This window comes from Anabrus simplex, chromosome X (assembly GCF_040414725.1).
Source record: "Anabrus simplex isolate iqAnaSimp1 chromosome X, ASM4041472v1, whole genome shotgun sequence".
Classification (NCBI taxonomy): Eukaryota; Metazoa; Arthropoda; class Insecta; order Orthoptera; family Tettigoniidae; genus Anabrus; species Anabrus simplex.
In genome coordinates this window covers 93,914,705-93,986,793 of record NC_090279.1, presented here as the reverse complement: position 1 = coordinate 93,986,793, position 72,089 = coordinate 93,914,705, and the positions used below count along the sequence as shown (strand labels likewise).

Sequence of the window (72,089 nt, the reverse complement as noted above, 5' to 3'; positions counted from 1 at the left end):
GCACATTTGACCGTCGCAGTGAAACAATTTTATAACCGGATCACTAGTACCCTCCATACGAGAGCAAACATAAAATATTCGCGCTCTCTCTTTATAATATTATTATGGATTATCATACACTGACTGACAGAGCAAATGCAACACCAAGAAGGAGTGGTCAGAACTTTATGCCAATTGCAGGGTAGACTGACGTTACTGAGGTATGCTCATGATGTGAAATGCGCCGCTGTGCTGCGCACGTTGCGAACGATAAATGGGACACGGCGTTGTCGAATGGCCCACTTCGTACCGTGATTTCTCAGCCGACAGTCATTGTAGAACGTGCTGTCGTGTGCCACAGGACACGTGTATAGCTAAGAATGCCAGGCCGCAGTCAACGGAGGCATTTCCAGCAAACAGACGACTTTACGAGGGGTATGGTGATCGGGCTGAGAAGGGCAGGTTGGTCGCTTCGTCAAATCGCAGCCGATACCCATAGGGATGTGTCCACGGTGCAGCGCCTGTGGCGAAGATGGTTGGCGCAGGGACATGTGGCACGTGCGAGGGGTCCAGGCGCAGCCCGAGTGACGTCAGCACGCGAGGATCGGCGCGTCCCCGCCAAGCGGTGGCAGCCCCGCACGCCACGTCAACCGCCATTCTTCAGCATGTGCAAGACACCCTGGCTGTTCCAATATCGACCAGAACAATTTCCCGTCGATTGGTTGAAGGAGGCCTGCACTCCCGGCGTCCGCTCAGAAGACTACCATTGACTCCACAGCATAGACGTGCACGCCTGGCATGGTGCCGGGCTAGAGCGACTTGGATGAGGGAATGGCGGAACGTCGTGTTCTCCGATGAGTCACGCTTCTGTTCTGTCAGTGATAGTCACCGCAGACGAGTGTGGCGTCGGCGTGGAGAAAGGTCAAATCCGGCAGTAACTGTGGAGCGCCCTACCGCTAGACAACGCGGCATCATGGTTTGGGGCGCTATTGCGTATGATTCCACGTCACCTCTAGTGCGTATTCAAGGCACGTTAAATGCCCACCGCTACGTGCAGCATGTGCTGCGGCCGGTGGCACTCCCGTACCTTCAGGGGCTGCCCAATGCTCTGTTTCAGCAGGATAATGCCCGCCCACACACTGCTCGCATCTCCCAACAGGCTCTACGAGGTGTACAGATGCTTCCGTGGCCAGCGTACTCTCCGGATCTCTCACCAATCGAACATGTGTGGGATCTCATTGGACGCCGTTTGCAAACTCTGCCCCAGCTTCGTACGGACGACCAACTGTGGCAAATGGTTGACAGAGAATGGAGAACCATCCCTCAGGACACCATCCGCACTCTTATTGACTCTGTACCTCGACGTGTTTCTGCGTGCATCGCCGCTCGCGGTGGTCCTACATCCTAATGAGTCGATGCCGTTCGCATTGTGTAACCTGCATATCGGTTTGAAATAAACATCAATTATTCGTCCGTGCCGTCTCTGTTTTTTCCCCAACTTTCATCCCTTTCGAACCACTCCTTCTTGGTGTTGCATTTGCTCTGTCAGTCAGTGTATATGTTGTAATTAAATGTGTCCAATCACATTCTACCAATGTTCCAACTTAATTTTGTAATGTACAAATTAATCATTGAATCTCTTTCGTGTAATCTCCCGTTCGGCCTATTTCCTGAGTCTCGATTTTTCATCTCTCCCCCCCCCCCCCCCAAACTCAGCCCCCTGTCTCAATAACTCCCCCAGCCACGATTCCGCTCATATTTCAAATTAATTTTTAATTTATAAATTATGCTCTTTCCTCCATTTCATATCCCCACTCTGCCGTATTTTCTAAGTTTCCATTTTCAACAGCCCCCTCAGGCACCCTGTCACGCTAACCCCGCTACCGTTTCTGCATCCTGCTCAAGTTCCAAGCTTATGTTTCAATGTACAAATTAAATTCCTCCATTTCATACCACCACTCCGCAGTCTTTCCTAGCATTAGATGTTTAACCCCGCTCCGTAACCGTTGGGGGTCGATTTCCAAAATACGTGTTCCTAGGAAATCTGTAATCGGAAAGAGAAAATGCTTTCCAAATTTGAAGTCTTTAGCTTCCGTGATTGCGGAGTATTCCTGTTTAATATATCAGTGAAGTGACATTTTCCTGCCACACGCCTTAATGTGGAATGGAATGAGGGTTGTAGTGATATTGCCGTTGCGTAGACGGAACGTGGCATAAGCGAGGACATACCAGGCTAAACGGTGTAGTTACCTGTACGAGTGGAGACAGAGGGAGGATTTTAGATGTGCATATTCTAAGAAAATATTGCCAATCATGTGAAAACCTGAAAAGTGACGAAGAGAACATGAGGTTAATAATGACTGTGCAATAAATTATATGGGAGTGAGTAGTGGAATGGAAACAGAAGGTGTTGTATACATTTTTGAACGCTCTCTTGAAAACTATTGTGTTAGGTGATAGCAAGGCCTATGAGAGAGTTTTGGAAAGTAAACCATATGGATACAGAAATATCAAAACCGGAATGTATCGGCCGCGTCCAGAAACGCATGGGCACACGCCTCAGAAAACTGAGGAAAAGCAATAAAGGTCAGCGTCTCGAGGACAACAAACCTCTAACAAGACAAGGTAGGCTCTCTCAGAAAGAAACTGACAGGTTTATGAGCAGGCTATAAGAAGCAATAAAGACAGCTTGGAAAGGATGACGCAGCAGTTTCGGCAACTTTCTTTTCCATAGGCTTTCTACCGGCAGTGAACCAGTACATTATATTTGTCCAAAAGGTGAAAAATCACGCTGCAAATATAACAGGGCTCAAATTACTGGCGAAGAGTACAGTCATCACCACATTCCTAAACCTGTAGCAGATAGTATTAGGTCTATGGGAATTGTGGACCACATCTTCAGCATTTTTTCTCCTACGTCAGCACATAAGGTCATTGACCACGAGGTCATTGGTCGCATGACGTCATGACCACGTGACCATGACGTCGATTTTGACAGCTGTCAAAGATTAGATCTGTCACCTTGACGGACCCTAAGCTCACTCTTGGGGACAAGTGAACATAGCTAACCACAATGCTCTTATCTTGACTGGGCCTAACCTCACTGTTGCCTCATTAAGCATGTAGAGACGCGGAATTTAAAATCCACGTGCTCTTTTACAGCTGTCATCTTGACAGGTCCTATCCATGTGCACTTGTTGAAGAAGTGAACGCATATAACCTCACTGCTGACATCTTGATAGGGCCTAACCTCATTGCTGCAACCTTAAACACGCAGGGGGTCGCGGAATTTAAAATTCACATGCTTTTGACAGCTGTCAAGATGACGGGTCCTTTGAGCGCGTGGGCGCGGATTTTGACCAACTGAACAAGTATAACCTCAATGCTGCTATCTTAACAGCGAAAACCTCACTGTTGCCAGCTTAACCACGTACGTGGGTCGCGTAATTTAAAATCCACATGCTTTTTGACAGCTTTTAGGTCCTTTGAGCACGTGGACGCGGAATTTAAGCAAATTAACGTGGCTAACCTCACTGTTGGCATCTTAACACCGCCAAACCTCACTGCTACAATCTTAATCATGTAGGGAGTGCGGGACTTAGCCATGCCGCGGATTCTTAACGATCCTAAAGCCAGGGGTCTAACCACAGTGGATTAAGACAACCTGCCCTTCTCGACATGACACCATCATGGAGAGGGCCTAAGGAATATAGTTTAAGGCAAGCTGCGCTTCCAGAAAAACCCTCCCCGGCATGGTTTTCATGCAAATTGCCCTTCTCGACATGAATATTTGACGTTATATTTCACCGTGTGAATATTACTAAAGGGATTTCTGTACTTCACGTGTTCTGCCACGGTGGAAGGATCGGATCATTGTCGAACCTAGGAATTTCTAGTAGTGGAAAGGAAATATTTGTGTGCTTGGTGATGATAAAAATTATTCAGTGCTAAATAATAGATTATTAAGGAAGTAAAGGTATTAAATATGAGTGAAGATCGTGGTATATTCTAATGATAGGAAAAGACAACGATATAAATATGAAACATGTCATGTAAACGCAAAAATTATCAGAGACATGATCAAAAACACTTGTTCACGAAATAATTAATGACTTAATAAGTGAATAAATAAAATTCATAGGAAAGAATTAAAGCTAGGAATTAATGTGGACAACATGAACTATTGTGTCCGGTTCAGTCACAAATAAGTAATAAATTGACAATATTGATCGGTATAGGAAGGTCCACCAAATAGATTGATGTTATTATCTTTATTAAATATTGGAACTAGTTTCAACACTATTATATTGGAATATCTTCAGCCTTAATAAAAATGGAAAAAAGAACATGCAGATATAACCACCAATAAAATATTACAGTTGGTACGTCTTGAACATGTTGAGCTGTCTTTCTCAACAAGACCCTTCCCGACCTAGTTTTCATTCAAGCTGGCCTTCTCGACAACAACTTTCTCGACATAGTTTTCATGCAAGCTACCCTTCTCGAGAAGAGTCTTCCCGACATAGATTTCATGCAAGCTGCTCTTCTCGACAAGAAACTTCCTCACATAAATTTCATGCAAGCTGCCCTTCTCGACAAGACCATTCCCGACATTGTTTTAATGCAAACTGCCCTTCTCGAAAAGACACTTCCCGATGTAGTTTTCATGCAAGCTGCCCTTCTCGACATGACACTTCCCGACACAATTTTAAGGCAAGCTGCCCTTCTCGACATGACCCTTCCCGACATAGTTTTAAAGAAAACTGCCCTTCTAGACGCCATCTTAGAGGGGCTATAATTTAATGCAAGCTGCCCTTCTCGACATGTCCCCTTCCCCCGTTACCATCTTGGAGCATAGTTTTATAACAAGATGCCCTTCTCGAGACTATCTTAGAGTGCCAGCCTAAGGTCACTGGGCTGGCTAGCTGCCATTCTCGACTGTTGTTAATCGGAGGAAAACCCCAAACTGCACCGTTTCTAAGGCTCCATGTCTCCATCTGACTCGTGACCTCCTGAACAAAGTAAAACATGTTGTTACAGAGGACCGGAAGTGATGCGGCCCATTACCAAGACCATCACTTTTTGTGTGTGTGTCTTTAGAACTTATATATTGACTGTTGTTATCTTACAGTAATGATTTGAATAGCTGAGTCTGTAGGTTAGCGACTACAACAGTGGAGTTCGAACCCGTTATTCCCGAATGAAAGGTGATAGCTCCCGCGCAGCTACTTGTTCGGTCAGTTATGGAATTTAATCGTGGCAAAGTTATCTAGAGACCAATAACAAGATATTTACTGGTACGATAAATATTTTGAAAATATGGTGACGAGAAGGGTATCCGTCCGTAAAACTTAACCCTGTGTACTTTTCGCAGGACTTCGTGGTAATATTTTATCTGTCAGTTATTTAGAGGAGTGCGACAGGCTTCGACATCCGACAGATTTCCAATCCTCGCCACTAGATAGGGGCTTCATTTATTCTATCCGTGAATGAGCGGAAACAGGATATGGAAGTAGCGCTATGTTGCGAACAAACAAGATAGTTTTAAGGTGGTTCCGCATTAGATAACGTAAGTATGGGAAACAAGAGGATGTAGACTTGCTCAGTCCGATGGTATTTAAAGGTGTTGAAATACGACAGCCTCGTGTCGGTAGATTTACTGGCACATCGAGACCTGCAGCCTGGGTATCGAACATCATGTAAACAGCTTTCAGGTAAAAATCTCCGTCCTTACCGGGAATTGAACCCAGGTTATCGGGAAAAGGATTTATGATGCTGACTATACAACACCTCATAATATTCAGGCCTTCGTAAGCTGAGCAGCAGTCGCTTTGTAGCCAAAGTCGTCCGTGGCTTTACATTTTAGGAAAAGCTAAATAAAAACTGCACAATAGGATGCTGACTGCCGTATTTCTACTTGCGATCAGGTTTAGAAAACATTGATAATATCGACTTTACGTTCCTACACAGCTTTCGAAGACGTTGAGGTGTTGGAATATTTTTACATGTATCACATTCCTAAACAACAATATTCACCGCTGTTACATAAATACACACACTCGCACACATGCGCATACATTACCTGAAATTATCAATACTTACATATAAAAGGAAGTAATCATGATTTTCGTTCAGCAGAAAGCTGGAAGTGGACTGAGAGGCTTTCTGGACAAGCGGTAGGTCTAATTTCACTCATATCAGCGATGACCTTGTACACGGCTATCTCCTGGATGGGAACTTACAGCTCATATCTGGCTACCCAATATACTCTTCAGATTTATAACTAAGTAAAATGAAAAAGAAGACCTACAACCTGTTTTCCAGTCATTGACCAGATCACGGATGTAATATAGCCTATTAGTACGATGGGGTCGCCACTCCCAAAGTGATTTATTAATGACTGATAGATGATATGAAATGATAATGGAGAGTGTTGGTGGAATGAAAGATGACAGGGCAAACCGGAGTATCCGGAGAAAAACCTGTCCCGCCTCCACTTTGTCCAGCACAAATCTCACATGGAGTGACCGGGATTTAAACCACGGTATCCAGCGGTGAGAGGCCGACGCACTGCCCTCTGAGCCACGGAGGGCCGAATTAAGTAATATATGAGATATGATTTAAAATATTACAGTTTCGCCATCTTGATCGCCACGCCCCTAACTGCACGGCCAACTCACCGTTATCTTATGTAAGAGCCTCTATAGCTCAGGCGGTAGCACACCGGCCTCTGCCCGCTACAGGTTTTTCTACTTTGAAGGCCTAGGGAGTAATGCGCAAGATAGCAGCTTATGTGCTAACGGTCCGGAGGACGAAATAGCATCACTCCACTTGCAGTTTACCATCATCACACCAGGCAAATGCTGGGATGAACCTTAAGTACGGTCGCGGCCTAGTCTACGCCCTTTCCGATCCTTCCATCGCTGAAAACTTCATGCAACGTTAAACTATAAAGGCTGGTTTTATTCACGGCTATGCCAGTATAGAGGTTGCGTTGGTAGGCCTACTGGTCTGTGATTCAGAGGGACGTGGGTTCTAACAGGCCGAAAGTTAAATTCACTTAGCCCGGGGACTAGTTTTTTGTCTCATCCCTCAATATGAAATGAAAAATGAAATGGCGTATGGCTTTTAGTTCCGAGGGTATCAGATGACAACTTCGGCTCGCCAGATGGAGGTCTTTTGTTTTTGACGGCCGTAGGCGTCCTGCGCGACGTGATGAGGATAAAATGATGATGAAGACGACACATACACCCAGCCCCGTGCCAGCGAAATTAACCAACTAAGTTTAAAATTCCCGACTCTGCCGGGAATCGAACCCAGGACCACTGTGACCAAAGGCCATGGAGCTGGTCATCCCTGAAGATGGTTTCCTATTTTCACACCAGGCAAATGCTGGGATGATTCCAGAGGCTTCTTTGGTAAGCCTACTGCTCTGTGATTCATAGGGCCGCGGGTTCTAACAGGCCGAAAGATTTAATTCACTTAGCTCGGGGATTGGGTGTCTTATCTCATCCCTGAAGATTTTTCCTATTGTCACACTAGGCAAATGCTGGGATGAGTATTGAGACTGCTTTGGTAAGCCTACTGGTCTGTGATTCAGAGGGACGAGGGTCGAAACTTTTAATTCCCTTAGCTCGGATACTAAGTGTTTTTATCTCATTGCAGAAACACACAATATTTCGAGGAAGAGCATCCGACCCTAATAACTGACGCCAACCCTGCATGTTTCTGTAGTGACAAACATCCAGTCCTCGAGCCACCGTGCTGCGAGGACAAACATTATCTGTCTACTACTTAGCATATTCGATCCTGACTTATTCACAGCACAGAATACAACCAGTACCTCGCTCCTGAGGGAATGTCCATCTACTTTTAACGGATTTCGACGGATGTTGTCGCTTGGTAGGCTAAGGCCCCTTCGCGGGGCTGTTGGCGTCCTGTGTTCGTCGTGCTGACCACACGACACCTCGTAATTTTGGTAGACCAAGTACTATGGAGGTTTGGTTTCTTGGGATCGAACCCGCTAACATGCATCCGCTCGTAAGTTGAAAGCTCTCCTAACACTACCTTGACGAGGAGGGAAGAGGCATATTACCGTAAAACAAGGCCAGATGAGGAGGAAGGAAGGGGCATCTAACTCTGGCAGATAACGAGTAGGCGGGGCAGAACACAGGGTATGTAGGAGGATGGGTGATAGTTATTTGTTTGTCGGTTGGGGACATAAAGCCTTATGCTTGCTCTTCGCCTGACGATATGCAGTGTTCGAATACTTTATTTTTTCAGCGTTCTAAATCCTTGTATTAGAGATGTTTTATTCTAATGGTGAACAGAGAGGGGCTAGAGTTCGAATCTATGATTTTTTATTCTCTTTACGGTGTCTATTGGGAGAGAGAGCTAGTTTTATTCAATGCGATCATCTTTATCTGCCTGCGTATCAATTTGTCTTTTACCGCGCACCCTCCTTCCATCAAGGTAACTTTCTTCTGTTTAGAACACGATGCGAATGTAAGCTGTCTATTCAAATCTTCACTATAAGATAATAACAGTCTGTTATATGTCTGTTCTAACAGGTACAGATGGTCAACATGTTCTGCCTTGTTGAATGGAGACGTAAAGTCTTAGCGACGGTTTAGATAGGAGGACTATCTAGCGCAGGAGGTCATCTGTCCATAAAACTGTGAGGAAAACGAACGCGGCTAAGCCCCGTCGGAGGAGGAGGAGGAACGCGGCTAAGCCCCGTTGGAGGAGGAGGAGGAGGAACGCGGCTAAACCCTGTCGGAGGAGGAAGAGGAACGAGGCTATGCCTCCTCCTCCTCCTTATCTAGTTTCATTATCAGATACCACTCCCATCCTCCGCCTCATTATTAACCACAGTTTTACGGATAGATGGGCAGATGTTATTTGCCGGTTGCAGTGTAAAACTGGGGTTAGGCCCCCTGGCCATGTCCTCGTTCAAAAAAATCCCGTCAATATCACTTAAATTCTGCGCCCCTAGGTGGTAGCAGTGAGGTTAGGGCCTGTTAAGATGGTAGCAGTAAGGATAGCACCGTTCAGCGCCCACGTGCTCAAAGGACCCGTCACCTTGACAGCTGTCAGAAAACACATGGATTTTAAATTCCGCGCCTCCCTACATGCTTAAGGTGCCAGCAATGAGGTTGGGGTCTGTTAGGAAGGCAGCACTGGGGTTAGTCTCTTTCACTTGTTTAAATTCCACAACTACGTGGTTAGAACCTGACCGCTGTCGGAAACACATGGATTCTAAATTCCGCGCCCGCGTGGTTAGGAACTGACACCCGTCAAAAAGCAGGAGGATTTTAAATTCCGCGCCCCGACGTCTTCAAGGTGGCAGCAGTAAGCTTTGGCCCATCAAGACGGCAGCAATGAGGTTAAATGCGTTCACTTGTCCTCAAAAGTGAGGCTAAGGTGCGTCAAGATGACAGCTGTCAAGAGCACGTGGATTTGAAGTTCCGCACACCTACGTGCTTAAGGTGGCAGCAGTGAGGTTTGGCCCCGTCAAGATGGCAGCACTGAGGTTTTTAGAGCCAGCGTGCTTAAAAAGTGAGGTTATGGTCCGTCAAGATGACAGCTGTCGAAAGCCACTTGCTATTGTTTAAGAGATGGCCACGTCGTCGTGACGTCACGGTCAAGTGGTCATTAGGTCATGCGGTCAATGACCTCGGGTGCTGACGCAGCAGAAGAAATGCTGACGATGTAGTATAGAATCCCCACAGCCCTACTACTGCAGACTTTAAACCAGTTTACAGAAGGTTGGCCCACGCAGATCTTCTTGGGTAATGTTTGCATGGTAGGACTCAAAACCTCAACGAGTTGTTTCATAACGTGATTTAGATCAGGGTGCCGAAAACAGTGCTTGTGTGAAAAAGGACTTTCTTAATAGGTGAATATCATGCTGTGCTGGCATTCAGTGAGGGGAACAATGGTAGGATTAAAGTATTGAAAGAACAGAATATAGAAGCACTTGTGAACATGATTAGTGCGTGCTTGAAATAGATAATTTCCGTATGATAAAGTGTGATATCAAATAGCAAGTTCTAAAGAAGCTAGGCAGTTAAAAATAAACCAGAAAACGGGCAGAGAAGATGAAGACAACCCAGATGATCCTGAATATGGGCCTGATGCACATTAAGATAACACTTAACTTTAAGAGCATTCTTCTTCACTTTTGTTTTTTTCGAGGCAAATGTTCCTTTTTCTCAGGAAGTATTAACAGTAGCGCTCTGATTTTTTCAGTAGGCTAATTCAATATAATTAACTAAAGGATTGTATGTTTTCTTGTGATTTTATCATAAAGATAAAGAATAATATTTTAAGTTTTCTTAGAGAAATACATTGAAAGAAAAAATTAAATTAAGAAAAAACATTTAAAATATTATTTACTAAAACACCCATTTTCAATAACAACCATTTAATGATAAAATATAGATATAAATATCTTTAAGTGTTTGTTTCAATAGGTTAAATACGTAATGAGAAAAAGGAACATGAAGTGACAAATTTAACATGGCGGAGTTAGGGCTTACAGCCTCCCCTTAAATGCCTTTGGTAGTCGGAGAAAACATATATTTAACAATATAGCATATAGCCTTTAGCATTCAGGGATAATGTAGCTTTCTATTAGTGAAAGAATTTTCAGAATCTGTCCCGTTGTTTCTGACATTACACTCCGGTTAATCACAAACTCACAAAACTTGCACTCTCACTTTATTATATTAGTACACATTATGTAGATTTACAATTATTTACATGTGTTTGATTTCAAGTTTTGGACTATTTAATTTTCGAGGAAACTTTGTCCTTATGGAAGCTCGAATCGAATGGGAAATATTTGATAACGTCAAAAATGAATAAGTGATAACTCTATGTATTTACCGGTTGTGCTATAGATATGACGCGACTGTCAACAAACAGCCTTGCGACTCCTAAAGCAACACTAATCTCGGTTATTATAGACTGTTTACTTTTAATCACATCTCACCCCACGTCTCAATGGAGGCTGAACATACACTTCAACTGCACCTAGAGCGTCACAGTTCGTCTCAGCGCCACATAAACAATGGATTCGACATTAATATGTTTTTTTTCCATTATTTTTACATGCTACCCCCTCCCATTCCGCACCTTAGAGGTGGTTTGTATGTTTCCTCACCATAGCTTGTTCTTTCCATATTGTAAATCTTATGTGTACAAAGTGTAGTTGAGAGCTATTCTGGAACATACCCACGTGCATTCGTAACCTCGGTCATTTTCACTCCCTCTCAAACTCCATTCTGATCTCGGTTGAAGTATAACTTAACCAGCCTCCAACAATTTATGTCTCACCCCCTCCAACCCCTACCCATTATCTTTCACCTGATAATACATAAGTGTATGGATTCGACACTATTATTGATCGTTTATAGATAGGTTCATATCTCACCTGCTCCCCGAGTGGTTCTAGAGGTGTATTACCCCCACGGACAATAACTCATACTTGTATCAATGTCGGTTGATAGCTGCGCTGGAAAATACATACGTCCATTATCTCGGTCATTTATGACAATTTCGGTTTTAATCCTTCTCAACTCATACGCAAAAGGGGGCTGAACTTTGACTTTAAAATAATCTGGAGTGTTAACATTCACTTGAGGCACCTCGAAAGCTATGGATTCGACACTATTTACGACTATTTTTATACCTACCCCACCCTCTGACCCCAGGTGCAGGTGCTAGCGATGGCTTATCCCCCACAGTGCTCGTCTCCAGATAGTATGTCAAAAGTGCACCAAGTTTGGTTAAAATCACCCCCGTAGTCCCGAAAAGTATGTATTCAACACTAAAATAGGTCCTGTTATTTATAACTAGCAAATGTAGCCGTGCATCTCGACGGTATTCTACACTGTATACGGATATCGGAGTAAATTACTGTACCTGCAGTGAATAAGAATTTTTTAAATTGCATGGGCAGGTCCCCATACGTTGTTTCCAATATAAAGTGTGAGTTGCAGAGTTGTGATGATAACGGCAAGCTCACTTGCCTACTGCCATTCACAATCGACTTAGGATGTTAACTCTATAATGGCAGGCCTCACTGCCTACTGCGTGGTCACAGTCACTTTGGGGATTTTTCATTACAATAACAGGACCTCTTTCGTACTTCAATTCAGATTACTATTGAGGAGTTTCATTATAATATCAGGCAACTTCCCTGCTGCCAGTCGAAATTGTTTGTGCCGTTATCATTAACATGACAGGCCACTTTCCATACTGCCAGTCAATTTCTGCCGATCACCCCGAGTTGGTAAGCTTCCTTTGAAATAGCAGGCCACTATGCCTATTGCCAGTCACATTGTTTACAATGGAGGTAGCACTTGCATATAAACAAACACAATCGTTCAGGGCAGTTTTTGATCTAAACTGCTTGCTCCTTTGTCTTTCAGAAATCAAATCGACAAGGGAATTATTCATTACAGTGTTACGCTCTTCTTACTAATGACAGTTACACAATATTTTGAGAAGGATCACATTCGTACTGCGAGTCAAAGTCGATGTGGGAAGTACTGATTACAATAGCGGACACACACTTTCCTGATGGCTACAAATCGACATCAGTGAATATAGAACGGTAAACGTAAGTATTACGCATTTATTTTGATATTGTAAACCATTATTTACAGATTAACTGTTGCTAAATGGTATGTCATATTCACAGACAGATTTTACCATAAGACGGTCTAAATGGCTGGTCCTATGATATTTTCTCGTATCTCATCTATTCATGGGTCAGATTGAGTTAGAAACGGTGAATAAGGTGAAATGTGGATAAGATTGTCTTACTGTGCTTTACTTTTCGGATAATTGTATGTGAGCTACAAACATACCACATGGCTCACATATGGCTACCGGATGGGCGAATATTGTGTAGAATTTGATGATTCTATCCTACCTATAAGTGATTCATATATGAATTATGCGGAAAAAAGTGCAAAATTTGGTTACAATCTAGAAATAGAGACAATTATAACGTATAAGGGATAGAGATACGCGAATAAGTAATAGAACAAAAGTTGTTTATCACTCCAAATAGAAGTGAGATTGCACCATCCGTTTTCGTGATTAGGACGTACCGTTTAGCTACGAAACACCTCGAAACGGTCTGCATTGTCATGAAAATTGCCTCCATATTTCTACATTTTACGGGGATAAAAGGTGAAAAATTTAAGAGATCTTGGAAGTTTTCCGTCGGTTAGAAAGTAAAACCTATAATTATGCCAAATTTCAATTTTATAGCTCTTTTGGCAAATTGTGCCACAATCTTCAGTCGGAGGAAAAGAGTAAAGATTTGGACTTCCAGGAAGCTAAAGCTAAAAAATATGCAGATGGTCATTTCGGTAAAACCATCAAATTGTACGTTTTGTCTTTTTGAATGTTGCAGACCTTAAACATTCTTGGAAAAGTTGTTTCGTGTTAATATCTGTGTTACTTTCTGATTTTTGGGCTAATAAATTTTGACGTTTATGTGGATGTGGCTCACAGCAACTTTTCTTTGAATGCGTTTTTCTCTAATTTTAATATTTGTCCACACTAGATACATTTACTCAAAACCTAGTCAAGGAAATTCGATAAAAATTTTAGGGATGCTTAATATCTCTCATGAGCATAATTTGACAACCTGATTTAAATACACTTGTTCGGTTCGGAGATAACATTCTTAAGTACTAAATTTATAGATATATATTTTTTAAGTTTATAAAAACATAATTTTGAAAGTTGGTGAAGTATAAGAATTTATCTTCGTTAGATTATGCCACAGGTATACCTCTTTATGCCTAAGAAGTTTCCGTGTTCTCATTCTAATAAACATGAACCTTTAGTGACAGTATATCATAGATACAAGTGGTAAAATTTAGGAGCTCTAAGTTGGTAGTTCTGTAGTATTCAGAATTAAAATTTGTCTATTAGCAGTCATATGCATATGGTATTCTGACAAAATTTCAGATACAATGGTGAAAGTATTGTCGAGAAATTGAATTTTAAATGTTTTTCGACCATTTGGGATAAAGCAAAGTTGACGTTCCTTTAAACGGATAACTGTACGAAAATTTCGCCAAAATAGTCAATTTATAGACTCACGGTCGTCTACCATCAAATAAACGGGGGTTTATTATAAACACACATAATATTAAAATGTAAATACAAATGTGAGGCTGCATTAAAATTTACTTACATAACTGCAGAAAATTGGAACATCAAGTAGTAGCCCGTTCAATGACATAGTAAGTTCCGTGTACACGGCGACAGTGCACACGATCGCACTACCCTCTTCCGTATGACCACATAAAATTACAAATTCGTTTCAGAAAAATAATGTGACGTGAAACACGTTATCGAAGGGATCAGAAAATGGAACCACGAAAGGGATAACACAGTCGCGGTAATACGGGCCGCGCACATATCAACAGTTAGCATCCGTGCTGCAAGCGAGCGTCCACTCGATGCTAGCGCGTCACAACAACAATGCCAAAGCACAGCATCCCAAAGGAGCAGAAGCAAAAGAACAAGAAGATGTTGCCACAGTTACAAAAACAAAAACTTATCGCCGACAATGGAGCAAATAACGGCCTAGAAATATAAAATAGCACTCTACACATGGCCCAAACCGGCCAACTAAAACGAAAAATAAAAGAAAAAGAAAGAAAAATTGAAATAAAAATTACGAGATACAGAGAGTACTATAGACCGTACACAGGCAGACAGCACAAACACGTATGAACAAGAAGAGAGGCCCAGATCAGGCCGGACTGTAAAGGCACGCGACGTATACTGTACCGGTTACGACCTGTACATGCATATGTTTTGAGAGTTGTACGTATTTTATCACCACGCGTATTACTCCGTGCAAGCCTGGTTTGTTTACATTCAGCAGGACGAGCGAGCAAACTGAGAACAGCTGTATGCGTGAAGTAGCCGCAGGGGCTAGTTAGATCACCCGCATGTCATGCCACGTGCAGCTAGCCTGAACTCGTATGTTCCAGATTCAAGCGTCACACCTTTCGGAACATTCGATGGAGGAAAAAATTCTAACTCCTATAATAATTGTGGTAGCAACTTGATCAACATGTCATTTTAAAGGGAATTACATAAACGTCGCAATGCTTGAATTTCAAGAAAATCCGTCGAGGGATTTAGGAGATAACCAGCTTCACGGCATATGTGACGTAGATGTCCCCAAACCAAATATAAGGAGGGCTCAATATAGCCTGATATCTCAGTCAGTCAGTGACAGTCGAGTAGTCAGCGTGGCTCTACTCGCTGCCATAATCGTCGGAAGCTATCTCCGTGTGGTTATAGTCTCAATGGGGAACTCTGAATTTCCTCGAAGTCTTTATTTACGAGTGCTGAATTCTTCTAAGTCTTTATAAATGGGACTTGTAATATTTACGAGTGTTGAAGAACTCTGAATTCTTCTACGTCTTTATAAATAAGGCTTGTAATATTTAGCAGTGATGGACTCTAACTTTTCGCCAGTGACTATTCAAAGACTTGTAATATTTACCAGTGTTGGCCTCTAACTTTTCGCCAGTGATTATTCAAAGACTTGTAATATTTACCCGTGTTGGACTCTTAACTTTTCGCCAGTGGTTATTCAAGGACTTGTCATATTTAGCAGTGATGGACTCTAATTTTTCGCCAGTGATTATTCAAAGACTTGTCATATTTACCAGTGATGGACTCTAATTTTTCGCCAGTGATTATTCAAAGACTTGTCATATTTAGCAGCGATGGACTCTTACTTTTCGTCAGTGATTATTCAAAGACTTGTAATATTTACCAGTGTTGGACTCTTAACTTTTCGCCAGTGATTATTCAAGAACTTGGAATATTCATGAGTGATGAACTCTAAATCTGTTCGAAGTTTCCATGAGCATAAACTTGTGATTCTTGCCATTGATTACTAAAAGACTTGTAAATTTTGCCATTGATGAACTATAACATCATTGAAAGTCTTCATGAACACGGACTTGTCATTTCCATGAGTGTTAAAGAGTGAATTCCTGAAAGTCTTTATAAACATTGACTAGTGATTTTACTAATGGCGTGAAAACTAATTATTAAGGTTTTCATGAACTTATCAATTCTGCGAGTGACGAAGAACACATTTTCGGAGTTTTGTGGGCATCAATCTCATTGTACTTGGCTAATGTGATTACCCTCAACATCGTCAGGAACCAGCGGAGGTCATCGCGAGCATCGGGAATTTGAGGCGTATTCCATGCAACCAACCGCATCTTGACGGAGTACTTGGGCATCTTCTGGAACGTGTTCCAGCCGGTGCGGCCTGGTGAGCTGGAGACCCGGGTCCTTTAAAGGACAATGTGGAAGACAACCCCTATCTACCATGAGGTGATGTGCAATTTAATATGCATTACATGAATAAACTCTTATCGAATCAGATTCAAACTTTTCTTGTAGATAGGATCCTGCCTCCTGTACCAAGCCCTAGCTAATATTCATCCTGTTTAGCCCTGAGAACTATTCCATGCTTACATTGAAAATAAATCTTAAAGTCGGGCTCTTTTACTGGTACAATACATTCGCACAGGATAGCGACGGATATCAAGGGCTCACGAGCTTGGTTCGAACACCACAGATACAATGCTGGACCGCCGCAGAAATAGGCAAGGCTGATCCAAATATAATCGTAGCAATCACAACATTCGTCGACCCGCTATACGGGACATCCAAATTGCCTCACGTGGACAAACATGGATGAAACCCCGTAGTGTCAAATCACACAACATGCCAATGTTCAGCCATCATTCCAAATGATGAGTAAAGAGAAATGCATGGTCTCAAAACCCACGAACACACACAGGCCCAAACAAACAGACAGGTAAATAACACTCTCCGTTCTCACGCGTGTGCACACAAAGAAAGACAATTTAAAACACACTCAAATTTAATTAATTAAGAGCCTGTAAAGACAGGTGATAAAAGACTACCGAAATACAATCACACAGAACCGTTCTTGTAACTGACATGTAAAATGAAATAAAATGAATGAATACCTGGGAGCAGTAATCAGGAGTCTCGAAATATTTACCTCAATCAAAATAATAACTCCCAGCAGAGAATTGAGCCTTGAAATAAGTAAATCCACGATAAGAGCAATTCGTAGATCAAGAAGCACATTTTAAATCGCAGTTTGCTTATCACTTTCGATCCCTCCATTGTTGGTGTCACGAGCAGACCTACTTAACACTCAGAGAGTGAGAGACAGACTATGTCAAAGAGACTGTGTATAAACACAGATGGCTAGAGCGCCATCTTCAATGAGAAACTATAAGTTTCAAGTCTTCGGGTAATGTTATTGCTAATGGCGACGACAGTCAAGGAGAAGTAGGAATAAAGGAAGTGCACCACCAAGGCAGGCTTGGTTCGGCACAGTCGTTACGATTTTGTTTATATAGATAGATAAGGAATCAGCTACACGTACAATAACTTCTGGGCTATGTCCGCTGTGGATTTCCATCAAGGTTGGCCGATTTCCAGTCAGGTTGGTCTTGTACAGTATTTATTGGGACAGAGTAAAAACACTGTTCCAATTCCCTATAAACCCCAAGTCGATTCCGCGAATTTGAAATGGTATGGGCTTTAAAACCTATGGTTGCTAAATATAAAGTTTGGTTGAATTATCTTCAGTAGTTTTCAAGTTGTAGGAAATATACTTCACACGCACCCACTTCTGAGTTAAGTCCTTTGGTACTTGTGCTCAAAAAGCGTCCGTTAATTATATATCTCTCGTTAACCCTCCTCTGCACGTGATGCACATGAGAGAAATATTTTAGAAATTGACCTCTGTTAAGGATGGTAGATTTCCACTAATTTTGAATGTGTGTATTTATTGGGAGTGCAAAATCATGGTTTCGGTTTCGGATACACCCCAAGAAAATTTAGGTATTCAGGAGTAATATTGGCTCTAAAACCTACTCATTGACACTTTTATTCAAAATGTCGAGTTTGGTAGAAATACACATAGTAGTTTTCAAGTTGTAAGAACTGAGACAGACAGACAAACAAACAGTCAAACAGACATAAAGCTAAAAAATATGCAGATGGCCATTATTACACCTGAAATGGATAACTGTACGGAAATTTCACCAAAATATTCAATGTACAGACACACTGTCGTTACGATTTTATTTATATAGATTTATATCGCCTCTTTCCCTAGGGTTTTCTGGGTGCCTTGTCGCCCACATAATTGTTTCCTTACAAATGGTAATATTTTTGCCTAGTTTAGTGGACAGTTATGCCAGAACACATACAGAAACAACAATAATCTCTGTCATGTTGGAAAATTTTCTTTACCCCTTCCCACCCTCTGCCGATTTGGGCTCAGCTTGGACTTAACGACCTCCGGCGTGTCGCTATGCATTTCAGCGACCTCGAAAACTGTGGATTCGAGACTATTCGAGACTATTTTTATATTTCACATCCCATCACCTCAACCCCTAAGAGTGCTACGAGTTTCTCGCCCCCACGCAGTCAGACTCCTGCTAGTAAGTCATTTTGGTCATTTAATTCTTTTCACACACCCCCCCCCCCACACGTAATTGTACTAGATATAGCTTACGTCTCCAGATAGTCAGTCATAAGTTGGTTGAAATATCTCGAGTGGTTTATGAGCACACACACACATATCCACATCGTTGTGGTCTCCGCCACCAAACCCCCAGTTGCAGTTCATCATAAGGGGTCACTTGGAAACTTACTGCGCGTAACGTAACGACTTATCCACAGATAGTTTCGCCACCAGATAGTACTTTTTGTGGTCTACGTGTTCGGTCTTCTACCTTTCCTCGTATATTGGTGATTTGCACCATAGATAGAGATAAAATTTTCGATCTAGGTCGAATTTCATACGTTCTTCACTAGTTTAGAAATTATTTAGCCAACTTAGCAGAAAGTTACAGTCTTCAGTCTCGGCAGGCGTATCGACCACGGAACGATCTGCATTTCTCCTTTGAAAGTATCACCATCGGCTACACCTTAGACTGCTTTAGGCTTGAACTTGAGTAGTGTTTCCACATATTTCTTCCGCATTCTCATACATTCAAGGCAGCTAGGATAATGAAAGTTGATTAACGTATGGACAATAGACGCGGACAGTGGCATGCTGAATTTCGTGATTTTATCTGTCTTATGAGTGATTCAAGCAGTGAAATAATAAATGGGAAATTAACAAAATTATACCAAAATCGGAAACTGAAGCTCAATCTCAAGTGGAATGAGTCGAGATGTGACAAATGTCATAGGACCAAAGTTGTAGATCTCTTCAATCTAAGGACCTGAAGTACTATCAGATTTCGACAGGACTTACCGTTTAACCACGAAATACCTCGAAACGGAGGTCTGCACCGCTATTAAATTTTCCTCAAAATTTCGATATTTTTCTGGGGTAAAATGTGGAATATAGGCAATCTTTGAATTTCTGCGTCGGTTACTGACTGCGAGCTATAATTTTGCCTAATTTCAAGTTTCTAGCGCACAGGAATATAGAGTCCGCAATTTTGTACTCGGGAGGGAGGTAAAAATTTAAACTTTGAAATATTTGGAGATATTTCGTAGGCTAACAGCTATCACTTTGACAAATTTCGAGTTTCTACCTGACCTGGAAGTAGTCAATCTTTAATGTCTCTCACTCAGTCAGCCGTACGTTTTTATATAATATATAGGTAAGTAGGTCGGTCTGGAGCGATGTACATATAAATATGTAAAAATAAAAATTGACCTGAGTTAGTGAGGCACTTCCTGGAATCTCAGAAATTTGAAACTTGGTACCGGAGAAGCTGATGATCCCAGGATCTCCAATAAATGGAAAATTCTCAAAATGTCTTGAAGGGGGCATGCTGGGGCTTCAAATTTTGGGCTCATAATAAGAACGCAGTCGTATAATTTACCCAAAGCGTCAACCTATAGGTTTCTTGGGCTTGAAAAATCAGGATATTCCTAATTTTTATCCCAATTCCCCAGACGAACTAGAAATTTAAAAATGTGGCGAAATTATGGATTTAGCCTGTAACCGATGGAAAATTTCCAAGTGTTCAACGTTTTCACTTTTTACCACCCAATATATCGAAATATGGACGCAATTTTGATGACTGTGCAGACATTCCTTTTGAGCTATTTGTTGGCTAAACGGTAAGTCGTACCACAAAACGGATGACACAAACTCTACTCAATTTGTAGTGATCGACAACTTTGGCCCTACGACTTTTTGTTATATCACTCTCCCTTATACGTTAGATTGGCGTATGGCTGTTGTTCGTAAATTTGGATATTTTTACATGTATATTTCATTGTTTGACACACCTATAGGAAAGATACAGTTAAGAAGTTTTGTGCGCGTATTGGCTCAGTGAAAGGCCACATGTGTACCAAGTTTCATAAGTCTAGCTTATACATAAGAACGCAAAAAAATAATGTAAAGCGTTAAAAATGTAAAAATTTCACCCTATTCAAATTTCGAACTCAATTTAACCCATAAATCTGGGAGATTCGAGAAAATGTTTTGGAACCAAACATGTAGAAGAAACTGTTTGTTAATATGATGTACCGTAGTGAATCTGGAAGTCGAGGTCTGCACTTCTAAACTTGCTCACGCTTATCTATAGGGGCCGTATTTTTGGTAATAGCGATACGCACGAATTTTTTCATATATTCTTTCTTACCTATATATGATTTTATAGGTACTTCAGGTACCGTATTTCAGCAAAATGAGCTCGCGAAATATGATTTATTGCGCGAATTACGCAAATAATCACGAAATATACCCCACTTGGTACGAAAAGTGCTAAATAGTTCCAGAAAAGCTCTCCAATAAATGTTGAAACGCTTCTGACAACTTGAATATTTTAGTTTCCTGTCTATTGCTTGATAGGCTGTATGTTCTCCACACAAAGCGATGAGGCCTGTGTATTCAGTTCCGCGGTCTCTAAGGCAATCAATAAAAATCGGTATATATTATCGATTACGGCAAATAGCGTTGAGGTCGAGAGTTCGCTACTGGCAAATGTCCATCATTTAAGTATAAAAATGCCGAAAACTGAAGTCACAACAGTTTTTCCGAGGGCCGAGGAATACAACAGTGAGGCGTTCTATGTGTTTGGTGCTGCAAGAAAGATTCCAATGTGTAAGTCCTCTACTGTTCGTATTATGTGGAAACGAAAAGACACGTGCGATAAACACCGCAGAGAATCAGAAACACACAAAAGAGACGAATGAAGCAAATAAGCGACAAAAATATTCGACAATATTTTACACATCGCAAGGAAGTTGAAAAGTGACAGGCAGCATTCCTGTAGTAATACTCGTAAAATACGACGGTATTAGTAGTAATAATGTTATTGTTTTTGTCCTCGGAGGCGCCGAGATGCCGAAATGTTGTCCCGTACTTGACAGGGCTGACGTATTTGAGCACCTTCAAATACCACCGGACTGAAGAGCGCCTTAACCGTCTGGTCGGGCAGCACCAGCCTATCCACGAACATCTTCCAGGGCTATATGGCAGTGAAAGCACATCTAAAGACATTATTAGTGAAATTTTAGGAGCTTTGAGAGAAGACCACGGCCGACCCCGTGGTGTAGGGGTACCGTGCCTGCCTCTTACCCTGAGGACCCGGGTTCGATTCCCGGCCAGGTCAGGGATTTTTACCTGGACCTGAGGGCTGTTTTGTGGTCCACTCAACCTACGTGATTAGAATTGAGGAGCTATCTGACGGTGAGATAGCGGCCCCGGTCTAGAAACCCAAGGATAACGGCCGAGAGGATTCGTCGTGCTGACCACACGACACCTCGTAATCTGCAGGCCTTCGGGCTGAGCAGCGGTCGCTTGGCAGGCCAAGGCCCTTCACGGTCTGTAGTGCTATGGGGTTCGGGTTGGGTTTGATAGAAGACCACAGTGAATTCGCAAACCATGTGTTCGCAAGCATTGTTTCCGTCGTCTAATGTGGTCAAGCTTCTCTGCTTACACAAAGATACTTTCTGACTGTCGCACATCTCTGCATCCTGATAGCATTAGCTTGTACTTTGTAGACAAGTAACTCAAAATGGAAAAAATGTAGGCTATGTATAAATTCATATAACTTCATTTCGAGGTAGCAGTGGCTTATATACCAGTATTTATTTCTATAACATTTTGTATATTTAGTTCTAAGACTTAATCACAATTTAGAACATTACAAGAGTTCACTCTAAAACTCCTCATCACAAAATCAGTTAGTTTTACCCCATACTACAAGGAACACAGATCACTATGACAACTTATTTCAAGAAATACCCACCGAAATAGGTCAGTTTTGACACCGAAATCAACAGATATATTTCACCAAAAATACGGCCCATAGTCATCTAAGTCATCTATATCTATCTGTATCTATATATCTATCTATTTATCTATCTATCTATCTATTTATGTATATATATATATATAAGCAGGTCGGTCTGGAGCGATCTATATGTAAATGTATAAAAAGGAAAATTGCCGCGAATTTATGAGGCACTTCCAGAAATCTCAGAAATGAGAAACTTTGTACCGGAGAAGCTGGCGACCCCAGGACCCCTAGAAAAATCGAAAATTCTCAAAATTCCCCGAAGGGAGCACGCTGGAGGCCTTCAAATTTTGGGCTCAGCGTAAGAACGCAGTCGTATAACTTATCCAAAGCGACAACCTATAGGTTTCGTCGTCTTAAAAAATTTCTAGGATTTCCTAAATTTCCCCTTCCCCCCAAATCAAGGTGGCGGCACTATATGCCAGACGAGCTAGAAAATAGAAATTTTGTGAAATTATAGCTCTTTGCCTGTAACCGATGTAAAAAAATCCAAGATGTTCAAATTTTTCACGTTTCACCACCCAAAATATCGGAATATGGACGCAACTTTAATGACTGTTCAGACATTCTTTTGAGCTATTTGCTGGCTAAACGTTAAGTCGTATCACAAAACGGATGGCACAGTTCCGGCTCAATTTTCAGTGATGAGCAACTTTGGTCCTGAGACTTTTACGTTACTTATACGTTAGAATGGGCTGTATTTCCGGATTGTTCGTAGTCATCAAGTTTGGTGCACACATTGGCACAATTGAAGGCCATATGTCTACCAAATTTCATGATACTAGCTTATATATAAGTAGGCCAAAATTAATATAGAGTGTTAAAAATGTACCCATATTTCACCCAATTCAAATTTTCGAACTCCATTTAACCCATAAATATTGGAGATACGAGAAAGTGTTTTAGAACCAAACATGTAGAAGGGTAAAAGGGGCGTCTGATGCCGCGAACCGTTTGTTAATATGATGTACCGTTTAGGAGTGGTGCACTTTTAAACTTGCTCATGCTTATCTGTCATCTATATATATATAAGCAGATCGGTCTGGAGCGATCTATATGTAAAGGAACAAAAAATGAAATTAGACGCGAATTAATGAAGTACTTCCAGAAAACTCAGAAATTTGAGCTTGGTACCGGAAAAGCTGATCACGCTCGGGCTTCAAATATTGGGATCATCATAAGAACGCACTCGTATAATTTATCCCAAGCGACATCCTATAGGTTTCGTGGGCTAACAACAATTTCATGGATTTCCTAAATTTTATCCCCCTTCCTGCAAATCAAGATGTCGGCACTATCTGCCAGACGAGTTAGAAAATTGAAATTTGACAAAATTATAGCTTTTGGCCTGTAACCGACGGTAAAATTCCAAGATGCTCTAATTGTTCACGTTTAATGCCCCAAAATATCGAAGTATGGACCCAATTTTAATGACTGTGCAGATCTTACTTTTGAGCTATTTGTTGGCTGAACGATAAGTCGTATCACAAAACGGATGGCACGAACTCTGCTCAATTTGGAGTGATCTACAACTTTGGCCCTATGATCTGTTTTCGTATCCCTCTCCCTTATACATTAGATTTGGCTGTATTTTTGGATTGTTCGTGAATACGGTTTTTGCAATATATTTCAGTGTTTGACACACTTATAAGAAATATAGAGTCATCAAGTTCGGTGCGCACATTGGCACGATTGAAGGCCACGTGTGAACCAAATTTCATGTTTCTAGCTTATACATCAGTATACAAAAAATGTAAAGCGTAAAAATTTACCCAAATTTCACCCTATTCAAATTTTCGGACTCAATTTAAACCATAAATGTGGGAGATAGGAGAAAATGTTATAGAACCAAACATATTGTTTCTAAATCACTGAATTCACTGCGGGTTTATACGAAATCGAGACCGTGATTTTGCACTCCCACAAAATATACACAACCAAACTTAATTGAAATCTGCCTGCCTTAATGGAAATAAATTTCTAAACCTTTCTTTCTCATTGGTCGTTTAGCAGTCAGGTTTGTCTTGTATATAATGTGGGAGAGTTAATTCACTATTTCTGTTCCAAATAAACCCCCAGTCCATTCCGGGACCATGAACCTCGAAACATACCTTGGATTGGTGGATGACGTATCTAGAAAATTAAGGATACGAGTAACACAATGAGCATCGCGTCTAATAACGCTCAGATTCAGTCAGATTTCGTTCATAACAAGGCTGAAGAGGAAGAACGGACAATCGTGAAGGAGAAGATCAGTAGGTCAGCTTAAAATAATTTAGGAAGGAAGTTAAGATCAAGTAAGAATCAGAGATATTCGACCTGATTGATGAACAAGAACACAAAAACTGAGGAGGGAAGAAAAGAATGCAAGCGATTAAAGAACGAAGAAGATATAAAGTGCAGGATAGCTAAGGAAGAACGAACTCAGCTCGTAACCACTTCTGGGGAAATAGGACAGGGCAGAAAGATGCGGGAATTCAATAATTGTATCAAGCAGAAGAAGAAACTGTTGATGCTGGTGAAATGGGAGACGCAGTTTTTAGGTCAAAACTGGCCAGAACTCTGCGAGATGTAAATAGGAACAAGGCACCTGGAACTGATGACATCCTCTGCCATAGGAGAAGGTGGAGATTTATCATAAGGAGAAGTGCCACCCGATTTTATACAGAATAATATTATACCAGGTGCTTACAAGTGTTAAAACTACCGCAACATTAGTTCAGTATGCCACGCCTGCAAAATTTTAAAACGTATTATTTTCAGAAGAATGGAAAGACAAGTTGAACCTGAGTTGGCAGAAGATCAGTTTGGCTTCAAAAGAGATGTAGGAACACCTGAAGCAATCCAGACTTTAAGTCTTATCTTACAGGACCAAATTAAGGAAGACAATTCCACGTACAAATCATTAGCAGATCTAGAAAAAAAAACGATAATGTCGATTGGACCAAGCTACTCGATATTCTGTAGCTGATCGCGTTGAGATACCAAGAAAGATTCTACGATCTGTAGCAAAAGCAGTCTTTACTGATAGGAATCGTAGGCTGTGAATAACATAAGCAGCAGTCCAGAAAAGAGTCAGTTTGTCCCCTATCCTGTTCAATGTTTACATAGAACAGGCAATGAAGGAAACAGAAGAGGAATTCGGGAAATAAATCGCTATCCAAGTAGAGGAAATCAAAACTCAAGGTTTGCCGATGATATTTTATCTGAAGCAGGAGAAATCTGGAGAAATTTCTGAATAGAATGGACAGAGTCTTGGAGGAGTACGAGATGAGAATGGAGCGCAGGCATGAGATGCAGGGAACATTAGATTAGGAAAGGAGTTAGTGAATAGCAGACTTCTAACAATAATATAGGAATTATGGCAGTGAAACAAGAAAGAGAAGAGAAGCTTTCGAAATGTGGTCCTATAGAAGATGAGTTGGATAGATTGAATCAAGAATGAAGGGATACTGAATCGGATTGCTGAGAGGACGGCGATTTGTCAGAATTTGATAAGAAGAAGAAGATAGGACATATCTTAAGACTCGCAGGATTTGTTCAGTTGGTTTTTAGGTAAATATAGGTGGTAAAAATGGCAGCGGTAGTCAAACGTTTTTCGTGGAATATTCACTACTAAATTACACTTGCACCTCTTCCTGTCAATAAATCAAGCTTCACAGAGAAGGACGCTCGAGAAATCGTTAACAAAAGCCACAAAGTTGTAAATTCAGGGAAGAATGCGACACTGTGTGTTCAGCTCACGGGAAGCCTACACAGTTTAAAAAGCCGCACATATTTCGCTATTGATCGAGTCAAACCTAATGTTAAACTAATTATTACCTTAGTATGGAATAAATGTAATTTTTCTAGTCACAAAGTGAAAGAGTTTTGTTAGAATCTGCTCTTTATTCATAGTTTCTTGTTACAGGCTCGCACAGTGAGTTTTTTGCGTGGTAAACCTCCGGTCGGTTATCAGAATATGACGTCGAAGATTCTCAGAGGTCATCCAGTCGGCCAGCGAGCTGGCAGTATTGAGCATGCGGGGCTTTCTTAACACTGAAGTCAATGAAATAAATAGCAAGCCAGAGCTAAAGATACCACTATCAGAACTCGTAAGGATGTCGCTTCTCTTGGTGAGTGTTTGTTTATTTCTCTGTAGCTGATAACAAGGGGTCAAGGGAGAGGTGATGTCAGTCTTGGATTGGAAATTTAATACTACTACTACTAATAATAACAACCCGCCTCTTGGTCTTGATCGTTGAGGCTTTGAGGTATAAACGCTGTGACACCGCGGTTATCCGGTTCGAGTCCCGTTGGTCGAATGTTTGCTGGCAGTGTACAGGTGTTGGTGGTATGCAATTTCTAATCATTAGATTGCGTGTCCAATGCCCGGATTAAATTGTAAACGTCTCCGTAGTGCTCATACGGAGTGAGGCCATATGACGCTGTTGCCTTTGATTCGACTGTCGGGTGGAGACGTTCAGCCATAAGCAGCCACCTTGGTGCTATTCGACAGGAGAAGGCTATGTGCCGGCACCAGGTTCCACCCTCTCCTTTCTTACTATCATATCAGGTAATTCATTTCATCTCATTAACGTCTCTGATAATTTTGATGTCAGAGGGTATCCGGTCAAAAGAAAAAAGAACCCGCCACGACAGGTTCATCTCACCTCATACCCGACCTCGTAGTGAAACGGGACAAGTGTTGGACAAATAATAATAATAATAATAATAATAATAATAATAATAATAATAATAATAATAATAATAATAATAATAATAATAATAATAATAATAATAATAATAATAACCCAAGTAAATGTCTTGGAAAGAATCGCCAGCAGAACTGGCTTAAGAATTTCTGCAGAAAAAACAAAATTTTTAACAAATATTTGGGATGCACCAAAATTTCTGAAAACACATATTGGCCAAATAGAGAGGGTAAAAAAATTCAAATATCTAGGGGAAATAATCCATGAAAATGGTTTAGAAAAATCTGCAGTAAAGGAGAGGGTACATAAAATGGAGAGAGCTTATGGTGTCACCAAAGATATCTACAATAAAAGATGCCTATCCAAAAATGCCAAAATAAGGCATTACAACACTGTAGTGAAGCCAGAATGCCTATATGCAAGCGAATGTCTGGCATTAAACTAGAATTTAGATAAACTAGAAATACTAGAAAGGCGAATCATGAGGAAAATATTAGGCCCACAAAACACAGCAGAAGGTTGGAAATTACGAAGTAATGCTGAAATATATATAAAAAAATAGAAAATATATTAGATGTAATGAGGAAAAGGAGACTTATGTTTTTTGAAATTTATATCGAATGCAGGATAGTAGATTAACCAGTAAGATATTCAGATATTTGTGGGGTAAGGAATCAACGACAAGCTGGGTCAATGAAGTAAGAAAGGATTTAGAAAAAAACAATATAACAACGGAAGAAATAAATAATAGAGAAGGCTTTCGGGAAAAAGTATTGAAAATAGAAGGATTCCAAGGTAGAAAAGTAAAAAAGACTGGTTCAAAGTGGTCTGAAGACAGAACGAAGAAACATAGTGAACAGATGAAAGCGTACTGGAAGAAAAGGAAAGAACAAAAAAGAAGGAATTGAAATTGGCACGTGGTCCTCTGGTGGCCCATTCGAAATAATAATAATAATAATAATAATAATAATAATAATAATGGCGAATAACCTCCGAGCACGCATGGTGCAGGTCTTATAGGCGACCTGCATGTCTCTGGGGATGCGGCTCCTACTTCAGAAGACATGACAAATACACGGCCCCCGATTAAGCAAATAAGGTTTAAATCTGGATAGGGCAGCTAATCAAACCCGATACCCGTTGTACCAAATCATTTCGCCACGGAGCTGGGTAATTTAAGTATGGGATATCTCTATAGATTAATGGAATTTTCATAGAATTTCGGTGGGATATTTTATGGTTGTTGAATGTTCAAAGGGAAAGTGATATAACACAAGAGTGCGCTGTCAGTGGTGGAGATAAGTCGGAGGAGAGCAAAGAGAGGCTCTCAGCAGGCACCAAGCAATACAGTTAAGTGCGGTCTCTTCACATGAGCAATAGAGGGACAATTTGTTATTAAGAGTACATAATTCTGTGCTTGCAGAAATTGTCAATTCTACTTTCATCCTCCCGTCCCATTGGACGCTCAGTCTACCGGAATAAATAGCATCACACTGGACAGAGTCCTAGTGCAGTATCCGTCATCGAACGTTGGCGATCTTAGTTTTGTTGTTGGCTGAACCACAGTCGCAGGTTCCCCAGTCAAGACGTGCGGGCTCTCCCAGGACCCCTCTTCTCTCGATGTTCCCTTGTATATTTATTTGGAGGAGGGCGCCTCATGATATGACCAGCTTCATGACCTTAGCAGCCCAGCGCAATTTTACACATCCTGGTCAATACAGTAGACCCACATTTCAAATGCTCCTAATCTTTCCTCATAGTCCAGGACTCTACTCCATACACACAGCTCCGCGCTATCCTAAGACGAAACTGCGGCGCTCGTTGACGGCGATATTCTCAGTATCGGAGCTCCGTTGACCCACAGGGCCTTGCTCACAATAATGTATTGGGTCTTCTTTAAGTTCAGGTGTAGACCAAGGTTTTCACATGTCTCCAAAATTTTCACGAAGATCTGATGCAAGTCATCAGTCTGTTTCCACAGCATTCTTTCCTCAAAGAATATGCGTATAAAGTGTCTAAGATGACGCTTAGGTCATTCAGGCAAAACACATAAAACTCTATCCCTGACAATTTCCTTGTATAGAGTTAAGTGTGGTGATGTACTGCTAATCAAAATAATGTTGAAAATGTTCGTCTCCTTACTCACAAGTCTTCCCAGCACGAAGTTTCCAACGTAACACTGCTCTTTGTCGGACGCCACCCAGAGCAAATTGCGCTGTTCTCATCTGGATCTTTTCATGTTGTTCTTGAGTCAAGTAATCTGGTGAGTCTCTCGTACGCTGAACGGGTCTTGCCAGTGACTTATACGCCTCTGTCTTACATTCTTACTACAACTCCTAAATACACCCATAACCATATGAAGAGATCTGTAAAGATCACCTAGGCACTTGCAGTTATCCACATGTGCTGCATTCACAGCATCGAGGCAGTAATTAACATGCAAGAAAACAGTAACATTGGCTTGCGGGATCCACTCTTAATCAGAGTATAACCCGACAGCGTTCCACCTATTCTAAGACATTGAGTTTGCTTTCTGGAAATGTCGCCACATATTCAGTTACACCTTGTCCGGTCCAAAGGCCGTCTCTTCCTTGTTCTGCTCTCTCGATAGACTTTGATTAGGTCAATACCGATGCAGTCCATTTGGCCTCCTGAGTATAAAATATCTGCCATATCTTGCTTGAACCCTTCCTTAGTGGAATGACTTTTCCTAAACAAAAATTTCCTTCTATCAGAGCAGTTTGAAACATTGTGTGCAATGTAACAAGGAGGAATGCTTTCCTTATCTTACGTGCATCACATATCAAGCTATCTGGACTATAACTATCCCCTTTATATGTTTGTCACTTAGTCACTTGTAAGCTGGGTATACTATAGAAACTCTGAGCTAATTTCGTATAGCTCCTTCACGCAAACAGTGAAGTACAGTAAATGGGGAGGTGCTCCAAGGTAAATAAGTAGTTATGCCCAATTATGACACATTTAGAGAGGTGTATGGTGGAATCCTACAGGAAAACTTGTAGGCATTGCCGGCATTTACGTTCACTGCTTCGATATTGCGGCCTCGTGAAGTTGACTATGCTGTTACCTGTGTGAAGTGCCTTAAACCGTCAGATATTCTAGTAGTTTGACTTCCGTGACAATATGCACCTAGCATCGATTTTGGACTGCTCCCTGGCGTTAAAAGCATTTTATCAGCCTGGGAGAGAAGTGGTATTTTGAAATTGAGTAACCTATCGGCAGTAAGTTATTCTTTTAATCATTCAGAAGTTATCAAAACTGTGATCAATTCTGTACCGGGCGGTACACCTCCACACCGCTAATTCAAACATTGCGCCAGTTGAAACTCCTCTACTGGAGGAAGCCTGAACTTTAACAACCACATTAATTTTAAGATTTCTCAGAAGATGTCCCTACTGTAAATTTTGAAGTGTTCTGTACTAGGTCAGTTTCGATTCGTTTTTGTTTTCTCTGTAGCAAGAAGTGTGAACATTCTCTTCTAGATGGCACCTCTTAAGAACTGCAATTGTGCACCCTAGTGCGAAGTGAAGGAACTTTTCTTTTCAAGAAATTTTGTAGTCATAAGTTTGTTCTTTGTTAAATTTCTTTCTGTCATTGTTTGTGTTGGCAATGTTAATCCGTTCGTTCCGCCAGTTTTGAAATTAGCCAATCCCGAATTTCTTAAATTAATTTTCGACCAATCGGGGCTTTCTTCCCCAACCTGCTCTGTAACTGTGTTCGGTAACCAATACAACTTTGTGGGCGGGTTGTAATCATTCATGAAACGTCTCGAATCTTCCACGAGGATATATAAACTGCTGATTTTCTGGTCTCGGTGCCACTTCAGTAACATCTATCCTAGTGTGATTATGTAGCAGGGGGCTGGAAGCGCCTCTTTCTTCGGGTAGCAGTTCATCCATAAGGTAATGGCCTTTTAATAACTTCTTTTCTTGCTAGCTCATCAGTTTAACCCTCGGGGCAGGTTCGAAACTTTTATCATGTAACCTTCCTTTAAAATGTAAAAGACACTTGATATAAATGCTGTCTCTTTAACTACAAATTGGGATAGAGAGTGCCTAACCCTCTCGAGCTCCCATTCATATTGTTTTGAGGTGACTACATTTTTATAACAGTTTCCCATCTCTTCGTAATGTAATAAAGTTTTATTTCGTGTCACCTCCGTAGTATGGGATTAGCCCTTGCATAAGCGGCCTAGGGCCAAATTAGGTTTTAATAAAGTGTATTAGGAGTGCTGAGTACGCCTCCACTCAAGTTGGTATTTTGGGGCCATGTCATTGTCCTGTTTCTTTACTGAATAGGCCTCAGTAGGTTGGGTATTTTTACCCCTGTTTTTATGTGTCCGGAGGACAGCTTGAAGGTGGAGTTTGGTGTGGCCGTTGATGGGCTTGAACTTTGAGAGCGGGTTGCTCTTTCTTAAATTTGGTTTCTGTGTGCCTCGAGCAGGCTTTACTGGGTAATTGGGAGCAAGTGCTCCTGGGCATGATTGGGGTTTTCCGCCCCTTTGTCAAACCTTGTATTTGGGTAAAGTTGGGCTAATTGCTCAAGAATTGTGAGTCTGGGGCTCGAAGCCCAAATCCTGTAGCAAACTGTAATTGTACATTCTTAAGGTATGTGTACACCCAGAATTTTATTTTTTTTAATTGCAAGGTTTTCTGTTTGGAATTTAGGTTACTGGAATGAGCAAGAAAAAGTAGAAAGATCAGTATATATATAAACTAAAAATATTGCATTATTTGTTTATAACAAATTATTTTGTTTAAAAATCTATGATATTGTTTTAAACATCATAGCTCCCAAACTAATTGACATTTCTCAAATCTGTTTTTTGCACTTTCTTCACAACACTTATAGGCAGAGCATAAACCTAAAAGACATGATCCTAGAATGAAACTGTGCCTGTTGATGTCCTATTACTTTAGTTGATACAAATGTTTTGGTGAGTGTTTATAAACAAATTACATAATCAATTATATTTTACAACAATAGTTACATATCTGAGGTTTGTGCCCTGGAGTAGGCTTTTGGCTTTTATTTAAAAGAATATTCAGTGAAATACGATAATTAGGTCTAATGTTATCATTTTTTAAAATACGGAGAGCATTAAAATTTATATTCCAGAGAAATCTATCTCAAAGTTTTAACACAGTTTTAGAAACCTCCTGTATCATATGATGTCCCGTGTAATGCAGTATTCTGGTCTTCCTTCATCTTTCTTCTTCCTCTCAGGTACCTCCTCCTGGTTTTCTGCTCTAGGGTGTTTTGTAGGTGATACTTTTTCTGTTTTAGAGCTTTAGTCAACTCCACACTGGCTCGAGTATGTTTACCAATAGTAACACCCACTCGCTTTCGAGTTTCCAATTCTACATTTGGGCCAAAATTATCATGGCAAATAGCATCCATAACACAAAAATTCAATGTTTTTAGTCCTACATAACCATCTTTTGGGCATCTTCTCCATATCATGCCATTAAAACTTTCATTTTGAATTTGCATTTGCATTTGCCATGGAGACAACGCCTCAGCATAGCAGGATCAGTCAGCTTGGAGTACACTGGCTTCAAGTAATTGTCAGGTAGTCCATTTAAGGGCTTATATTTATCCATTGTGCTATGTGCCACTGCTGTTTGGAAAGAACACCAACTGCCTTCACCTTTGGGTATCCAATTGTATTGTCCTGCTCTAACCTATCAACTTTCTTCATGTTTGTAAACTGGTTTCCATGGATCTTCCTTACAGGCCTCCTTTTAGTTTTTCTGTTACCCATGGTTATAACAACAATGTAAAACCATATTAAAAATAAACAAATTAGAATTGCTGGAAAACTTTCTAAAAGTACAGTGTATCAATATAAATAGTAGGCCTAAAAAATGCAAGGGTGCTCAAAACATTCACAGCTGTTTAGTCAAATAATTAAGAGCAATTCTCATAGATAGCAGCACAGGGTTAGTGTGGAGTGACCTTTATATTGTACATCAGTAATTAGAAAGAAAACGAAAGTCACAGATGATCAGCATGAGCAGAAGGCAAAGAATAAACATTTGTGTCCATAAAAGGGGGCGTGGCTCAGTGTGCTGCATTTTACATAAATGTCAATATCTCAAAAAGTAGTTAAGATAGGGTTATGTAATTTACAACAAATTAAAGCTAATAAAATAACGAATCCAGATAATGGGAAATTCAAAATTGAAAAAATGAGACTTTTTGGCAATTTCTGGGTTTAATTGGTTGATATGCTACTGAATACCTGTTATACTTGTTATTTCTTGATCTTGAAAAGAAAATATAACCTTGTTAAATTTAAATTAACATTAATTTCGTAAGTTGAGACCTATTCATCCCAGCACCTTCTTTCACCTCTAACTACCACGGAAATCTCCGTAACAAATTCAATCAGCCCATCAAATGATATAATATTAAATTGATTATTCACTCAAAATATATGAAAGTAAATCCTTCAGGAAACATCGGCTAATACTATATTTAAATGTGTCTGGTACTGATTGACTTGTGTGTGTCATAAGGGAGAGGAGACGGGGGAGCAGGTAATTAACAAGGTATTGCAGAAATGTAATTATGTGAAAATTATGCGTGTGAAACTCGGGAGGATTTAGAAATTTTAGTAAGCTTGTAACAGTTAGTGTGTCCGCATTTCCCTAAAATTCATGAAGGTCCCATCCTCTGTTGTTTGGTTCCACTAATACAGAGAGGATAACCAGGTATAACTAATTATGTAATACACCCCTTCTGCTTTAAGGGTCTGTGTAACGTACTTTACAGCCCCGACACCGGGCGTATTGTAAAATCATTGTGAACTAAAATTGGAGGTTCAAGCCCCGTCTAATGTAAAACTAGGAGCAACTGCTCCTACCGATTCTGAGTACCTTTTGTAAACCCAAATGTTAAGTGAACTTCTCGATTCGAGACCCGACCTAGGTAATGTGCTTTGGAAGCTACGGCTTCTTTTTGTGAATTATGTCTTTCCAATTTGTAAAGGCAAGCCTGCGGGTCATCAGACTGTGATAGACGCAGATATGTTGTAAAGTATCAGAGATTTCGAGCTCCTCATTCTACATTTCAACTTGATGGTTCACGTTCCAGCCATTGTTCCTAACTACAGTGAGTCTCTGCACAAGGCACTCGTTACTTGGACTAGTCGGGGCTCTAGTTTTCAAGGCTCCGTTATAGGAATATTGGCCACGACAGAGGAAAATGTATCAAGGGCTGTGGAATGGTCAGATCATTTAGCATGTACTTAGAACCAAGTTCATGAAGCTCTCGTCACAATAATTAACAAATGCTTAGGAACATGTTAATAAATCCTGTCAGAATACTTAAAATTGTAAAGGGAAGCGGACGATTAATTTACACAGTAAAATATTGCGGGCTGTTTTCTTAACTGACCATCAAAGTTTTCAAGCGGGGCTGACGATCTAAGGTAATGTATTTGTTTGACTGAGGATGGATAGCGAATGAAGCTGAAATTAGTACTCTGCATTGAAGTGCCATATTTTATGTCATAACCTCCTTTAGGCTGTAATTTTAGTCACAGTTAACTGTTGAACTCTGTACTTGTTCCAGGTTCTCTTGCCCCTGACGCTAGCAGTTTCACTGGCGAGCACAGACCACTGTGCATCGTCTGTGGGCTCGAAGTTGGACCTGTCTGTGCATGGCCACAGGAACGCCAGTGGACATTGGATAATAACGGTACCGTGTATTATCAAATTCAGAGTTGTGTTTCCGTGTTGGATGGATAATATTGTATGTGATTAATACACGTAACTTATTGCTGTGTGTAATAAATATTTTCATGCACCATTCAAATTTCAACCAAATTTCAAACCACAGTACAGTTTGCGGAAGTAATCTAATATGTCCTTGATATCATTGTGCATCAAACACTAACCTGTTTGCATGTGCTAACCACTAACGGCTTAAGAAAGTGGAGTAACTCATAGCAGACGTAATTACTCACGATTGTGTTGTTATTGCTGGGAAAAAATCCCGTGTTTAAAATAATATCTGCATGTTGCTAATACGCTTGACCCAAGACAAGCAGCTAGCTAGTTCGAGAGATCGTCACAGGAGGCGCTAGAACTTAGTAGTTAACTGAATTTATATTTCACAGACATTTCACACAGTTTGTCTTTGTGACAACAGCCTATGTTAATCCCGCACTGAACTTGTTAAATAATATAATAACGGTAACACACAGGTTGTGAGTTTATGGAAAATAAATAAAGTAGAAACTAGACCTTCCCTTTAAGAAATCATTCCAGGAACATCGGTCTGGCTGGAAATATCTCGTAATGGTCCCCCCTGATTTACGATGAAGTCTGAAAGGTTTGTCCAGCCCAGATGGAGACCCTGAGGAAAAAAAAGAGCTCCGTGGAAGTGGAGACTGCCGCAGTCTTGGGTTTAATGAAGAAGTCCTGCCAATCGATATCTAGTGCAACATTGCCTTGAGCAGTAAGAATGAGCCCAGCCAGGTCATATACTGCTACACTGCCTGGAGCTGTACGAAGTAGTCCAGCCAGGTCATATCTACTGCTACACTGCCTGGAGCCGTAAAAAGTAGTCGAGCCAGGTCATATCTACTGCCACACTGGCTGGAGCCGTACGAAGTAGTCCAGCCAGGTCATCTACTGCTACATTGCCTGGAGCCATAGGAAGTAGTCGAGCCTGGTCATATCTACTGCTACACTGCCTGGAGCCGTACGAAGTAGTCCAGCCAGGTCATATCTACTGCTACATTGCCTGGAGCCATAGGAAGTAGTCGAGCCAGGTCATATCTACTGCTACATTGCCTGGAGCCGTAAGAAGTAGTCGAGCCAGGTCATATACTGCTACACTGCCTGGAGCCATAGGAAGTAGTCGAGCCAGGTCATATCTACTGCTACACTGCCTGGAGCCGTAAGAAGTAGTCGAGCCAGGTCATATCTACTGCTACACTGCCTGGAGCCGTAAGAAGTAGTCCAGCCAGGTCATATCTACTGCTACACTGCCTGGAGCCGTAAGAAGTAGTCCAGCCAGGTCATATCTACTGCTACACTGCCTGGAGCCGTAAGAAGTAGTCCAGCCAGGTCATATCTACTGCTACACTGCCTGGAGCCATAGGAAGTAGTCGAGCCAGGTCATATCTACTGCTACACTGCCTGGAGCCGTAAGAAGTAGTCGAGCCAGGTCATATCTACTGCTACACTGCCTGGAGCCGTAAGAAGTAGTCCAGCCAGGTCATATCTACTGCTACACTGCCTGGAGCCATAGGAAGTAGTCGAGCCAGGTCATATCTACTGCTACACTGCCTGGAGCCGTAAGAAGTAGTCGAGCCAGGTCATATCTACTGCTACACTGCCTGGAGCTGTAAGAAGTAGTCCAGCCAGGTCATATCTACTGCTACACTGCCTGGAAACGCATCTACGTCTACGGTACCGTATTCCCGAACCGATCCCTGAATCTCTCCGTTATATTCACTCTGATATGTGATTGTGATTTCGTCCACTCCACTTCCTTTATCTCGAAACTATGGTCACTGAAGCCGGGCTTGGAGACATCAGAAGTCTCGTTTGTTAAATGAATTTCTCTTTGGACATATTGTCTCTTTTTACAGCACGAGAATGATGTCAAGAAATACCGAAATTCCGTGCTTTAAACATTCAGTTCTAAAACACACGAACAATTGTACTGAATTAAATGAAACTGGGATGTTTTAGTAATATCTAAGAATAACGAACAAACAGCATCTCTGGGAGTACGTTATAGTTTTTCCGTAAGTTACGGCTCCGATTGCCACTATATGGTGCGGCGAAACTCCGAGTAAAGCACCAATTGTGGTTGTGTGGTGTGGTAGTTGGGCATAATGTGACGTGCGAGGAAGGAAACAGGAATGTGAGTAGGAAGGGTTGTTTCAAATGGGTGCTTCATACTCACCTTGGAATTATAGTGGATTGTGAACTGAATGTGGGCTATAATTTTCTATGTCTTAAGAGTTCAATATTCGTTACAGGTTGATACGCGGCGATTGACATCGATGGAGAACCAATGGGAATTAGCCGTGAATGTCCACCAAGAAAGAAGATCATGTGATAGCAGTGAAGTTGAGCAGCTTGTTTCGGTGACTTCTGTACATCCACCAGTACACGGTAAGACCTGATTGTTGTCATAGAACTCTCATTCACACTCGGTGTTCCTTACCCCAAAGAAGTAGGACTGCAGTGTTTGTGGGCGGTATCTCCTCCGTGTCCAGGGGCAATCAGCTAGTGAACGTGCCTGCGTCAGTCTCCTCCCTATTCGATATTGTCTACGGGACTAGGCGTTCTGAAATGCTTGAGAGGATTGGAATTACAGGGAACGAAGAGTAACACAAACTGCAGAGGTCAGCGAGCGAGGCAGGTGCGTGGTCTGCCTCTCCTTCAGTTAAATGTGTATACAGAGCAGGCAGTATTGGATATGGAGGAACGTCATTGTTGGAGGATGTCAAGGGCAGTTGAATGTAGTAGATAAGGTCAGGTGAAGCAAGTGATATAAGACTAAGAAATGTACTCATAAAGGTAGTGGAGGAATTTGGGTGGCTAAGAAGTAACATAACGAATTAAAGGAGAAACTATCCGTTCATTTACCGAAGAAGAATATTTGCTAAATATAACTGAAATATATATGAAACATTCTACTCAGCATAAATATACAATTCAGGCCGTCGTTTGCCGAAGTATTTGTCTGTAACGTTAGAGTCATGCTAAGTAGAGAAATAGAGTAGAGACCTTTGAAATGTGGTGTTACAGAAGAATGCTTTTGGTAATAATGGGAACTCGTGTCCTTTTCCGAGGTTATGCAGTTCTTTGCAGCAGCACTCCTAATCGAGGTGATCATATTTAACTACCTACCTGCAGTCCTGCCAACATTACATTTCTCAAAGTAGTGGGAAAAAGCGTAGACCACGTGCTTTGCAAGTAATTGTGCTAACCGTTACTCTACGGAGTTTAAGGTGAGATTGGACGATCATAGCCCAAACAAAGAGCAGGTGACGGGAGGGAGATATGGGATAAGTATGAAAACGTGTTTAGGCTGTTGACGTAGAACAGGAACAATGTACAGGGTGCGGTGGGAGGAGAAGTTCTGAAAGACAGATATGCTAATAGTTTAAGGGGGAGGAAACTGAGGGCAAAGGGATAAAGTCAAGGGCAGTTATCACTAGGGTATCCGTGAGTAACCGCTGGTAAACACAGAGGGATATAGGGGGAAATGAACTTGTTTCAGGAATGTGGGGGTAAGAGAAAAGGTACAGTAGGTGGAGGGGCAGAGGGGGTGGAACATGGTGGAGGAGAAGGTATGGTCTGTAAACATCAGGGAAGACTGTTGAAACTAGTAGGGTAGCGGATATAATGAAATAAGTGAGGTCGAGACTCTGGTCATCGAGGACTCCATAGTTAGGCTCGGGGAGAAAGTGCACGGAGGAAAGGGAACCAAGGTAGAGGAATTACGTTAAGACAGAAGATGGGGAAAGGGTGTGGTAATTTTCTATGTTGGTACGAACAACGTACGACATAGTGTGGGATCTGTTATGAAGTTGAATGGAGAGGAGGTTATTATCAGTGGGATACTTTCTAGGAGAGGGTAATATAAATGAAACTAAGGGGTATTTATGTGGGGGGACTGGGAGTGCGTGTGTTGTTTAGAAAGGATACATGGCGGACTAGGCAGCGGAAGTGAAAGTACGTGGACATGGTGGTTATAAGATTCATATTTACCAGATATTGTATAAGGAATTGTTTCATGGTTGAGAAGTGACGTAATGGATGTCTTCCAAAACTGGAGTGTTTTTGTAGAGATGGGATCAAATCGATAGCTGGGGGAGTATTTATACCGGCGGAAGAAGTATTTTTATGGTATAGAAAAGCTAAATATGAGAAACATTAAGTTCTAGGTATAGGGCTCATCTCTTTGCGGTGTGCAGGTACGGATGAATTGATGCAGACGCGGAAATATTTCATTAGGTAATCAGCGATGTGGAAAGCGTGGCATCAATAGGCAATTTAGATCTGGCTGTCAAAATGAGTTTCCTTCTGGAATGAATGCCATGTGTGTAGGAGATCTAAATTATATCAAGTCCGTTGCTGTATGACTCTGCTTTGAAAATACAGTAATATGTAATAATATAAAGTGTAAACAACTTATCTTTATTTGTCATCAAATCAAAATTAACCTCCTCCTTCTTAAACTCGTGATTGTGTTCAAAAGGACCTACGTAAGGAATCGAACCTTTCTTTACTTTCTTGAATGATACAACAAACCATATACACCTTTCTGGAGCGGCATTATCATGATGAGTAGTGTTTCTACTGGACAAAATAAAATCATTACAAGTAAGAGACACACGCACTATTTTAATAATCTTGGTACAGGCGATTTTTGAACATAACCATAATCTGAAGTAGGCCTTGTCGGAGACCGTAAAATGTTTCCATACGGATTTTATTTGCACAGTTTGCGATAGATTTTCAGGATTATTATTTATCAGAAATTGCATATTTCATGCGTATTTTTGTTCCAGGTACTTCGACGTCTCAATATATGAAGCCAGTCACACCTGCAACTACTACACCAGCTTACACTACTCCACCGACTACTGCTATTACCACTGCTCCAACTACTACTACACCAGCTACTACTACTACTACTACTACTACTACTACAGCTACTACTACTGCTACGAAACCAAGGTCCTGTCCTCATTCAGGTGAGTGATAAACTCTCAAGAAGTTAATCAGATTATCTATGAGTGGTGTACTTGAGACGAACGTACATGTGTTTCTTGGAGATTTTGATCTAGTTTGTTCAGGTAGAAAAGTAAAGCTCTTAATCGTTGTATTCCACGTCCCACAGATAAAGTACTCACCCTGCAGTTACTGTGTAGGTGTTTGCTTGGAGCAGCAGTCTGCAGAGCGAGTGCACGAGTAGAGAGAATATGAGAAATGAGAGCGTCTTGGGTCCGAAGTGAAGGCGGGACCCGGTGAGTGTTCCACATATCGCAGCGTACAGCACAGCGGCCCCACACGCGAGCCGATGATACTATCACGTAGAGGTTGTGGGTTCGACAACCCTCAAGGTGATTCCGTGGCTTCTCAGTTTTGCATGAGACAAATATCTGGATGTGCACATTTAGTAAGGCACCTTCCCGTTTATGGCTCTTTCCTACGGCACGCAGTCATTATATCATTATCTAAGATAGATTCACGATTTTGGGCAGGAAAGCAACTGGAAACTACTTCAATAAAACTACCAGGAATCCATACTTACATTTTGTTTCCAGGTGAATTGCAAACGTACAAAATTTAGTAACCATCCTTATCAGTTCTTGCTGAACTCCACAGGACTCTCAGAGAAAGGCTCGTCTCCCTCCTCAACTTGTTCGGGGCGCCCTTGAGAGCTGCGAACAGTACACATTAGGATTGTAACTGTTCCTCGAATGGAGAATTCAACTTGTAGGTGTTTTTGACTGAAATAGGAAACAAAACCCCTGGGGGATCCACTGGAGAGAAAGGATGTCAGAACCACAGATTTAAAATTATCACTTAGTTTACAAAAAAATGTTTTATCACTGACATTTTTTTCACATGAATAATTGAATAGTAAATAAGTCGAAAGCCTTACAACACCACCTGAAAACAAGTCGTTTAATATGTCTGACAAAAAACAGAGGATAATATTTTTACATGAAATGTTGCCAGGTTAAGTTTAATTCAATGACTTGCAATTTGTCAAAACCTGCGCTGCATAAATTTTACATTTGATAATTTTAGTTGGAGGCACAGCCTCTGTTATAACGAGAGAGAAAAACTGGTAAAATGCCAATAGCAGTTAATTAAAGAAAAAGTTTAACATTGATAAATACACCAAAGGCAGGAGGTAGCAAAGTGCCCTTTTGGTAGATTCGCTGACTAAATAATATTAACATTAAGAAAAACTCTGAAGGGCACCGCCTTCATCAAAATGACACAGTAATTGGGCGAGGTGCCATAACAGTTACTTTATTGATTGCTTTTGTGATTAAACATATGTACTAAATAAACACTATTTCGAGTTAAAGTAAATACATACTAACCCTAGAAAATAATTATACTAGTGATATAACTTCAAAATAATAGCCGGTATATATGCGTGTTCGTTTGGCTGAGATTCTAAAACTTTGATCGTGTTTTTCTCAGAACATCATTTTCTGACTTAAGTCGTATGTGACGATTCGATCGAAACTTGTAATTGCTACAACTTCTTTTTCACCATACATTTCAGTGAACATAACGTCAACGCGGATAACTGTTTATGTCTCCCTAAAGAGAATTAGTCCTTTTGAAGACCCTAAAGTCACATGCACCCTCTCACAGAACCCTGAATGGTTACACACCAGTGACGCATGTCACGCCATGTTTCAATTTTAATTACACAAACATAAAGATGATCAATATTACGTATGAAAAGAATAATTATCAAGACATTTTTCTGAAATATTAAATCAAGAGACACGTGAATCTTGTGAATTTTTTGTATATAAAACTTGCTGAAGTTTGAATTATAGGTCATCCCTCTGTCAGTTATTCCATTCTTCCCTCGCGGTTCCTTGGGCACGTGGAGAACATGTGGAAGCTCTTTATAGACCTTGAGGCAGACAGTGGTCAAGCAGAAGTTCTCCATTTATCTCTTGCGCTCGGTAACTCTCATTACTTTACTTGGTACAACGGCGGATGCCTTTCCGATGAGTGGCACAATATGTGCGGGTTCAGGACGTTCTAAGACGACATGACCTGGCCTTTGTTTTCTTTCACAGTATTCTCATAATTCGTCCTGAGAACGACGGTTCTTCCCAAGCGTGGATGCCGTTGATCAGTGCTGATGTTCTCAGTTTTACCGACTGTCATATGTGCTCCTGTTTTGTGTAAGTGCTCGTTTATTCTACACTAATGTATAACATGGGTCTCGCAGGCCAACACAAAATAGCTGCATTTTGTGACTAATCAAGGTGTAATGAGGTAGAAATACTCATAAATGCAGTGTTGCCAACCGCTGAGATTTAACTTTTAAAATATTGTAAAATAATGTCTCGTGTAATTTAACCAAAAGTTGTACAAATGATGAAGTTAGTAATATGCCGTTCACTTTTAAGAAATCCAATGTGGACCACATTCTAGTGGTTCTATTGCCCGCAACTATTGGAAATACTGTACATAGTAGAAACGTTGCAGTTGGAGAAAAGCCCCCTCTAATGAGTGATTAATGTAGATTTAGTCGGCTCCAGAGTTATTAATAGTGAGCAAATGGAGGTGGCAACAAAACAGGGGAAATGCAACTAAATTGAAGAGGAAGTCATTAATACATAATGCGTCTTGAGTTATGTCTTACTGCGCTTGAAGACAGTGCCGCATGTTTCGTACACATAACCGATCATCTTCAGGTAGTCATTTAGAGCAGTGGGAGAAGTCTGTCCGAGGAAAAGACACACATCCGACTCATAATTTGTTTGTATCTGTGATACCAATTTGTAGCATTACTTCTTGATAAAAGTAAAGTAATTTACGGATATCGATGAAATTTCTCCGGAGGACAGTTAGAAAACGTAACTCTCAAGGGAAGGGACATTCCACGCGGACTGATGTGTCTATAAAAATTCCGAATCTGAACATAAAAGAACAAGAATAGGAAATAATTATATTCTATACAATGTTAAAGAAATATCAACTGAAAGTTAAGAAAGGAATGCATTGCCTTGGATTCCCTTCTTTTAAAACAAAATCACCCAGTGGTTTTCGGCACCGCTTAATCATCACGACTTACCGCCACTTTGCCTACCGAAGCTCATTTGAGTGAAGGGCCTTAAATGATCGTGCTACTGCTGCCATAGTGCAAAGTTTGAGTGGAAGAAGGAGCATGGACGTTGATATTACACGAGCTAAAGCTTAAAGAAGGAAATATGTTTCACTCTGAATCATTACAAGTGAAGGTTTTCTTATTAGGAAGCATTTACCTCAGAAAAAAGATGATCAGTTCGTATATCATGCTCTGGTTTCATGTTTGTTCCCTGTGTGTACTTTCAGATGCGCCACACATATTTAAGTATCCATGACCATGTACAGGAAATACGACGGTGATGTTCTTGATTATTAATTTTTCACATCTCCGGAATACGAAGAGAGCTGGCTGTTTCCAAGACAGCTAAATCATCTCGAAAATAATCCGAACGATCCAGCTCCGGAAATGAGCTGCACAAATCAGTTAATCACGTAGATAGAAGCACTGGTCCGCCTGCTGGGCAAGATGCTTAAGGCGTCCCGTTGGTCGAAACAAGTTTCACCATCACAATGTTGGCCAGCCGGGTGGGAGAGGTGCTGCTAGATAGCGTACAAAAGCCTGGATTCATTACAAACCTCACCACATTGCTAATTTAGACTGAGGGCATAGGTCGCATTTATGACGGATGGCGATGTTGAGCCTTGAGCAAATCGCTTGCTGTTTTATGACCGAAGTAGGCTGCATGTCGGCACCGCGTTTCACCCTCTCCTTTTCCGCTATCGTACCTCACGTCCTTCACTTCATCTCATTAACTCCTCTTCTGTACGCTACGGTGCCTCCTGACCATGTCATGCATCGAAGAGTACGACAAGTAATGAAGGATCATCATTTTCACCCGTAGGATAGTCTAAAATATAAACGTGTGATGCTCTAACTGCCCACAGGTTACCGACTGTTTGAAGGTTTCAACTGTTATAAGACGTACCGTGGAGGAAAGAGTTGGAGTGACGCCAGGGAGCAGTGCAAGAGAGACGGAGGTGATCTGATGGTGTCGGAAAGTGAACGGGAGAGAAGAGAGGTGTTCCCTCCAATGGAAGAGCATGTGAGCCGGAGCCCCTGGATGGGAGTTTACAAGCCCGAAGGTGAACATCGTTGGGTGTCTGTGAAAGGTGAGTTCTCTCTAGCTCTCTTCTCCTCATGAATTAAAGAATGTCGGATGGAGGACATTGGTCATATTAAACAACAGAAGCCGACATTTAGCTGTAGTTAGCGATGTTACTGGCTGATGACCACACCGTATTGCCTATAATCAGGGGAGGAATGAAGAAGTCCTGCCCTCAGTAGCCCAGGCTTTCTGAGCCCAACTTGGCAACTTCGATCCTCGCTCAGTCAGGTGGTATGTCAATCTCATGTCCGTAGATTTACTGGCACATAAAATAAACCCTGATTGATAAAATTCCGGCACGTTGGCGTCTCCCAAACCATACGAATGTAGTTACTGGAACATAAAGTGAATAATATTAGTTATGTCTAAATGAAGGGAAAGAGTCGCAAAGTGAGGGTATGAGGACATTCATCTGTCGGATGGGGACGTTAATCCTTGAGCATACCTCTCGGTGTTCTTTGACAGGATTAGGCTATGTGCCGCACCAAGACGTGCAGGTTTATCACGGACGTCAAATAGAGAGTAGGACACACTGGGGTCGTGGTAGGGACATCATCATTATAGAATGTTGTGCCTTGTTTAGTTCCACACCTCTTGTCTTTAAATAATTAGAAACTGAGTCCTGGTCTCCTCTGCTGCTCTTACCCTCGATGGCTGACTTATATATCACTTAAAATTGATCTTCTCATTCTGGGTACCTTTCTGTCATTGTTCCCACCCGGTGTTTCTAGACTTCATTCTCGTTATTTCAATGTAGATTACAACTAGCGTATGGACGAGATATCCAGAGTCCACCCAGCTTGCACTCCCACACAGCGAAGGTATCCTGAAAACAGACCGTTTCATCCCACAGCTCACTGCATTAATTTTGCTGCACCTTGCTTCCTGGGAGAAGTTCCAGTTTTGTATCTCCGACCTGACATTCAGTTCTCGAAACTTTCTCCTCCACTGACATGACTTTATTCTTGGTAATAAAAAAAAAAGCAAAGACATCTCCGTACAGGCCATGAAGGCCCTGGGAGTGGTGGAAGGTAAAGGCTTCCACTATTCGTAACCTCGGCACTTGATGGGGTAGAGTTGTTAGCTCTACGACCGGCCGCCTTTTCCCCCAAGAATTAACCTGGTACTCATTTTTGATGTAGGATAAATGAACCTCAGGGCCATATGCACGTCACGAAGTGGAAATTTTACGACTTTCTGACGGGGATTCGAACCCACGTCCTTTCGGGCGAACCGAGTACGCCTTTACCGCCTCCGCCAGGGAGCCCCTTTATTCTTGGTAATGCCAATACTGATGTCGTACTCACTGCACCTATTTCAAATTCCAAGAAATAAGACTGCAGGCTTTCAGCTCTGTCTGCCATTAACACCAAAATGCTTACGACATTTCAGCATCCCTGGCGCTTTATATCTTCCAGTAGATGATCCTTGTAAACTATGAACAACAACATTGAAGATTGCAGCCATATCCCACCCCTGTAAGTACCTTGAATCAAGAACTCGTTCTACCATCAACTTTCAATGTCAACATAAGTGAGTTTTATTGCTCCCAATAATCTAGGCTTAATCCCATATTCTCTCAGTGTGGCTGACATCCTTCCCTGAATTACTCTGTCATATGCCTTCTCTAGATCTACGAAACATAAACACAACTTGCTATTCATATCATAGCACTTTTTACTTATGTGACGAATACTGAAGACCTGACCATGAAAACCCCTCTGAGGTCTGAAACCACACTGGTCTCATCCAACTCAGTATAAGACATTTATTGGTTTCTCCGTCATGAAATACTAGTGAATACCTTGCCCGGTGCACGAATGAATCACCATCATCAGTGTCGTTGAAGTACCTTGATGGTTCTAGCAGTCCTCTTGCTTATAAATAGGTGCAATTACTGCTTTCGTCAAATCAGAAGGACCTTTACTAACTTTCCAGGCTCATCTTATTACTCTGTGAGCTTCGTTGTTCGCGGCGTCAAGATGAATATTTCCTCTTATATTCCTTCCACCTGTACCATTATTTGCTCGGAAGTACTATGAGTTTACCACATTAATCCAAAACATTATTTTTTTCCTTTTTCCCCCCGTACCCCACACACTGCCCATCCCTTTTCAACACTTGTTAAAAGCATTTGATTTCCTCCTATCCCTTCCTCATTATCACCGCCTGCCGAAATATCATTATTTCCTAACTCTTCCTAACTCGCCCATTTCTACTTTAATTGTTACGATTTCCCCATTACTGTGGGTCGATAGATTAATATCGAATACCATTTCCTTCACCTCTTTGCTTCCAAAGAATCCTGCACTGTCAAAACTAATTGGAAATCCTTTACTCCCGGCGGCTTGCTTAAAATATTGTCAGCTCGGTAAATTATGTGAAGCAGGCTGCTAATCTATTTGCACATAGTCCAAGTTAGAGTCTCTCCTCTGACAGGTTAGAGACCTATGGTTGATTGTATAGTCCTCGCCTCTTGAGCACAATGAGGGCCATGACTCAGAATATGTCCGAGGTGCCCAATACTACTCTCGGCTCAAGGAGGACCATGACACAGAATATGTCCGAGGTGCCCAATACTACTCCAGACTCAAGGAGAGCCATGACTCAGAATATGTACGAGATACTCAATACTACTCCCGACTCAAGGAGGGCCATGACTCAGAATATATCCAAGGTGCCAATACTACTCCCGACTCAAGTAGGACCATGACACAGAATATGTCCGAGGTGCCCAATACTACTCCCGACTCAAGGAGAGCCATGACTCAGAATATGTACGAGATACTCAATACTACTCCCGACTCAAGGAGGGCCATGACTCAGAATATATCCAAGGTGCCAATACTACTCTCGGCTCAAGGAGGACCATGACACAGAATATGTCCGAGGTGCCCAATACTACTCCCGACTCAAGGAGGACCATGACTCAGAATATGTGCGAGATACTCAATACTACTCCCGACTCAAGGGGGACCATGACTCAGAATATGTCCGAGGTGCTCAATTCTACTCCGGACACAAGGAGGACCATGACTCAGAATATGTCCGAGGTGCCCAATACTACTCCCGACTCAAGGAGAGCCATGACTCAGAATATGTACGAGATACTCAATACTACTCCCGACTCAAGGAGGACCATGACTCAGGATATATCCAAGGTGCCCAATACTACTCCCGACTCAAGGAGGACCATGACTCAGAATATGTCCGAGGTGCCCAATACTTCTCCCGACTAAAGGAGGACCATGACTCAGGATATATCCAAGGTGCCCAATACTACTCCCGACTAAAGGAGGACCATGACTCAGAATATATCCGAGGTGCCCAATACTACTCCCGACTCAAGGAGAGCCATGACTCAGAATATGTACGAGATACTCAATACTACTCCCGACTCAAGGAGAGCCATGACTCAGAATATGTACGAGATACTCAATACTACTCTCGACTCAAGGAGGACCATGACTCAGAATATGTCCGAGGTGCCCAATACTACTCCCGACTCAAGGAGAGCCATGACTCAGAATATGTACGAGATACTCAATACTACTCCCGACACAAGGAGGGCCATGACTCAGAATATGTCCGAGATGCTCAATACTACTCCCGACTCAGGGAGGACCATGACTCAGAATATGTCCGAGATGCTCAATACTACTCCCGACTCAAGGAGGGCCATGCCTCAGAATATGTCCGAGGTGCCCAATAGTACTCTCGACTCAAGGAGGACCATGACTCAGAAAATGTCCGAGGTGCCCACTACTACTCCCGACTCAAGGAGAGCCATGACTCAGAATATGTCCGAAGTGCCCACTACTACTCCCGACTCAAGGAGAGCCATGCCTCAGAATATGTCCGAGGTGCCCACTACTACTCCCGACTCAAGGAGAGCCATGACTCAGAATATGTCCGAAGTGCCCAATACTACTCCCGACTCAAGGAGGGCCATGACTCAGAATATGTCCGAGGTGCCCAATACTACTCCCGACTCAAGGAGAGCCATGACTCAGAATATGTCCGAGGTGCCCAATACTACTCCCGACTCAAGGAGGGCCATGACTCAGAATATGTCCGAGATACTCAATACTACTCCCGACACAAGGAGGGCCATCACTCAGAATATGTCCGAGATGCTCAATACTACTCCCGACTCTCAGTACAATTTACTCGTCCCCTCAGTCGTTGCCCATAGTTCAAGTACTAGGACGTGACTGCAGTCACTCACACGACAACAGTACCCTGGGGTCATGGTTGGACACGAAAGAGGTTCAACAACGAAGCAGCCGTCAAAAACGCCTTGGAAATATCTCTCACCATGAGACGGTCGATCACCTGGGAAACGGGTGCGAATGCTCCTGCATCGCGTAGAAGAAGGAATGGCATTTAGTGATGCACATCCTATTTAATAAAAATTCCTCGTCATGGAGTTCTCGTAGTGATAAATGTTACTACCAACTAGCAGGGACAGGGTGTTTCTTGATCACCAACACACTCATGGCGAGAAGAGGACCCACATGTGCGACGATAAGTATTACAGGTAAAGCTCGTAGACAAACAGCCCGAGTGAATAAGAATGTGTCGCTTCCTGTTTAAATGTACGGCCTGTCGTCATATTTTATTATTCTCTTCTTCACGCACACTACCAATGACCAGCAGCTGTCAGTTACTCTGATCTCTATTTATAGTTGACGTTGCGTTTTACCGATTACTAAACATTTCCTTATTTTCTCTGAATCACTTGAAGTAATTCGTGAGGCAAGGCCCAGAAAATTGCTTAGAATATCCATATTTCCATTTTCACGGCTAGAATGTACTTTTCGGTACTCGCTCAGATGATCTCGAAAACAATATTTCTATATAATTATAACGAACGGTTTTGAATGATGAAGACAGTACGTAACTGCTGTCTCTGTTTCAGGATATATCGCCGTGAATTACCTAGAAGGATACGCGTATCACCGTTATCAGCGTCATTGATATTACTGAGCTGAGCCAGAGCAGGAATGTCTTTACTTTGACACGTGAAAATGTTTGAGGAGCCCTCGCAGACTTTAAGAGTTCTCACAAGCAGCAAGCAACAACTTCTAGATTGCCAGATTACCAGGTCTCATTTACATCATAGCCAGAACTTTATATTCCTCCAAGATGCTGATTTATCTCAGTCTCAAATGCAGAAACGCATTCCCGTGTTTTGTCGCAGACTTTCTCATTTCTGATTGGTACAATGTGTGGCCTTGTCCTTACTGTTTGCACTCAGAAACGATAAACATTTCCGGTGGTTGTTTGGTCATCACATCTTCCTGTCATCTCTACTCTCTGGTGGGGCCACACAATTTTACAGCCGGATGGCCTCCTTGATGTGGGAGAGGTGTTCTCTATTGTGTGAGCTGAAAACTTTCTTGTGAGGACAAAACGGAAACCAGATTTTGAGAAGTACCGAATGCATCTCACAGTGGGCAAAGACCAAGTGTTCGTAAACGTCCGCTGAGAAACTCCTTGGTGCGTTTTGTGCTTGAGCTTTTTAAATTATTGATTTAAATAAGGTAGTCATATCGTCAGACCAACGGAATTAGGATTACTCGGTCTCAAGAAGTGCACAACACCTTGCAAATATATGGATCTTTTTGTTCAGCAAATGTCTACAAAACGGAAACATCTCCGAGGACTGGAGGAAATTTAGAATAAAGACATGATATACAGGAAAGGACAAGCCGACAAACCAATCTCATAACGAGGGCTTGCTCTGGAGTATAATATCAGAAGGACAAACGAACTTCACTGACCATCAAATATAAGAGTATCAGTTCAGATTAAGAAGGAAACGATCACCTTCACAGGCTATAAAATGTCTACAAGAAGACATCTGGGTGGCTTAAGACACCCCAAAGGCAAATACTGTACAGTCTTCAAGTTCGACATGTTGGACAGGAACAGTATGGACATCATGACAGAAGACAAGGCAATTGTAAAACTCATAGTAAACTCCTATCACAAAGCAATGTAGCGATAAACGACGGGATAAGTATATCAAAAGATATCCTTCAAACAAATTGAGTAATTCAAGGTGACCCTGTTAGCCCCTCCTGTTTAACATTGCCACATCTGACGCAGAAAATCCATTGAAAATCTGAAATCGGTGTCGCTCTATATGTATCCTCATGACATGGTCCTAGGTTCGCAGACCGATAATGACCTTAAAGAAGCCTTAAACAAACTGAACATTTGAGCTGAAAACAACAAATTCGTCATAAACCTGGAAAAAGTATACATATGGTTTTTCGAAGAGGGGCAGGTTACCGACCGAAGACAAGATATTACTAGGAACAAATACTTAGGACTAACTCTAGAGACAACAGGAACGTCATACAGGATCCACATCAGGGAAAGAGCGATAAGAGCTATGACTCTGTTCAGCGCTAAAATAGTACCAATTATCACGTACGACTTGGAACTGATCTGGGAATTTCTAGAGACAACAGAAAAAGTAAAAGCGCGCTTCCTAAAATGAGCCCTCGGAATAGCAAGAAAGCGCCCTCAAGGCTTGCGTATGAACCTCCTTCAATGAGGACTTGAGATGTCACTTAATGCTGCCATCAACCAGCCAAGAAAATAATTATTGACCCGCCGACGAGACAAGCCATGATTGATAGAGGATGGACAAAAGGAAACCACAACGTGCGATATGCACTGACAAGCCTGGCGATACGTGGATACCACCACAGAATATGCAAGAATACAAAATACCATGAACCCAACAAGGAATCTTCGTGTAGTTTGTGTGACAAATACTACTTCTCCTGCTGCAAGAATCGCAAGAGAACACTACTATATTATACCAGAGAATAAACACCCACACTTCCCTATGTGCATTTGTATGCTCTTATTAATTAATTAATTAAAATTGCCAGCATGTCTCGTCGTGAAAGTATAATAGATACGTAGTGTTCCTAACTTCGTCGTAATCGCCAAGAACTCAATGGTGTCTCTCTCTACTCGCACGTGAACAGTAATTTACAAATTGAGATGCTAACACTTCAGAGACGTAGAATGAAAGTCGTGTGGCAATGTCATCCATATCCTTCCTAACGACGACGGAACCTGCTGAACCTCAGACCAAGTAGTGACATCGTCGATAGTAAGATGACCAAAGCCAACTTCGCTGTTCTAATAGTCTCTGCGATTTGATCCCGGAATGTTTTCTTCTGAACAGATGACGTCTAGCCGTGAACCGCGGTGTCTTCACTTGACCTCAGGTTAACTAATCGATACATATGCACTTGCTCTCTTCACCTTCACATCATCGACTCCCGAAGCAGTTTCTACTTCCTGGTGCGCTTGAATGTTCATATTTTTGTGATATTTGAAGCCATCTCCTTCCCGTTTCTTCTCAGTTATAATAAAAGGAAGTGCTCGAATTTGTTGTGAACCTCACTGCGCTCCCTTTTCAGCTTCCTTATTGCAGCTACTACAATTTCCGTTTTTCTTTGAGTCTGCGACTTGCACGTTTCGCATCACTGTATTCCCTGCAGCCACTAACAAGTACGGTCTAACACTATCACTCCACTGGGGTGATATTGGCACTCTGCCTTTTTGTATTTCGTTCATCGCAATTATGATTCTCATCGCTTCACTTTGGCTGGCTTTTGGGTGGTTCACTGGTTTGTATTGACTTTAGATATGTTCGTGTCTGTTATAAAATGTGTACTACGGGTGACAGATCGGGATGGGCATAGTTTCGTCAGTGGGCGTGCTCAATGAAAGTAGAAAAATTACAGATGGGAAGGAACCTCCTAGAAAACCATCGCATGAAGGAGTATTGTTTATCTCTGATGTTACTCAGTGGAACACAGCATGGCACGTTACGATATCCAGGTACTACCAGCACGCCGAGTGCTAGAGATCGGTGGCTGTGAGGATACCTTGGCCAGATCTTTCATGTATTAAATCCCTATTTTGTTTGTCATTCAGGATGATATTGAAATAATGAGAATGTTTCCACATTTATAGACTGTTATATCGTCTGTACAGACGCTCATTTCTACGAAGTGATTGCCTCGTGTGATGATGTTCATAGCTACAACGGCACTTCTGTTGCCTTACACAAAGTTTCTGAGGAAACGGGAATCATTGGCACCAGTTACACATTACAAGATCTCGAACTGTTAAGTGTTAAATACTATCTCTCAGTGAATGGATCATTTGCACTATGCAAACCATGTTATCTCCATAGTATGTATTAAAGGCTATTAACATACATACAAAATCATTATAGACTGTTATGCCTTTCAGCGTTCAGTACTTCCATGGGTAACGACTATCTGTCTTTTGTTTCATGAATACATTTACATGTGTGGTTCTTATTTCCAATTACTTGTCGTACAGCACTAGTCGTTTATAATGTTGTGAGTTTCTGACAGCACGGCGCGATTCTTACTAAGTGGACATTTTAGGTCAACTGATGTATAACAAGGCAGTGCCACAACTTCTTCAGACGACAGTGCTCCAGGCATAGTGGATTTGATCTTGGTTTGAGGAGCATCAGCATGTACTTCAACTTCTTCTCTGGCCTATTCAATCACTCGAACCACTGTGGTACATTATGGCGACAAGACTTCATCGCCTCTGAGGCAGCTCGGTCAATATTTTATGACGTTTGTTACTTATTACTATTTTCAATGTTTGTTGGTGGTATGGTGGTATTTGTATTTCATGAGGAACTAAAATTGGGCAGCCATCCACTAATGGAGCAAAAGAATGAAAAGGGTCGACACTTCGAGAGATGAAGGTGTCGGCTAAAGAAAGGGAAAGGGGAGATGAAAGTCTCCTCAGGTATCGAAAATGTAATATCGCCGTGGTCGGACAAGAACGAGAGTTAACCAAGGATAGATGAAAGTGAGGAGCCTGACAAAATTATGTGGAAGTAATGCCAGGACTCAGCTAACTTCCCCACGGTCACTACGTCGCGCTCCAAAATGACGAGCTCCTTGGGCGCATTTTGTTATCCTCTTACGATTGGCAGGGAATACCATGGATGTATTCTATGGTCCCTAGCCACGGGGTCGTACTTATCGGGAAAATAAAACAACAATGTTGTCGCAACCTCAAAACACACGGATAAGAATTACGAAACTTGAAAATGTTGAAAATATACCGAAAGCGATGACTGTGTCTTATAAGGGACAGACTATTTATTAATAGAATTGTAAGAATAAGTACATAAAATCAGAATAGAAATACCGCGGTGCGTAATGATAGGCAATACAATTCAATACAGAAGAGCGGAACAGAATGTGGAAATGCACGTAATAGAGTACAACTGGCAGCACACGGCGTATCGACATGAAGTACCAGCTTCGTAACATCAAAGTTATCGGATTGATAACTGGAGCACGAGATGACATCCAAGACTTCTTTATAAATTTCCACAAAGTGCTTCAGCTGCCTGTTAAAGGCGTAGATAAAATTGACATCGCTCCAATTCGTGGATCTGTGAACATATTCCGATCTCATTTACACGGACCTGGTTGACCTCATGACAGCAATATGTAATACCAGTTTGACGAACCGCTCACGTGGTAAGTTGTTGCCATCAATAGAAATTATTATTAGAATAAGATTACTGGTGGCTTAACAGTGCAGTCAAGTAGAACATCAGTGAATATTGTTTTAATAGGAATACCACTGGACGACCATCCTCTATTAACACCAATCAGAAGCGGTCCGGCACTTCTAAAAATTGAAGGTACCGGAAAGATAGAGAAGCCCCACGACGGTCGCGATTATGAAAGACTCCCAAGGCCGTCGGTGTCGGACTAGAACAAGTGTTGACCCAGAGAGGTCGCACAAGAAAGATAAGAGAGAGGAGCCTGACAAGAATTTAGTGGGGAAAATGCCAGGCTCAGCTAGAGGAACCGTGGTCGTCAAACCACGGTCTCAAGTGAGATCCAGTGGTTGACCTTTTAGTGTCCTCTTACGAGAAACAGGGGATAACGTGGATGCTCTTCTAACTCCCAAATCCATTGGGGGTTATGAAGGCTGAGGTTCGAATCCCGCTGTATACTGCGTTGATGGTTTCATCCAGAAATGCGCGTGTTGTCAGGAAGTCCATCTGGCGGTAAATCTGAGGCGAAAACCAAAATGAGCCTGGGGTGTTCCAGTGACCTCGGAAATAACTGGGATAATCTGAAGAAAGATAAAGTGTTATGGATCGAGTGTACGACACTTATGTCCTGTGTTTCAGGTGAGCCTGCTCTCAGCAGTTGGTGGAGGCCTCGTTACCCGAATAACAACGCTGGTAAAAAGTGCGCCCTTGCTGTCAGGACAGGTCTGCTGTTGAACTACAATTGTGCAGAACGCCGGTCCTTCATCTGCGAGATCCCGCTGTGAACAGATCTCATGTTCAGTGTTGATATATAATAAAGATACTTGTAAATAAGATGTGACGTTCTTTCTCCTGTTTCAACACTAACTACAGGGAAAATATTCAGAACAGCGAGGTCATCAGTCGTGTACGTTCTAACTTCCCTAAAAACAACAAGGTAATCAGACATATAATATTCTACCTTTCTTTAAAACATCAAGGTCATCGGACATGTAATGGTCTACATTCCCTCAAAAGTAACAAGGTCACCAGATATATAATGTTCTACCTTCCTTTAAAAACAATAAGGTCAGCAGACATGTCATTTTCTACCCTCCCTCAGAAACAACAAGGTCACCAGACATGTCATGTTCTATATTCCGTTAGAAACAACAATGTCATGAGACATGTAATGTTCTACCTTCCCTTAAACAACAAGGTCATTAGACATGTGATATTCTATATTCTGTTAGAAACAACAAGGTCATGGGACATCTAAAGTTCAACCATCCCTTAAATACAACAATGTCATCAGGCATGCAATTATCTACGTCCCTTAAAAACAACAAGGTCATCACACACATAATGTTCTTCCTCCCTTTAAAACAACAAGGTCACTAGACACGTAATTTTCAGCCTTCCCTTAAAAACAACAAGGTCATCGGACATGTAATGTTCTACCTTCCCTTAAAAACAACAAGGTCATCAGAAAAGTAGTGCTCTACCAACCTTTAAAACCAACATGGTCACCAGACACATGATGTTCTACCTTCCCTGAAAATCAGCAAGGTCATCAGACCCGTTATGTTCAGCTTTCCCTTAAAAACAACAAAGCTATGAGACATGCAATGAGTTACCTTCTTTTATAAAATACAAGGCCATCTGGCATATGTAGTGGGCATTGAGGTTTCACGCCATTGTTGATAGAAGTGTGCAACTGTGGTTTTCTCTACTGTCTCTCGACTCGTTTGACACTTTACTCAGGGACCGTCATCATTCTGGAGCTCAAATGTAGAGCTGATAGTCTACGCACAGCGATGGAACGACTGCGAACAGAGCGGCATTCAGTAAAGATCTCCATGATTTTGAACGTGATACACGAACCGGAAAACGCTTGAGGGACATGAAGTCGCCGCAATCCCCTCTGTTTTATGGTGAAAATACCACCAGGTACCGTTCTAAGACATTCCCAGGTAAAAATAAAACACGGCGACTAAGTGCTACTGCCGAGGAGCAGCCTCCTGAATTGTGATCCACGGCAGACCATCACACACGTCAAGAAACCTCGCTCATCGAAGGCCCGCAAAAGTCTTCCATTATCCATCCCTACAGGCAGCTTTCAGAGGCATAATCTTTACCTGGCTTGGGAACTGGAATCCCAGTGCCCTTACGCCATATGCTGTTGATCAGTCACTCAAATGGTTTTGGATTTTGTACGGCCCAGGAGACGCTTTGCTGCACTCCCCAAGTCCATCTCCATGAGGGGCGCCTGAGATGGTGTGCCACAATCTCGTGCTTTATGGCCAAAACTGAACATACCTGCCAAAAGTGACGGGAGATGGAGATGAGTAGGTGAATTGTGTACTCCGATAATACGCGGGAGTTCTGCCCACACTTGCGATGATGGAGTATGTGCCGTCACGGAAGACACATACTATACCTGCCATCTCGAATCCTTTACGCCGTAGGTGTTTAATTACTATATGTTTGGTCATCTGACTAATTGCGAGAGATGCCGGAGGAGGAAACACTTGTTTGTTCTGCCGCAGTCGCAATTCCCAGCGTGGTTTTCAACAGACAAGCAGTCACTTGGCGTTTGGAAAATTACGGCCAGTTTTCCCATGAGGTAGGCCGTGTTTCGGCACTTCGGACTGTCTTTGTTATCGCCATCCATTTGCTATGGTGATGTTATCTGAGTTTGCGTTACATTGAAGAGCTAGAGAAGGAACGCAACTGGAAAGTACTCCAGTGTAACTACGAGGGATCCAAGAAGACTTACGTACTTCAGGTTTCAAGTCAAAAGTAGCACAACCTAAATTCAGCAAATTGCCTGCATCACTGAAATCTGCAGGACTCCCAAAGTGAGGGCTGGTGCTGTTCAATGATGAAAGAGGTGAAATAATTCTACTTTTCTACTTAAAACGAAGTTAGAACTGTTGGTCTTGTCGTTCCGTTTTCCTGCCACTTACTGACTCAGTTGGTTCCATGGAGCCTTGAGGAACCTGAGGAAGCCTTTCCTTGACCTTCAGGTAGACAGTGGTCAGGCGGGAGAATTATATTTCCTTTTTGGGTTGATGTGGTTAGGCTTGAGTAAGCCGGTGCTGAGATTCACAGTTCCACTGACCGAACTCTCGCAATGTTCTCGTTAGAGGAATTTTGGACCGTCTTTGTGACATTGAACATTGCTACGTTTAGGATGGTTCTCTATCAGTAAGCTAACAGACTTCCACTCTGCAGCTTTCGTACAGCCTCTTGAGCTTCTGTGAGGCAATGTACGTCTGACACTAAAAGGACACTCTTCAATTTTTATTGGCATAGCAATAGTCAAATTGCAGAATTAACGGCCTGGTTGGTTCACACCCCCTGTGGCTGGAAGCGATTGATAACAACCAAGTTAATCCTACCTTTCGTAAGAGACGACTAAAAGGAGCCCTAGAGGTTCTTGATTTGGGATCGCTGGTTGACGACCATTGCACACTTAGCTAAGTTCTAGCACTGCTTCAACTTACTATAGGAAGTCTCCTCACTTTCGTCTGTCTTACCCGACCTTCCTTGGCCAACACTAGTTCTTTTCTGACCCCTTAGGTATTTGGTATCGGGGCCTGCGGTGTCTTTCATTTTCAAGGCTTCGTGGCCCGTGTCTTTCTTTCGCTGATACCTTCATTTTTCCACATTATCAATTTAACTTCTGTTTAGTGTTAATAGAGGGTGGTTAAATTAAAACCACCTCCACCACCACCACCACCACCACCACGACAACCACAACCACCACGACAACCACCACCACCACCACCACCACCACCACCACCACCACCACCACCACCACCACCACCACCACCACCACCACCACCACCCCATGAAGCACAGTTTCCACGCTTAGTACAGATGGACGATTGTTGTGTGTCGTTATTGTAACAAAAGTAAAACCAACGTCTTCTACTTCAGCACTGACTTTCTGTCGGATTGTCACTGAAGAATTAGTGAACCTGAACGTACAGCCAAATGTTACTTTGCTCTTCTTAAAATGGTTCATCTTGAGCAGATGCCGAAGTAGACCTTTACGGTGGTTTTTGGGGAACTGTGATCAGAGACACATTTCGGACAGAGGTTTAACCAGCCCGAAAACTCGGTTCTGACGGATATTTCACTTTAACTTCTGCTTAACGTGTCCGAAGGCAGTGACTTCTATCTGAAGCATCATTGTTTTCGGAAGCAGTTTCTAATGTATTTACAGTCACGTCGTGGCTTTTCAGTTTCTGGAATGTCCGATTTTGTCCGAGTGTACAGTTTTCAGCATTCCCAGCAAAGACGACACATCACATGACACAGGTGGTGATATTAGCACTACGCCCTGAACCATTAGTCTCTTGGAAACCGAGGATTTTATTACTCTCAGTGGAACACAGCTGTTTTCTAGCGTGATCGTCTATAATATTGTAGGTCTAGACACACCTCCTGGTTGAAGACAAGCAGATGATCTTGCTTTGCGGAGCAACAGGATCATCTTCCGGCCAAGAGCAAACAGCGACACCAGAAACAACTCCGATATTCTGAAGAGAGGAAAATTGCATGGATCTACTGTGCGACTCTTGGTGGCGGTCTGGTGAGCCGGATAACAGAGCAGCTCCTCAGGGCTGCGGTCTCGATCTTTAGAATTCATTTTCGTTTTTCACAAGATAATCTCTGACATCTGGGGTCTTTGTGTCGCTGTGATGAATTGTTACATATTTCTATTTAAAGGGAAAGAAGTAATTTTTATGAATCCAACCTTATCCGCCGCAGTAACAGAGAATGTATAAACAGCAGACATGTCCTAAATACTTTCAAAGTTGCTTTTTCGCTAAATAGCAAACGGTACTTTCTGCGAGATTCCTCTGCAAGCAACACATCTCCTCAGAACTAATAACAGCTCAGTTTGTAATGAAGTACACATGTCTTGAGCTTTCCGCCTATAAATTGTTTAAAACTGGTGTCACGTTTCTCTGTAGGAACATCAAAGTTTCGCTCTGTACGTCTCTCAGTCACGGCCGCCCATCATCGGTCTCGTGACTGACTGAGATCAATGTTCTAGCGGTGAGGCGTTGAACACTTGCTCGTAGACCTGAGAGAAAGGCTGTTATGCTACCGTATTGAGGTGTGGTGTGTAAGGTGTCCGAGTATTGTGCGACGTGTGGGCGATAGAGTGGTCCTTAAAACCCATACTTACCAGTATTGACACTGACACCTGCACTGTGGATAGGTAACAGTCCGACCATCCATTCTAATCTTACATCGCAGACTGCACGCTTGTATGTAAACATTGACCGACGATCCATCTTATCTCCACATCACAGCCTGTACAATTTCTTTGTAACATTGTCTGACTATCCACCAATTATTCACATCACAGCCTTCATGTTGGCCAGGTAACATCGCCTGGCCGTCCATCCACATCTTACATCATAGCCTGTACAATTACTATGTAAAGTTGGCCGGCATCCACCCATACTTCACATCACAACCTGCACGGTTACTACGTGACATCTTCTGGCCATCCATCCGAACTACATGTCACTGCCGGCACAATTGCTAGGTGAGAATTTTTGGTCATCCACCATACTCTACATTACAGGCGGTACAGTTTCTTTGTAACACTCTCTGGCCATCCATTCATACTTCACATCACATCCTGAAAGATTAATAGATGGCACTTTGTGGCATCCATCCGCACATTACAACAGAGCGTTCAAAGTAACCAGATAACTATTTATAGCCATCCAGCAGTACTTCTCGTCACAGCCTCATGTTTACTGGGTAAAATTTTCTGGCCATCTATCCATACTGAACATAAGAGCCTGCATGGTTACCACGTAACATTTTCTGGCCATCAATCCATACTTCGTATCAAAGCCTGTACACTTAGTAGGTAACATTGACTGACCATCCACCATACTCCATATCAGAGCTTGTACAGTTCCTCTGGAAAACTTTCTGGCCATCCAAACATACTTCACATTTATGAGTCCGTACAGTTTCTAGGTAATATTGTCTGGCCGTCCATCCACATCTTACATCGGAGCCTGCCCGATTGCGAGGTAACAATATGTGGCCGTCCATTCAAACTTCATATCAGAGCTTGTACATTTCCTTGGTAGCATATTCCTGCCATCAAACCATACTTCACATCACAGCCTGTACGGTGGCTAGGTAACATTTTGTGACCATCCATCCATACCTTATATCACAGACTGCACTGTTGCCAGATAATATTTTCAGGCCATCCATCCATACTCCATACCACAGGCTGTACAATTTCTTGGTAACATTGTCTGGCCATGCATCCATACTTCACATCAAATCCTGCGTGGTTGCTAGGTGACATTGTCTGGCCATCCACCCATACTTCAGATCAGAGCCTGCACAGTTACGGGCGATTAATCCATACTTCATATCACAGATTTAATGCTTGGTAGGTAACATCTTCTGCTCATCAATTCTCAGCCTGCACGTTTGTTAGGCAACGTTGTCCAGCCATCCATCCATACTTCATAACACAGCCTGTATTACACCAGGTAACATTTTCTGGCCGTCTATCCGTAGTTTACCTCACAGCCTGTACTGTTAATATGTAACATTTCCTGACCATCTATCCATAGTTCACATTGCAGCCCGCAAAGGTACTATGTAACATTGTCTGGCAAACCAACCATAATTCACATTATAGCCTCCAAGTTTGGTAGGTAATATTTTCTGGCCATCCATCGATACTCCACATCACAGCCTTCACGTTTGGTAGGTAATATTTTCTGGCCATACTTCCATAACTAACATCACAGCCTGCACCGTTAGTAGACAACATTGTCTGGCCATCCATCCTTACTCCACATCAGTGCTTGTAGAGATTCTTGGTAACCTTTTCTGGCCAACCACCCATACTTCACATCACATCCAGCATGGTGGCTAGGTATTATTGTCTGGCCACCCCCTGTACTTCACCTCACGGCCTTAATATTTGCTACGTAACATTTCCTGGTCATCCATTCATCGTAATACCACAGCGTGCACGGTTGTTTGGAAACATTGTTCGGTCATCCACCATACTCCACATCACAGCCTGTACAGTTTCTCTGTAACATTGTCTGTCCATTCATTCATACTTCACAACACAGCCCCTACAATTTCTAGGTAACATTGTCTGTCCATTCATTCATACTTCACAACACAGCCTGAACAATTTGTAGGTAACCTTGTCTGTCCATTCCTTCATACTTCACAACACAGCCTGTACAGTTTCTGGGTAACATTGTCTGGTCATGCATTCATACTTCACAACGCAGCCTGCACAGTTACTACTGCACATTGTCTGGCCATCCATCCATACCTTGCATCACAGCCTGCAAGTTTGCAATGTGATATTGGATGGCCATCCATCCACACTTCACATTACAGTCTGCGCGAAGGAAAGTAACGTCGGTGGTCGCGCGGATCACAATTGCGATCCATATTTTCTTTGTGATATGAGGCTGTTCTGTGCTACTTATTCAATGAATATGATATTGCATTGTGAAAATAACTCTATTTTCTGTACAGTGTAATATTATTATGTGTGCATTTATAAGAGACACCTGAAAAATTACTGGCATTGTGATTTGTCTCACTCACTCCCTCCATTACCTTCCTCGTAGATTTATTCTCTCACAGTCATCCAATTTTCTCCTATATACCAATAAACTCATGACACGGTGCTTAGGAACTGAGATTAGACACCGTAATAAGAAACGAACAAAGTCAAAAGAAGTCACGCTAGTGGTCGCACTGATCACAGTTGTGATCCACAAGAATAAATTGTTTTATAACGCAACGGCCATCAGTTAAGGGTTAGCAGACTCCTGCGTGTCAGAGAGGGGTCGAGGCCTGAGGAAGGTACAGGGATGCTCAGGGTCAACAGTGATACCAACAACAGTAGCGAAGTAACTAAACGGCTGGATCACTATTGTGATTCACGCGACCACTGGAATGTTAAGTTTTGCAGCATTAATGAAATAATCATCAAACGGACACTATAAAGTCACTGCTACCCATAACCTTCGAACATTCACCTGAAATGAAATATTTATTTGAATGATATAGCAAATGCCTACATTCACGCTTAATAGTTAATAAGTAATATTTTCTGCCCATCGATCCATACCTTACGTCAGTGCATGCTCGTTTATCTACTAACTTTGTCTGGCATTCAATACATACTTCACATCACAGCCTGTACAGTTGCTTGAGTTACACAACAGGTTAACGTTATGAGCCCAAAATCAAAGTGAAGTGTAGGCGAACAATCGAACTCCTTGAAAACACTAGTTGGGCTCAAGGCCCGACGATACAGAGGCTAACTACTGAAGTGACTAGCTGGAGAAAATCTTTACGTCACAGAATTTAAAGATTGAAAAGGTTACATAATTCTAGTCACCTCAAAATCAACATGAGAGGGAAGTCGAGAGAATAACTCATTCTCTATTCCCTAATGAAGTTTAAAATATATACAACTGTTAGAAATTTCCTTTAGAAGTAGAATTTAACAATTTATGTTACATGGTTCAATTCGGAAACCTTCCCCTCGAGTAAGCTTTCACTTAATACGGATGGACTGTCATTACCTGTAGATGCTCGACGACTCGATGATGGGCGAGGCCCCGCCTCCTTTGTTCACACACACACACACTAGACCAGAGCGATTAGCAAGACAAAGTGGCTCGAAAAATGGGTAGCTTATACACTCAAGAAGAATATTTCCGAAAACACTGGGGTAAATCCCGACACCCCCCTCCAATTCTTATTGGATAATTTTCATAGGTACATGAAAATCCCTACTGGTTGAAATAAATATATACATTTCCTATTGGTCAATATTGGAAGTCGGCGGTCAGAGACAGAAGTGTAGTAAACCTTTGAACATAACAACACAAAACATAATCAACTCAGTTTAAGAAACCTAGGAAAAACAAATATCTTCAGAATTTTAGTAGTTCCTTTTTAATAGAGACATTTATAGGGAGAAGTCCTAATTTCATGCACTAATTGTTGCCATCTTCAATTTCAGATGTCGTTCTACAATGCGCATGATTTAAATGAGCGAGGCAGGTGTACCCACCGGTACTCACATTTCATGATTTTTGTATAAAATATTGTAAATTGAACATTGTTACACTTTGTGGACAAGGCGATATTATTCTTAAACTTCAATCATCGGCGAATCGCCTAGAATTATACTTCAATGCTACCTTCAGAACATTAATACACAGCGTGAGGCCAATATCATTATCAGATCATCGGGGATTCGAAATAGGTTCTGAGGGGATATATGGTTAATTGTCAAACAGTGGCATTCGAAAAGGTCATGAATTCGGAACATGGGAGGTACTTACTTAGCTGCTCTGGTTAAGCGCAAATTACAATGAAAACCGTGGACATAAATGGATATTTACAGCGGATGTCCTTCCTGAAGGTGACCTACCATAGATTACAATCTCATTATGATCGTATTTTCGTAAGTATTTGTTGTTTCATGTCAATTATTTATTTTAATATAAGGGGCATTTATTTTTTCCAATTACCGCATCATATTATTCGGATTAATGGTTGAGGGTAACATTTGAAAGTTCTTCATAAGGAAATGTAGCCTAATTTTAAATATTAATGAGAATGACATCTAAAATAAACACTTCATAACTTTCACAAACAGCTGTAGAAACTGTATTTACCATTCTTGGTGTACTGAAATATATCTACACCAAGCAATGCGCAAACACAGCAAAATACGGACAGAAGCGGACACGAGTAGCGTACAGCGCCACCAGATGAACTCTCAGGAGCAAAAGATAAACAGGTAACAAGAAATGTTCACTTATCATCAGTCGGAAAATACACAATACACTAGGGTCAACAGCAGTTCAATGAGTCTTTTATAATATGCTGCTTCAACAATAATGATCATAATAATAAAGGGATACATAAAAAGCAACACAGGTGAAATTTCACTCCACCTACTAATTTCGGCTTGGTAAAGCACATTATTACTAATGTGCATGCCACATTTGAAATAGGCCTATAAATAGGAACCGCTGAAGAAAAGAAACATCCTGCTGGTAAAGTGTGGTGTGGGAAATTAAGATTTGTTGGTACTGAATTTGGCTTAATTTTAATTCCCACATCAAGAGCTTCGTTATGAAAACATTCCGGTGAGAAATGCTTCGAGCATAATGTTGAATGCTTGCCAGGCAAGAAATTCTCCCTTCTTAATGCAATTACCCATATTCTTCCTTGTCTCATTAGCTTGAAAACTGAAATCAATTAAAGCACAATATTCATAATTACAGCACCCGGGAAACTGAAACTGTAACCAAAAAAATAAATTACACGTGATTTTTCGTACTGTACAGACACCTGACAACGACTTTATAAAGCATACAAACCTCTCACACCATCGTAGTTTGTCATTATATACGAAACCACAGATTAATTTAGGTAAATGTTAACCTTCTGCTCCCATCGAATTGAGCCTCATTTGATCATAATAACACTTTATTGAATATAAAAATGTAAATTTTATCATACAGCGAAATTCAGTGCTCTTACATCAGTGTTTTGACAAAGACCGCCAAAGAATATCCTTAAGCCACTCAAGTTTCTTAAAATCACGTTCTGTTGGGGGCAATAAAACAATTATCTCGGCGAAAAACAGTTCACCAGTGCGCACTAGATAGCGTAGAAAGTAGGACAACCCAGCCAGACGTGTGGGAATTTTCCGCTGGTTGCGAGACAAGGAACCACGGAGCAACGAAGAGAGAAGTTGGAAATACCTTCCTGAAACCCCTAAAAATGAAGTGAAATCGTCCAGACAGACAATCATCAAAATACCTCAGCCAATGAAAATTCGCCATTCTAAGTATTTCGGTGTTAGCGCTCTGTTTTATTAGTCACTATAGGCTATCAATCAGAAGTTACAGATAATTTTGTGGGAACAATACTCCGATTTATAAAGCGTAAATAGTGGAGGAAGAAAATTTATTAGATGTGTGGCCGACAGTTAATGGAGTGAAACAAGGGACAATCAGTATTGCCGCCATTTCTCAACCACGTCACTCAGTCCGAAATATTCCAACCCAAGCCGTCAGAATTATTTCAAATTCAGTGATCAAATTTGCAACCACGATACAATAAAGGAACCGCTATATTGGAATGTTCCAAGAAAATGAAAAGTTAATAACCCATGATGTAAAATTATAATTTATTATAATGCAATAATTGGTGACACTAAGTGTCAGTAATAAACATTTAAATGGTGGTTATTAAACTATTGTAATGCACTTTACATCAGTGATGATCGAAATAACAATTAAGGCATTGTCAAATGTAAGATGAATTAGTAATGTGATATTTAATTAAATAATTAATTTTATAAAAGTTCATAATCATTTAGAATAATAGGAAACTTCTGGAAATCTTCCAAGCTGGCATTAGAACAAGATTTCAACACCTTTCCAGCTTGATAGTCTATGTTTATATTGTTTTATGTTTATGCGATAATTTCCACGTGCTTTAAAAAGCCACGTGCTTTTTTGACAGCTGTCATCCGCCATCTTTAATCAAGAGAGCACGGTGCTGCACTCACTAGCTACTTACCTTTGAAATGCGGTGGCGGCAAATACCACGTGCTTTACAAACCCACTTGCTTTTTTGACAGCTGTCATCCGCCATCTTGCATCACAAACCACAGTGCTGCACTCTTTAGCTACTAGCTGAATTGGTAAACAAAGCTACGTGACTTTTTTTGATAGCTGCTACCAGCCATCTTGCATCGCTAACCTGAGTGCTGCACTCTTTAGCTACTTACCTTTGAAATGTGGTGGCGGACAATTTGAAAAATTATATTTAACAAGCTGCCATATTTAATCAAGAGAGCACCGTGCTGCCCTCTTTAACTACATACCTTTAACATGTGGTGGCGGACCATTTGAAAAATTCTATTTGACAAGCTGCCATCATTAATCAACAGCGCACCGTGCTGCCCTCTTTAGCTACATACCTTTAACATGTGATGTCGGACTATTTGAAAAATTCAATTTGACAAGCTGCCATCTTTAATCAACAGAGCACGGTGCTGCTATCTTTAGGTACGTACCTTTGAAATGTAGTAGCGGGTAATTTGATTTAAAAAATCAGTTAGCAATCAACATTAAACATTAGTGCATACGCGAACCTAACCTCTCATCTACCATCTTGAAGGAGACTATCCTTAGTTTACGACAAGATGCCCTTCCCAATGCTAATTAGCGCAAGATATCGGTGGCTGTTATAGCTACCTCCTCCACCTCCTCCTCCTCCTCCCCTACCTCCTCCGCCCCTTCTACGTCCTCTCCTCCTCTCTCAAGGCATAGCTTTATCGAACATGCATAGCGAAGGCAAGAGTGTACTGCGATAACATCATTGTGCATGATTAGACTTGACTACATACTACTGTTCAAACATACTACAACAAGTGTTGAGAATACAAAATCGCATACTATAGTTCGATGTTGTAGAATAATTGCATTTCAAGACTAGAATCAAACCCTGTTCAGAAAAAAAATCCTTTCTCATACTACTTACTAAGCTGCTCTTTCTCCTTTTTTGTCGAGGCATAGCTTTATCGAACAAGTTTAAACATGCATTACTGTATCGACGTCAAGGTAAGGGTGTGCACGTGCTGCAGCGATGACGTCATTGTGCATGTTTAGAATTGTACACATACTGCTGTTCAAAACATAACATAACTAGAATTACATACTATAGATGATGTTCAGAACACTGCATTGTGAGACTAGAATCAAACACTGTGTAGAAAAAATAATTCGCAACATACTTACTAAGCTGCCTCTCTGAGAAGATAACATACTTACGAATCTGCTAAACACATTCTTTCTTGACATACAGCCTCTTCTTCATTACTTATTTACATCTTGTATGTACAAGTTTTATCTTGAATCATTTGTCGTAGTGATGTTTGTGCGTTGTTGCTCTTTGAGTCATCAGTCCATAGACTAGTTTGATGCAGCTCTCCATGCCACCCTATCCTGTGCTAACCTTTTCATTTCTACGTAACTATTGCATCCTACATCTCCTCTAATCTGCTTGTCATATTCATACCTTGATCTACCCCTACCGTTCTTACCACCTACACTTCCTTCAAAAACCAACTGAACAAGTCCTGGGTGTCTTAAGATGTGTCCTATCATTCTATCTCTTCTTCTCGTCAAATTTAGCCAAATCGATCTCCTCTCACCAATTCGATTCAGTATCTCTTCATTCGTGATTAGATCTATCCATCTTACCTTCAGCATTCTTCAGTAACACAACATTTCAAAAGCTTCTATTCTCTTTCTTTCTGAGCTAGTTATCGTCCATGTTTCACTTCCATACAATGCCACGCTCCACACGAAAGTCGTCAAAAACATCTTTCTAATTCCGATATCAATGTTTAAAGTGAGCAAATTTATTTTCTTAAGAAAGCTCTTCCTTGCTTGTGCTAGTCTGCATTTTATGTCCTCCTTACTTCTGCCATCGTTAGTTATTTTACTACCCAAGTAACAATATTCATCTACTTCCTTTAAGACTTCATTTCCTAATCTAATATTTAATACATCATCTGCCTTCGTTCGACTGCACTCCATTACTTTTGTTTTGGACTTATTTATCTTCATCTTGTACTTCTTACCCAAGACTTCATCCATACCATTCAGCAACTTCTCAAGATCTTCTGCAGTCTCAGATAAAATAACAATATCATCGGCAAATCTCAAGGTTTTGATTCCCTCTCCTTGGACTGTGATTCCCTTTCCAAATTTCTCTTTTATTTCCTTTACTGTCTGTTCTATGTAAACATTGAAAAGGAGACGGGACAAACTGCAGCCTTGCCTCACTCCTTTCTGGATTGCTGCTTCTTTTTCAAAGCCCTCGATTCTTATCACTGCAGACTGATTTTTATACAGATTGTAGATAATTCTCCGTTCCCGGTATCTGATCCCTATCATCTTCAGAATCGTAAATAGCTTGTTCCAATCAACATTATCAAATGCCTTTTCTAGATCTACGAATCCCATGTACGTGGACTTGTCCTTCTTGATTCGATCCTCTAAGATCAGAATTAAAGTCAGGATTGCTTCACGTGTTCCTACATTTCTTCTGAAGCCAAATTGATCTTCTCCCAACTCAGCTTCAACTTGTTTTTCCATTCTTCTGTAAATAATACGCGTTAAAATTTTGCAAGCATGAGATACTAAACTAACGGTGCGGTAGTTTTCACACCTGTCAGCACCGGCTTTCTTGGGAATAGGTATAACAACATTCTTCCGAAAATCGGATGGGTCTTCTCCTGTCTCATACATCTTGCACACTAAATGAAATAACCTTGCCATGCTGTTTTCTCCTAAGTCAGTCAGTAATTCAGAGGAATGTCATAAATTCCAGGTGCCTTGTTCCTATTGAGGTCACTCACAGCTCTGTCAAACTCTGACCTCAAAATTGGGTCTCCCATTTCATCAGCATCAACATCAACAGCCTCTTCATGTTCCAGAACGAAATTATCTACATCTTTACCTTGATACAACTGTTGGATATGCTCCTGCCATCTTTCTGCTTTATTTTCTTTCCCTAGAAGTGGCTTTCCATCTGAGCTCTTAATATTCATACACCTAGATTTCCTTCCTCCAAAGGTTTCCTTGATTTTCCTGTATGCAGCACCTACCTTTACTACAACCATACAACCTTCGACATCCTTGCACTTCTCCATCAGCCATTCTTCCTTAGCTACCTTGCACTTTCTATTCACTTCATTCTTTAATCGCCTGTATTCTTTTCTGCCCTCTTCATTTCTAGCATTCTTGTATTTTCGTCGTTCATCAATCAGGTCTAGTATCTCCTGAGTTATCCACTGATTCTTAGTTGATCTTTTCTTCCTTCCTAATATTTCTTCAGCAGCCCTACTGACTTCATTTTTCATGGCTCTCCACTCTTCCTCTATAGTGTTTCCTTCAGCCTTTTCATTTAGTCCTTGTGCAACATGTTCCTTGAAACAATCCCTCACACTCTTTTCTTTCAACTTGTCTAGATCCCATCTTTTTGCATTCTTTCCTTTCTTCAATTTCTTCAACTTCAGATGGCATTTCATGACCAACAAGTTGTGGTCAGAGTCCACGTCTGCTCCTGGGAAAGTTTTGCAATCCAACACCTGGTTTCTGAATCTCTGCCTAATCATAATGAAGTCTATTTGATACCTTCCGGTGTCTCCATATCTCGTCCACGTATACAGCCGTCGTTTGTAGTGTTTGAACCAAGTATTGGAAAGGACTAAATTATGATCAGTGCAGAATTCAACCAGCCGACTTCCTCTTTCGTTCCTTTGTCCCAATCCAAATTCTCCTACTGTACTACCTTCTCTTCCTTGGCCTACCACTGCATTCCAGTCTCCCACCACAATTAGATTCTTGTCACCTTTTACATATTGTATTAAATCTTCTATCTCCTCATATATTCTTTCGATTTCTTCATCATCCGCTGAACTAGTAGGCATATAGACCTGCACTATTGTGGTGGGCATTGGTTCGGTGTCTATCTTGACGACAATAATTCTTTCACTATATTGGTCGTAGTAGCTTACCCGCTGCCCTATTTTCTTATTCATTATTAAACCAGCTCCTGCATTTCCCCTGTTTGTTTTTGTGTTGATAATTCGGTAGTCACCTGACCAAAAATCTTGTTCTTCCTGCCAACGTACTTCACTTATACAAACTATATCTAACGTTAGCCTATCCATCTCCCTTTTCAGATTCTCTAACCTACCACAACGATTCAAACTTCTAACATTCCACGCTCCGACTCGCAGAATGTCAGTATCCATCTTCCTGATGATCGCCTCCTCTCGTGTAGTCCCCACCCGGAGATCCGAATGGGGGACTAGTTTACCTCCGGAATACTTTACCCGGGAGGAAGCCATCATCAGTACATCATTCATACAGAGAGAGCTGTATTTCCTCGGGAGGTAGTTACGGCTGTAGTTTTCCGTTGCTTTCAGCCGTGTAGCAGTATCAACAAGGCTAAGCCATGCTGAGTATTATTACAAGGCTGTATCAGTCAATCATGTAGACTGCCGCCCTTGACACTACCGAAAGGCTGCTACCCCCCTTTCGATGAACCGTTCGTTAGTCTGGTCTCTCAACAGATACCCATCCGATATGGTTGCACCTGCGGCTCGGCTATCTGCATCATTTTGACACGCAAGCCTCCCCACCGCGGCAAGGTCACATGGTTCGCATGGTTTGTGTACTTCTTCGCTTCTCGATGCAATTCATATATGTACAAGATTTATCTTACAATGTTCCTGTACTTTCTTGTATGTACAAGTTTTAGTTGATGCTGTACCCCCATGGAACACTGGTAAGGGAATTGCTATCCCATACACGTTTGTCATCGCAAGGAAGCAATGAACATTTATTTTGTTCGATCGTATACACATGATGTTTACGTGATTGAATCCTTTTTTGCATACAGAAAGCGGCATTTCTAGAGGTGAGTACATCGCGATAGTGTTGAAGGTGTATAAAGCTAACGACTCCTTTGGCTTTCTTAACAGACTGCGAATTTTGAGTGTCATAGGCATACATTTTTGGTGCTAAACCAATAAACTCAGTCATAATATTCATGCCGCATTCATCTTTCATAAGCGCTATGACTTTCTTGTTTTGCGGTCGAATGTTAAACGGATTACTTCGGGAAAAGGAAGAAGTGTCAAAGTATTGCGAATGATTTCGCATCACATTGTAGACGTCTGTCTTCCGAATATGATAAATGAAACTATCTGTATCCATATACAAAATTGTAAGATCAGAAAACTGTTGCTTTACAAATCCATAATGAAAATCATATATTTTTATTTTTGAAAAATCAAGTATAGCCATTCCCAAATAAATTGGCTTGGCATAGACGATCTCTGTTTTTTCATTTCAGTAGTATAATTGGACAGTTCTGCCGCACCTCCGCCGCCGCACGCCTCCGCCCGCCTCCTCCTCCGCCGCCGCCTCCGCCTCCGCCGCCGCCCGCGGGAAATTTGAATTTTGGCGGGAAATTTGAATTTTGGCGCGAGATTTGAATTTGTAAACAAAGCCACGTGCTTTTTGACAGCTGTTATCGACAACAACGCATCGCTAACCTCACTGCTGCCATCTTGACGGGCCTAAACCTCACTAGTACCAACTTAACCTAACTAGCGTGAGGTAAACAAAGCCACGTGTTTTTTGACAGCCACGTGCTTTTTGACAGACAACAACGCATCGCTAACCTCAGTACTGCCATCTTGACGGGCCTAAACCTCAGTAGTGCCAACTTAACCTCACTAGCATGAGGTAAACAAAGCCACGTGCTTTTTGACAGATTTGTAAACAAAGCCACGTGCTTTTGACAGACAACAACGCATCGCTAACCTCAGTACTGCCATCTTGACGGGCCTAAACCTTAGTGGTACCAACTTAACCTAACTAGCATGAGGTAAACAAAGCCACGTGTTTTTTGACAGCCACGTGCTTTTTGACAGATTTGTAAACAAAGCCACGTGCTTTTTGACAGCTGTCATCGACAACAACGCATCGCTAACCTCAGTACTGCCATCTTGACGGGCCTAAACCTTAGTGGCACCAACTTAACCTAACTAGCATGAGATAAACAAAGCCACGTGCTTTTTGACAGCCACGTGCTTTTTTGACAGCTGTCATCCGCCATCTTTAAACTACAGAGCACCGTGCTGCCCTCTTTCGTCACCTGTCATCGGCAGTGCTGCCATCTTGACGGGCCTAAACCTTAGTGCCACCAACTTAACCTCACTAGCTCGAGATAAACAAATCCACGTGCTTTTTGACAGCCACGTGCTTTTTTGATAGCTGTCATCCGCCATCTTTAATCTATAGAGCACAGTGCTGCCCTCTTTAGCTACTTACCTTTGAAATGTGGTGGCGGATAATTTGAAAAATGCTTTTCGACAAGCAGCCATCTTTAATCCAGAGAGAACAGTGCTGCCCTCTATGTGGTGGCGGCAAATTGAAAAATTCCACGTGCTCTTGTTTGAAAACAAACTCACGTGCTTTCTTGACAGCTGTCATCTGCCATCTTTAATCTATAGAGCACAGTGCTGCCCTCTTTAGTTTGAAATGTGGTGGCGGTAAATTCCACGTGCTCTTGTTTGGAAACAAAGCCATGTGCTTTTTGACAGTTGTCATCCGCCATCTTTAATCAACAGAGCACCGTGCTGCTATCATGCGGGCAATTTCATCACCTATCACCCGCCATCTTTAATCTACAGAACACCGTGCTGCCCTCTTTATGGCTACTACCTTAAGCATGTAGTAGCGGGCAATTTGAAAAGTTCTGTTAGCTATCATCCACCATCTTTAATCAAGAGAGCACCGTGCTGCCATCTTTAG

The 72,089-nt window shown here is 41.6% G+C and overlaps 1 protein-coding gene across 1 annotated transcript; it reads left to right on the top strand.

Annotated features, from left to right (window-relative positions):
* The first annotated feature begins 26,470 nt into the window (after positions 1 to 26,470).
* LOC137503085 (hemolymph lipopolysaccharide-binding protein-like) lies at positions 26,471 to 54,427 on the top strand. Its single transcript, XM_068230535.1, has 6 exons — positions 26,471 to 26,485; positions 34,664 to 34,789; positions 37,089 to 37,224; positions 39,633 to 39,818; positions 43,807 to 44,031; positions 54,271 to 54,427. The coding sequence occupies exons 1-6, from the start codon at positions 26,471 to 26,473 to the stop codon at positions 54,414 to 54,416; spliced, it is 834 nt and encodes a 277-aa protein (XP_068086636.1). The 3' UTR covers positions 54,417 to 54,427.
* The last annotated feature ends 17,662 nt before the right edge of the window (positions 54,428 to 72,089 follow it).

Bases quoted from the DNA above. Each gene is read 5' to 3' on its own strand.
- LOC137503085 (XM_068230535.1), top strand. The intron at 39,819-43,806 runs GTGAGTGATAAA...AACTGCCCACAG, and splicing joins AAGGTCCTGTCCTCATTCAG to GTTACCGACTGTTTGAAGGT. The intron at 44,032-54,270 runs GTGAGTTCTCTC...CCTGTGTTTCAG, and splicing joins TCGTTGGGTGTCTGTGAAAG to GTGAGCCTGCTCTCAGCAGT.